At 44.2% G+C, this 72,089-nt stretch overlaps 1 protein-coding gene across 1 annotated transcript; it reads right to left on the reverse strand.

Moving 5' to 3' along the window:
- Window positions 1–769: 769 nt before the first annotated feature.
- Window positions 770–42,547, reverse strand: AGT (angiotensinogen). Its single transcript, XM_073560122.1, has 5 exons — window positions 42,409–42,547; window positions 11,546–12,325; window positions 4,751–5,027; window positions 4,516–4,660; window positions 770–1,097 (listed from the first exon to the last, which is right to left on the reverse strand). The coding sequence occupies exons 2-5, from the start codon at window positions 12,309–12,311 to the stop codon at window positions 906–908; spliced, it is 1,380 nt and encodes a 459-aa protein (XP_073416223.1). The 5' UTR covers window positions 12,312–12,325; window positions 42,409–42,547; the 3' UTR covers window positions 770–905.
- Window positions 42,548–72,089: the final 29,542 nt, after the last annotated feature.

Below are 72,089 nucleotides of genomic sequence, written 5' to 3' on the forward strand. Positions count from 1 at the left end.
GTCTTCTTTCTTTTCTTCATGCTCAATGTGGTACACACAAGGACACAGGACAGAGGTTGAGTCAACTTTAATCCATGTCAACTGGCTGCAAGTGTGATTTAGTTATTGCCAACACCTGTTAGGTGCCACAGGTAAGTTACAGGTGCTGTTAATTACACAAATTAGAGAAGCATCACATGATTTTTCGCACAGTGCCAATACTTTTGTCCACCCTCTTTTTTATGTTTGGTGTGGAATTATATCCAATTTGGCTTTAGGACAATTCTTTTTGTGTTTTTTCATTTAAGACAAATTAAATGAAGATAATAATACCAAAGAATTTGTGTTTGCAATCATTTTCAGGAAGAAACTGAGTATTATCTGACAGAATTGCAGGGGTGTCAATACTTTTGGCCATGACTGTATATATACACACACACACACATACATATATTTACCGTATCCCAGATATTCTTCCCACATATACTTAGAAAAGGTGTATCACACTTGGCCCGCTGCAGGGAGGTAAATAGACTGGTGGGAATAGTGATGCCGGAGAAGCCCATTGAGAATATTGAGAAACCAATATAGCGACAAAGACGGTAACTCTAATCACATCATCACTTTAAAAAAATGGCTGCCAAAACAAAGCAGAAAATAACACACCCAATATGTGGGTGTAAAGAACCTTTTTTTTTTTTTTTTTTTTTTTAAACTAAGAACACACCACTTTCGGAGGGTAATAAATTGTGTATATTGTTATTAATAATGTTATAATTCAAAGTGAACATCTTATTCAAACATTCTTTGCTTTATTTTCTGACATTTACTACTGAAAAGTTAGAATTGCATCATATTTGTACCAATAATATAAGCACCTATAAAACTAGACGTAAGTTAACAATACATTTGCCCAAATGTGGATGTTAAATGCCGTTTGTTGGGTGTACCACTCTTCCAAGCAGAAGTAACGACTTGCTGGTGCCTTCACACAGGGCTACAATGAAAGGTTTGTTAAGCTTTACTTCCTTTGGCTTGTCTTTGGCCTCTGTGACATTGCTTTCTCCACTTGATTCTGCATCACTTTCTTCCAGTTCAAAATCAACAATGTTAGTTACCTATGAAACAACGGAGCATCAGGATGAGGTAGTTTATGTTGCAGATTTTTTGCACCAATTATGTAAATTAGGTTATTTAATTTTTTCATTGCGATTTTTTTAGTCTCATTTTACATTCTTTTTTGCATGTTTTGATGCTACAATTTTAGCCTCTCTTTTTTATACTTTCTGATATTTGGCTTTTACAAAACATTATTGATTCAATCATGTGTTGATTACATGCGATTTTAATGAATTTCCCCAGCGCATCTGTTTTTTTTTCAACCTGCATCTACCACATCTAATGCAATTCTATGGGGGAAATCTGCCCATAAAAGTCACCATATCCACAAGAGAAATTGACATGTTGTGGATTGAAAACACACACCACAGGTTAGTTTGTGCAATGTAAAAAAAAAACAGTGGGCATGAGAGGTCTATAAATCCCATCCATTTTGCTGGAACTGTAAGGGAATGTTTCCACAAGTCGTATTACATCCGGATTTGCTGCGTATAGCTGCAGCGTTTAATCTGCAGCGTCCAGATATTATAGCATAGTGGAGGGCATTTTATGAAATCCTGAGCCACTATGCATCCTAATATGCGGATGACACCCACGAAACCGGACATGCGGCGCGTCTTTTTAGAAAGCAGCATGTCTGTTTACCTTGCAGAGATGCAAATAACCCAGTTTATGTATGCGATGCGGTGATACCGCATGTGCTCAATGAACACATCCGGAATCACCGCGCATACAGAAGGGGGTGGGGCTTTCCTCTCTGTCCAAAGTGCAAGGAATCCACTATGTGGAAACTCACCCTAAGATGTTGTGTTTTTGACACTGCAAAAATACGCAGCATCAAAAATTTATAGTGAGAATACAGCCTTGAAGGAAGCCAACATCAGAAAATGACCTAGTGTCTAAATCAAGTTTTTGTGTTGTTTTTTTTCATATCATGATAGATATGTTGTTTCAGGAAGAGTTTACAGGAGTTTTCTTATCAGAAAAGACATGATTATATCGACAGATGACATAGGCTCCACCAATCACAATAGACAATGTCACACCTGACCCAGTGGCTAATGGGACAATTGCAAGAATTGTATTTTTTATTTTTAATACAGATTGTGCTGTTAAAAAAATTGCCAAAAAATAAATAAATGTTTACTACAAAACCCCAAGTTATCGTATTTTTTGGACTATAAGACGCACTTTTTCACCAAAAAATTTGGGAGGAAAAAGGGGGGGGGAGTGTCTTCGGAGAAGCTTACCGGGGGTTGCGGCAGTGGTGTGGCGATGCTGTGGAGATGTTGAGGTTCGGTGTCGGAGTGGGTGTTGCGGCGTGCACCTGAGCAGGGTCCCTTCCTCAGGATGCCGGCGGCAGAAATCTGGCGATGCCGCGGACCGGTGTGCATGGCGAGCAGAGCCGAGTGGATCGCCGGTTTCCCTGCGATCATCTTCCTGAAGCCGTGGGCCGCCAGAGGTGGCGCGTGTGTAGATTGAGATCTTTGCGGCCCTTGGCTTCAGGAAAAGGGCCACAGGAGGCCATTTTCCTGAAGCTGAGAGACGCCAGGATCTCAATCTGCGCATGCATGGCTTCAGGAAGATGACTGCTGAGAAATCGGTGATGCACTTGGCTCTTATCACTATGGACACTGGGCTGTGGCATCGCCACATTTCTGCTGCTGGCCCCCTGAGGAAGGGACCCTGCTCCATGCTCTGCCTCATCGATGACACCGGACCCATAGCATCACACCCCGGAACTGCAGCATTGCCCCACTTCTGCCACCGGCATCCTGAGGAAGGGATCCTGCTTCATGCTCTGCCTCACCGCTGACACCGGACCCGCAGCATCGCACCCTGGGATTGCAGCATTGCCCCACTTCTGTCACCACCGGTTTCCTGAGGAAGGAACCATGCCTCCTGTGACCCCGCACTACCACCGCCGGCCCCAAGGTGAGATACCTTAAATTCAGTCAATAAGATGGACCCCATCATATAAAAATGTTTTTTCTGCTATTTTCCACCCCAAAATTTGGGGTGCGTCTTATGGTCCGATGCGTCTTATAGTCCGAAAAATATGGTAATTTTCAGAAGATAACTTTCTTTTAACACTATTTAAAATTAGTGATGATGTTGCTACTGCTAATGATTGTTAGTGCTTAAGCTACGACTGAAAAGAAATGCATTGTAAATGATTATGAAATCTTCTACAGCTTTCAATAAAATAAATTAATCAAGTAAAAATCAATTAGTAGCTCTAAAAAAACGTGTATATGTAGCCCTAGTCTAAGACCGGCTTCACGTTGGTTGCCTTATCTAGGCCCCAGCGTTATCAGAGTGCGCCCTCTGTCCTAGTTTTCAAAACAAACCAGTGACCAGAAGAAACTATTAAATGCCATTGTATTTTGTGTTTCAGTGATTTATGCAAAAAGTAAAAGAAAACACCACAAATGTGAAAAAGATTACATTAAAACCCAAACATGTCATCTTTTAAATATACAAATCCTTTACAATGCACACTGCTTTCACTTTTGGTCTGAGGGTGCGACCGGGTCCGTGCGATTTGGGTGGGGACAAGCACATATTTCAGCTGGATGTGCATCCAAAGTCAAACATTCAGCTGAAATGCATTGCATTGCAGGGACCCACTGGGTCTCTACGCCGCAATAGGTGTCATCAGCCAATCAGAGGCCGTGGCTGACTTCGGCATGCAACTTACTGGTGGAGCATGACAGTGATGTCATGTGCTGCCCTTTGCGTGCACGCTGATGTCAGATGCCGGCTACAGAAGAGGTTTCCGGGGTCATAGGAGTGGGAGAAGCGAGTGGAATCTGGGATTTTTTATGCATAAGAAAACAACAGCAGGATGGGGAACAGCCATGTTTTCCAGTACATGGGGGCCCCAGATATTGGACCAGTTAAGATGGTATGTAGAAGTAATGTTCGGCACCTCTAGTCTCACAACAGATGAGACATCACGAAACAATCACTGACCTCAGGGAGACCAGTCAAAGAAAATACTGCGGCAGCTGGCAAAGGCGCTCAATCAGTGAAATCCTAGGTGCATTGCTCCCTGGGAAATACGAATATGCAAATAAAGTCCGTGGAGCCTCATTTAAGAGTCTCAAACACGGAATCCTACTCCACACTGATGAGGGGCAACACCCTGAAACAGCTGTCTGTGGATGGATACCTGGCCTTGGTATTTCCCTTGTCATATCTGTAAACTCATAAAGAACTGGATATTGACTTAAAGGGCCACTTAAAATGGTGGTAATGGTGGTTTCCGAAAGGAGCCACCCCTTGGCTGGGTTCTTCCCTGGAGGAAGATCTGGCTAGTCCCGTGTTTGAGACTCTTAAATGAGGCTCCACGGACTTTATTTGCATAACAGATGAGATAGGGAGAAATAGATTGTTATTAACCAAGAATATTACCTTTCCCATGTTTATGTCTGTTTTGCTCATTTTACTGAAGTCGGCATTTTTCCCCAGCAGTCCTAACACATTGATACTGGAAAGAATATCTTGAATACTGTATGAAAGTTCTATTTTTACTTTTGGTAAAAATAAGTTGATGTATCTGTAAAAATAATACATATATGTATTCAGTAAATGAATGACTCCATATTCTCTATCATTATACGAATAGTCGTTTAAAGTTGTGTCTTACCTTTTTTGTGATTTATATAAAGTGTCTATCCAATTCAAATACGTTTCCCACCGCATGGAAGATTCGATGTTCTCAAGGTTGTTTCCATTTATTGGCTGGGCCAGTAGCAGGAAATCATTATCACATAGGGGAATCTTTATCAATAACTGATTCTTGGTAATATCTTCAATAAAGGGAAACATTCCTGAAACTGAAATCATAGGAACCGAAACTATGCTGTTTGGCCCAATCCAGAAGGGTTGATGGTTTGGAATTAAGGAAGAATTAGCCACTTTACCTGAATTAAAACACAAGTACGTGTTAGCCAGCCTACTGTAATGTTTCAATATCAGCACTAATCCATCAGCCTTCCATAATTACACTCCATGGACCATTATTACAACTTATAGAGAATCTGCCACTGTGACAAATGTGGCCAGTTTTTGCTCTCATTTTATTCCTCCTGCTGCCCTGTAATGCCTTTATTTTTAAATCCGCTATAAGTTCCAGAAAAATGGGCCCATTAATTTAGTGCTAATATTTATACCAACTTGCCACAGGGTTCTCTGGGGGCATGTCAATAGGTTGCAATGCAAAATTTCCACATGACACATGTCCCCTTGATAAAAACATAAAATATTGCATCCAAAAAATAGCCCAATATTTCTAGAAAAGTATGGCGGATTTTAAAAATAAAGTATGCACAGGGGAGCATTGGGAGTAAAATAATAGCAAAAACTGGCCACTTTTGAACTGGTGACATGACTACTTTAAAGTTACTCTCTCTCCACCATGGGCCTGAAAATAACTATACATTACTCATGTATGGTCAGTCTACCAGGTGCCCAATAGCATCTTGTTCCTCCTGCTTCTAAGATGGATAGCACAGTGGCATAAGGAGTGCAGTGGAAAGTAGAAATGACAAATTCCCTGCCTTTTCTTGCTGTGTGATAGGAGTGTAGTGATTTAGATATACCAGTGCACTCCCCACACCATTGCAGGGGCCAATTTTGAGGCAGGAAGGAAGGATGGATGTTGCAGGCAGCAGATCGCTCTCCACAGCATCTCCAGACTCTGTCACATGTGCTGAGTGTGAACCTGCTGCCTGCAACATCCTTCAGCATGACCGGTTTGGCAGTGGGTCAGTAGTGATGTGGGGTGGCATTTCTTTGGAGGGCCGCACAGCCCTCTATGTGCTCGCCAGAGGTAGCCTGACAGCCATTAGGTACCGTGATGATATCCTCAGACCCCCTTGTGAGACCATATGCTGGCGCGCAGGGGCGGACCTACCGCCTGTGCAGCCGGTTCATTGCATGGGGACCCCGGGGGAGAGGGGGCCCCTCCAGCACCGCATGGCTAATTATTCATGCAAATTAGCCATGTGGACTTGTGGAGCGCGAGCGCCGCAGAGCCAGCAAGGAGGAGAGGAGAGCAGCCCCCCTGCAGGAGGCAACAGGAGGGGTCTGACTCCTCCTGAGGCTGCGTGCCAGCGTGGCCCAGCGCAGAGGAGCCAGCCCTGAGGGCTGAGGTGAGAGATCATCAGAGATCAGCCAGCAGCGTCAGTGCCGTGGGGGAGGAGAGGAGGGTAGACAGACTGTCTGACTGTCACTCACACTGCCTGCCCTGTGGCGCCGGCCAGACGGTGGTTGCAGTTCAGCTGCAGGTCAGTGTGTGACATCACGTGTCTGTGTGGCCGTGCCCCTGCCCATAGCAGCAGCTCAGTCAGGAGGAATGTGCGGAGTGCAAACACTGTGACTGGAGAGTGGAGTGGACACAGTGTTGAATGGATCCTCTTGGTCTGGACTCTGGCCTGCCCTGCCTGCCTGCACAAGGTAAGAGTACCGGAGCTGAACAGGACTGAGGGACTGGGACTGAGGAGGCAGGCATGATTTGGGGGGGCTCCTTGGGTGGGGGAGAAAACTGAAGCATGGCAGGCATGATTTTGGGGGACTTCGTCCTGGGGGAGAACTGAAGCATGATGGCCTGGCTGATCATGAATGGGGGGCCCCTGGCCTTGGGAGAAGCACGGCCTGGCTGTTCATGAATGGGGAGGGCCCTGGCCTGGGGAGAAGCATGGCCTTGACTGCTCATGAATGGGGGGGCCCCTGGGGAGAAGCATGGCTGCTCATGAATGGGCGGGGCCTGGCCTGGGGAGAAGCATGGCCTTGGCTGCTCATGAATAGGAGTCCCCTGGGGAGAAGCATGGCTGCTCATGAATGGGGGGGTGCCTGGCCTGGGGAGAAGCATGGCCTGGCTGCTCATGAATGGGGGGCCCTGGGGGAGATGCTTGGCTGCTCATGAATGGGGGGGCCCCTGGCCTGGGGAGAAGCATGGCCTGACTGCTCATGAATGGGGGGCCCCTGGCTTGGGGAGAAGCATGGCCTTGGCTGCTCATGAATGGGGGGCCCTGGGGGAGATGCTTGGCTGCTCATGAATGTTGGGCCCCTGGGAGAGATGCTTGGCTGCTCATGAATGGGGCGGCTCATGGGGGGAGAAGAAACCTGAATCAGGCGGCCCACATCGGGGGAGAAGCAGCATAAACTGGGGGGGCCACATGGGGAGAAGCAGCATAAACTGGGGGTGCCACATAGGGCGAGAAGCGCTATGCCAAAAGTAGACTGCATTTGGGGGAGAGCATTATGAAACAAAGGGAAATGGGGATGCCTATATATATTACCTGGAGACTGTCTTGGGCTATGTATATGATATAGAGGCTATGCTGGGCTGTATATATTACCTGAAGGCTATGCTGGACTGTATCTATTACCTTAAAGCTATGTTGAACTGTATATATTACCTGGAGTGAAGGCTATGCTGGCCTGTATATATCACCTGGAGGCTGTGGTGGGCTGTATATATTACCTGAAGGCTATGCTGGACTGTATCTATTACCTTAAAGCTATGCTAAACTGTGTATTTTAACTGGAGGCTTTGCTGGGCTGTATTACAGTCATATGTAAAAGTTTGGGCACCCCTATTAATGTTAACGTTTTTTCTTTATAACAATTTTGGTTTTTGCAACAGCTATTTCAGTTTCATATATCTAATAACTGATGGACTCAGTTATATTTCTGGATTCAAATGAGGTTTATTGTACTAACAGAAAATGTGCAATCTGCATTTAAACAAAATTTGACCGGTGCAAAAGTATGGGCACCCTTATCATTTTCTTGATTTGAACACTCCTAACTACTTTTTACTGACTTCCTGAAGCACTAAATTGGTTTTGTAACCTCATTGAGCTTTGAACTTCATAGCCAGGTGTATCAAATCATGAGAAAAGGTATTTAAGGTGGCCACTTGCAAGTAGTTCTCCTATTTGATTCTCCTATGAAGAGTGGCATCATGGGCTCCTCAAAACAATTCTCAAATGATCTGAAAACAAATATTATTCAACATAGCTTCTCAGGGGAAGGATACAAAAAGTTGTCTCAGAGATTTAACCTGTCAGTTTCCACTGTGAGGAACATAGTAAGGAAATGGAAGAACACAGGTACAGTTCTTGTTAAGCCCAGAAGAGGCAGTCCAAGAAAAATATCAGAAAGGCAGAGAAGAAGAATGGTGAGAACAGTCAAGGACAATCCACAGACCACCTCCAAAGACCTGCAGCATCATCTTGCTGCAGATGGTGTCACTGTGCATCGGTCAACAATACAGCGCACTTTGCACAAGGAGAAGCTGTATGGGAGAGTGATGCGAAAGAAGCCGTTTCTGCAAGCACGCCACAAACAGAGTCGCCTGAGGTATGCAAAAGCACATTTGGACAAGCCAGTTACATTTTGGAAGAAGGTCCTGTGGACTGATAAAACAAAGATTGAATTGTTTGGTCATACAAAAAGGCGTTATGCATGGAGGCTAAAAAACACAGCATTCCAAGAAAAACACTTGCTACCCACAGTAAAATTTGGTGGAGGTTCCATCATGCTTTGGGGCTGTATGGCCAATGCCGGCATCGGGAATCTTGTTAAAGTTGAGGGTCGCATGGATTCAACTCTGTATCAGCAGATTCTTGACAATAATGTGCAAGAATCAGTGACGAAGTTGAAGTTACACAGGGGATGGATATTTCAGCAAGACAATGATCCAAAACACCGCTCCAAATCTACTCAGGCATTCATGCAGAGGAACAATTACAATGTTCTGGAATGGCCATCCCAGTCCCCAGACCTGAATATCATTGAACATCTGTGGGATGATTTGAAGCGGGCTGTCTATGCTCGGCGACCATCAAACTTAACTGAACTGGAATTTTTTTGTAAACAGGAATGGTCACAAATACCTTCATCCAGGATCCAGGAACTCATTAATAGCTACAGGAAGCGACTAGAGGCTGTTATTTTTGAAAAAGGAGGATCTACGAAATATTAATGTCACTTTTATGTTGAGGTGCCCATACTTTTGCACCGGTCAAATTTTGTTAAAATGCAGATTTCACGTTTTCTGTTAGTACAATAAACCTCATTTGAATCCAGAAATATAACTAAGTCCATCATTTATTAGATATATGAAACTGAAATAGCTGTCGCAAACACCAAAATTGTTATAAAGAAAAAAGGTTAACATTAATAGGGGTGCCCAAACTTTAACATATGACTGTATATATTTCCTGGAGTCTGTGCTGGGCGCTGTATATATTAACTGAAGGCTATGCTCGGCTGTATACCATATTTTATTTGGAGGCTGTGCTGGGCTGTATATATTAACAACTAGAGGCAATGCTGGGCTAGTGGGCTATATATGTTATTTGGAGGCTACAACTGGCAAATAATAAATACAGCCCAGCAGCACCCTACAGATATTATATCCTGCCCTGCATAGCCTCAATATTAGATATACAGTACATTTACGGTGGGAAAATCAGCAGCAAAAATTGACATTGTGTAGATTTTCCCGCTCTAAAAAAAGCAGCATATCCGCTGTATATTTTAGTGGCACCATGTAACGCGCATCTAGCACAACTGCACTTGCCGCGGCCGGCCACAAGCCCGATAGAGAATGAATGGGGCTTGCCGGATCGGTGCCACAAGTCGCCCGTTAGGCGGCAGAGGTGCGGAAGTCTGCAGGATCTGCTGCTAGTAGGGTGTGGAGCCCAAAAAATTTCTTGCACAGGGGCCCACTACAGTCTGTGTCCGCCCCTGCTGGTGCGGTTGGCCCTGGGTTCCTCCTAATGCAGGACAATGCCAGACCTCATGTGGCTAGAGTGTGTCAGCAGTTCCTGCAAGATGAAGGCATTGAAGCTATGGACTGGCCTGCCCATTCCCCAGACCTGAATCCGCTTGCAGGGGGCCAATTTTGAGGCAGAAGGAACAATACGTCCACATAAGCAGATTAGGTAAACTGTAGACATGAGGTAGGGTAATTCAGGGTGGAGGAAAGCTTTAATAAATTCTATTTGGTTTACTGATGTCATAAAATCAGGATGCTACATTTATAAGATCCACAAGCATAACAAAATAATTTACATTCACAAGCTACCAACACGTGTCACAGCCCTAGCTTCTTAATATTGTCATTGAATTGTACTATGGCTTTAATCTAGGAAGTTGTGCATGCAATTTGTAATCTACAACACTTTTATGGGGTTTATCCCAACTAACATTTTTAAAAGGAACCCATCAGCAGGTTTTTGGCCCCGAAAGTATCATCGTCACAGTAAAGTATCTATATGTCCAGCCGGGGTTGGCGCAAGTACAGTAACGTCCCGATGATGGTGTGAGAACCGGACTAGCCATCTGCGAAAGGCCTAAGACTTTTTATTCGATCATTAATTTTTTTTTTTATGATCAAACAAATTTTCCTGTATCACTGAAGTGTGGTCAATTTGAAAGAGGGAAGATAATCAAAGGGTGGAGTTGCCATCCAGACTAAAGCCCCCGTCTCACATAGCGAGATCGCTAGCGAGATCACTGATGCGTCACCGATTTTGTGACGCAACAGCAATCTCGCCAGCGATCTCGCTACATGTGACACGCAGTGGCGACCGGCCCCCTCGCTGGATATTGCTGATCGTGCTCGAATGTCCTGGGCCATTTTTTCATCGTTGGCGTCCTGCTGGCCAGCGCGCATCACTGTGTTTGACCCAACGAGCGACCTCGTTGGTGACGCAGAACTCAGGGACGCAGGTGGGAATCGTCAGAAAAGCTGCTGTGTGACAAGGTACCAACGACCACTGAGGATCGCTGGATGGTTGCTGCATCGCTGAAGAGATCTGCCTGTTTGGCAGCTTACTAGCGACCATTTAGCGACGCGCCAACGGTCCTTACCAGGTCGTATTGTTGTCATGATCGCTTGTGCGTCACTAAGTGAAATGGGACCGTAAGGAAGAGGAAAGGTGGAACAAGATATCTGGTCTCACCAAGCAGGAAAGTGGATCCTCTTTCTCTGCTGCGGAGTGAAATTACATCGTACCTTTTGTGATACATATGCTTAGAAGTAGTATCGACTGGCGCTCCTATTCTGTAGCTGGGATTGTAGTGTGTACAGGGACAGAGAAGATCATACACAATGCAGTCTGCCCAGACCCTATAAAATTATACAGGCTTTATTAAAGCCCAAACTAGAGGTATATGATCTGTGAAGGGGAGAAGATATCCCTCTGGCAATGACTTGCTGGTAACCTTCAGACATTTAGAGACTACCTCACACAGCTATTCACTTCAATCTGCAAATTCATGTTGGGGTATGACTTTAATGGCTGCTCATAGCACCTGCTATGTAAACACTATATTAACCTCTTGTAGATTTCAGTACAAAAGTGCATTGGAGTATTAAAGTGTACTGCCCAAACTACAAATAAAGTTCATAGCATTAACCTACCTTTAAAATAAACGTGACTACTGTACATGAAGTTGGTGGTTCCATCAATGGCATTTAATCCAGTTTTAGTATTGGCCGGCAGTTTAGATTCCAGAAATTCATTGATTGATTTCACAGCCTTAGCAGAATCTTTGAAGTCCACAGCCCTTACGTACAAGCTGTCAACATTTACTTTTAATCCATGAACAAAGTTCTCTGACAACGGGATATTTGGAGAAACAAATATGAACGCAGTTCTTCTATGTGTAGTGATTATCGAATCTTTAGAACAGAAAGACTGGTCAATACTTTTGAGCTTTGAGAATACGTTTATACCACTCGCTTTAGAAGTGCAGTTTGTAAACCCTAATGGGTGATTTAATCCCAAAAATGCTTGTAAGCTTCTAGAAGTGTTCCCAGAAGCTCCATGGTAAAATGACATAATTGTTCGGAAAAAATCAGTGTTGGGTATTAGGATAGTTTCTGTTTTATGTAGTTTCCACCATCCGTCTACAGCCCGAAAGCTAAGGGCACCAATCAGTGGTACCAGATAGCGCTCTGCAGGTCCAAAATCTTCTGCTTCCACTTGGATTTTTTTTTCCGCTGCATTATTTTTTGATTCGATAGCTATAGGGAAAAACATCTTCTCATCGCTGTGATCCTGCAACTCCATCTTATCACATTCACTCTTGTTGTAAGCCAGGAGATTGAATGGATGGACATATACGCGGTTGCATGTAGATAAGCCAATGAATGCCGTCAAGCACAACATATGTTGGAGGTACATGGTTAAAAGCAAAGCTGTAAAACAAAGCCAGAAGTATTATGAATACTGTATATAGTATATTTGCTTATACTTTTCAATACTTAAGGGCTGATTCAGCAAAGTTTTTATGCACAAAACTGTCAAACGCTTTGAAAAGTTGCAATTTTTTAGTACAACAATTATGGAAAACGATGCGACTTTTTCCGTTTTACACCAGTTTGACTCCGCTCTGCCGAAATAGATAGAGCTAGGGCAGAGTCTGTGCTGGACGAGGGCATGGCCACCCCGTCCTTCAAATTCATTACAAATGTCGGCACTTTGTACAACAGAAATATTACTCTAGTCCCTAATTGGATTAGCATCTCTGGCACAACACGCAGAGGCGCACAGCACTTAGAAGGGGCACCAAATTCATTAAGCAGTGTGTGCCTCTTAATGAATTTGGCACTTTCTATTCCTTCAGAATACATGGCCGTAAAAGAGCTGCATGCAATAAGTATCCTGGTTGTGTAATTTGTTTCATCCCAACACTGCTGCAGCTGCTCATATACAACCCCTTCGTAATGGACAGTTGTGCCATGTGACCACAATCTGACTACCATTTTGTGGGGCTTTTTGCTTAACACACCCAACACCCTATGTGTATGGAGCGAGTTTAGCTCCTGGACCTGCTCTATATACTCCCACATGACATGACTATACATCAATGTTGGTAATGGGTGAAAATATCCAAAGCTGAACTATATAGGCAACACAAAATTCCATTTATCAGTAATAGGCTGGGATCACACATGCGAGGAATACGGCCGGGTTTCGCATGTTAATATCCGGCACTCGGATTGGAGCGTGCGGCCGCATAGCAATACATGGAGCCGTGCGCTCCACTCCTGAGTGCCGGCGGCAGTGCCGGGTATTAACATGCGAGACTCAGCCGTATTCCTCGCATGTGTGATCCCGGCCTTATTTTGCACATATCAAGCAATTAGAGCTCAGATTTCATTACTTAAAGAATAATCACACTTTTTTTTATTTTTATATATATAAATCAATAGCACACATGACAATAAGAAACATTTGTAATATATTTTATCAGGAAAATCGGCTTCTCTCTCCTTCGGGAATATATCATTCATTCTCAAAATTCTCAATTTATGGGTAAAATCTGTCTTCATTGAAGACAGATTTTCCCATTACTGGTACAGGAGATGGCAGTTGGTGCTCATAAACTTCTATAGAGAACTGTAACTGTCACTTTATGACAACTTGCTGCAGAATGTCTGTCTGCCTTTATCTTCTCCCTCCGCTTCCCCTCCCCTCTCCATGGAAATTTAAAAGTACCAACTGCCATCTCCTATCTCAGTAATGGGAGGACTTGTCTCCAATGATATCAGATTTTATCCCAGTATTGAAAGTGAAAGATCAGACCCATAGGAGAAAGAAGCAAAAAATATATAAAGATGTGCAATCAGGGGCATACATAGAAATCATGGGGCCCCGTTGAAGAAGTTATAATTGATAACTTCTAATACGTTCTTATGAATATCCTGAATATCTCACAACTTTGCAGTTTTTACAAAATAATTTTCCTCCTATGTGCTAAATTCCCTTTTCATTTCTCCGATAAAGTATTATGCCAATAAAAGTGCCCCACCAACGCTATATGATGTACACACAGTGAATTACTCCATACACACAGTATGATAACCCTATTGTACCCCACCCCTCAACTCCCCAAATGAAGTATGGTGACCCCAACACAGTATGATCCCCTAACTGTGACCCTCACACATCCCTCCATGCAGTATTAAGGGCCTACATACAGTATAATGACCCCCACTAGTCCTCCAAACAGCATAATGAACCTTCACACTGTAGAATTGCTTGCATACAGTATAATGGCGCCAACATAGCCTTCCATAAAGTATAAAGGCTCCCACATAACACTCCAAATATTATAATGTACCCTACATAGTACTCCAAATATTATAGTACCCTCCAGATAGACCTCCATATATTATAATAGCCACCACATAGCCCAATGAGCCTCATAGTTCTCCATATAGTATAAGGCACTACATAATTCAACATATAGTATAATGCACTCTCCATAGTCCTCTATTTAGTATAATACATCACCCATAGTCCTCCATATAATACAATGCACTCCCCATAGTCCATACAGTATAATGCACACCCCATAGTCCATACAGTATAATGCACACCTCTTAGTCCTTACATGCAGTATTATGGTCACCACAATGCATTTACTGCTTACCCCTTTATGACCTTGGATTTATTGGAACATCAAAGGTCGCCTCCCCCTGTTTGTTGCAGGCTCTGGCAATAAGCCCCCAACTTTCCAGCACAAATTACCTTAACAGCGGCAGGAGGAATCGCGATCCACGCGCAGCTGCTAACATGTTAAATTTCGCTGTCAATCACAAACCCAGCCCATGTCACATGACCGTGGGCCGCCAATAGGTTGTCATGATGACCCCGGGTCTGTAGGAGAACCCTTTGGTTTTAATTTTTTGGATATGGCTATGAGCAACACCCAGTGTCTGGCGCTTATAGCAAGTGAACATTTCTGCTACATAGAGCAGGGCTTAAAGCCCTGCTGTGTGTAACACAAGAGGTCAGAATATCACAGCGTCTTTTCTCCCATGGAGACTATTAAAGTTAGAAAAAAAAAGGTTTTAAAAATATTCAATAAGAATTGAAATCACCCTCCATTCGCCCCATTCAAAAAAAAAAAAAGAATAAAAATATTTGGCATTGTTGCATTCAGAAACATCCGATATATCAATATGTAAAAAGAATTAATCTTGCTAAATGGTGTAACAGGAAAAAATCAAAGCGGTAGAATTAAAAATTAAAATGCAATAACGGGCAATCAAAAGATTTTATCTACAACAAAATGGTATCAATAATAAAAGTCTTCTCGGCACACAAAAAATAAGCCCTCACACAGTCCCAGATCACGAAAAATGGAGACGCTATGGGTCTCGGAAAATAGCCCTTTTCTTTTTTTTACAAACTTTGGATTTTTTTTTCACCACTTAAATAAAAAAGAACCTAGACATATAACCAAAAAACAAGAACAATCATGGGTGTCTATAAGTATGTAAGTATAAATGTCATATAAGAAACCCAGAAAAAAGAAAAAAAATAGGATTTATGAAGAAAAATATCAAAATTTATTAACAATAATATAATAAACACAATAGAAAAATGAATGAGGAAGCAAATTGGTAAGAAAGACCGCTAAATGAACGGAATAAGGGGGTAAAGGATGGAAACAATTGTAGCCCCCTTATAAAGACTCGTATCGCTCCATACACTTTGTGTCCTGGCAGCATAAACCGCACACTGTCAGTAGCAGTAAATTAGGTTGTGAGGTAAGTGTTGCATATGATTTACCTAATTATCAAAAAATTTACGGATTTATTAAATGACCTGTATATGTTTGGCATCTACAAACTCATAATGACCTGGAGAATCATAATGGCAGGTCAGTTTTAGCATTTAGTGAACATGATAAAAAAAAAGGACAATTGTGGAATTACCCTTTTTTTCAATTTCACTGCGCTTTATTTTTTTTCCAGTACACTGCAGTTGTGGCCAAAAGTATTGACACCCCTGCAATTCTGTCAGATAATACTCAGTTTCTTCCTGAAAATGATTGCAAACACAAATTCTTTGGTATTATTATCTTCATTTAATTTGCCTTAAATGAAAAAACAAAAAAGAATTGTCCTAAAGCCAAATTGTATATAATTCCACACCAAACATAAAAAAAAGGGTGGACAAAAGTATTGGCACTGTTCGAAAAATCATCTGATGCTTCTCTAATTTGTGTAATTAACAGCACCTGTAACTTACCTGTGGCACCTAACAGGTGTTGGCAATAACTAAATCACACTTGCAGCAAGTTGACATGGATTAAAGTTGACTCAACCTCTGTCCTGTGTCCTTGTGTGTACCACATTGAGCATGGAGAAAAGAAAGAAGACCAAAGAACTGTCTGAGGACTTGAGATACCAAATTGTGAGGAAGCATGAGCAATCTCAAGGCTACAAGTCCATCTCCAAAGACCTGAATGTTCCTGTGTCTACCGTGCGCAGTGTCATCAAGAAGTTTAAAGCCCATGGCACTGTGGCTAACCTCCCTAGATGTGGACGGAAAAGAAAAATTGACAAGAGATTTCAATGCAAAATTGTGCGGATGTTGGATAAAGAACCTCGACTAACATCCAAACAAGTTCAAGCTCCCCTGCAGTCCGAGGGTACAACAGTTTCAACCCGTACTATCTGTCGGCGTCTGAATGAAAAGGGACTGTATGGTAGGAGACCCAGGAAGACCCCACGTCTTACCCCGAGACATAAAAAAGCCAGGCTGGAGTTTGCCAAAACTTACCTGAAAAAGCCTAAAACGTTTATGAAGAATGTTCGCTGGTCAGATGAGACAAAAGTAGAGCTTTTTGGGCAAAGACATCAACATAGAGTTTACAGGAGAAAAAAAGAGGCATTCAAAGAAAAGAACACGGTCCCTACAGTCAAACATGGCAGAGGTTCCCTGATGTTTTGGGGTTGCTTTGCTGCCTCTGGCACTGGACTGCTTGACCGTGTGCATGGCTTATGAAGTCTGAAGACTACCAACAAATTTTGCAGCATAATGTAGGGCCCAGTGTGAGAAAGCTGGGTCTCCCTCAGAGGTCATGGGTCTTCCAGCAGGACAATGACCCAAAACACATTTCAAAAAGCACTAGAAAATGGTTTAAGAGAAAGCACTGGAGACTTCTAAGGTGGCCAGCAATGAGTCCAGACTTGAATCCCATAGAACACCTGTGGAGAGATCTAAAAATGGCAGTTTGGAGAAGGCACCCTTCAAATATCAGGGACCTGGAGCAGTTTTGGCCACAACTGTACATGGTAAAATCAATAGAGTTGTTCAAAAGTACAACTCATCCCACAAAAAATAAGCCCTCACACGGCCATATTGACCATAAAATAAGAAAGTTATGACTCTGGAAAGAAGGGGAGAAAAAACCGGAAGCCCAAAAACGGAAAAATCCAAGGTAATGAACGGGTTAAAAAAAAAAATAAAATACAATAATCACCTCTCCTCCTCATTCCTTCAGTGCTCCGGTCTCTGCAGTTGAGCGCACATCTCAGGGCAGCAGGCACCATGTAGTGATATCATCGCGCCCATGGCTCTGAGACATCAGACACACAATAAGCATTATGGGGGTGGGAGCATCAGCTGGCGCTTCCTCTTTCATTATTGCTTTCAACTGTATCAGCATCCAGGATGTCGATAGAGTGGAACTTGCAATGATAGGCGGAGGGGGTGCTGGTGTAAGGGTTGGCCAGGACTATAGTCGTGGCCAGAGACACTAAAGCATCCGTGTCCAGGCCTTCCCTCACAGAGAAATACAACTCACTGTTCGACGTACCTGCGTCTCCAGGTTCGGGTCCCCCTGGACACTTCCCAAGCGGCAATGGCCCCTCTCCAAGGCAACTCCCAGTAATTGAGACTCAGTCCATGGTAACTTGAACAGTTTCTTTACTGACAACTTCACACAATATATCCACAATTGGCACATCATAGATAACACAACTGTCTTTCCTTGCTTCCTCAGCTTACCCTACTTTGCTAACTCTTCTATATGGCACGTACCCGGACTGGACCATCTTAGACTGCTTCCCAGCTTCTTCCTGGCCTAACCTTGCCATGAGGACAATTCCTTCTGCCTGTTTCTCCCCAGACTTGAAATCATCTGCCACCTGGTTTAGTTGCCTCTGGAAAAGCATCCGACCCATCTGCGCTGTTCCCTGTGAAGCTACAGCATCCTTCTGTTCCTCACTCTATCTGACTCCCACCCTAAGAGCGTCCACCCAGACTATGAGTCACCACATCTTCTCTCTACTGTTTTGGCCCACTGTATTGATGTCCAATGGCCGTGGATAACTTGGACTGTTGCTGCTTAACATTGCGTGGCTGCTGAGCTGTCCTGGGCCTATAGCCCATGTAGACACTTCGGGCAACCTGGCCCCGTCTGAACTAACTTCCTTCTAAGCTAGCCTTAACTCCCGGCAGCCCCTCCTACACTTAACTCTATCCTACTAAGAACTCTATATACTAGAGCGCCCCCCTCTAGTGTCCTAAAGGGTGCACTACACAATGAACACAACATATTTACAGCAAATGGTAACACATAACAATTTGGCAATAACATTAATTCTGGGTGATAACACATGGTGACATGTAGCAGTACCACCAGATCATTATAAAAGCATTAAGAACATTAAGGGTATGTGCACAAGTTGCGGATTCTACTGCGGATCTGCCACGGACTTGGCCCTGCGGTTCCGCAGCAGAATATGCTGCATTGTACAGTACCATGCTATCCTATGTAAATTGAAAACACTGTGCACATGCTGTGGAAAAATCTGCGCAGATACGCTGTGGGCTCATTTCTGCAGCATGTCAATTCTTTGTGCAGATCTGCAGCGTTTCTACACCCATTGACTTGTATTGAGTCGGGCACTTCCGCAGCAAAACCGCAGGTCTAAAAAAGATCTGCGGTTTTCCTGCGGGTGAAATGCTGCATATCGGGAGGGGGAAGCGTGTGGGCGGAGTGTGAGCGGCGACTGTGTGCGTGTATGGTGTGTGGACGGTGACTATGTGCATGTATGGTGTGTGGGCGGTGACTGTGTGTGTATGGGCCTGTGTGTGTGTGCGCAGGGGGTCATCAGGCTTGTGTGGGGGGTGATCGGGCCTGTGCGGGGGGTGATCGGGCCTGTGCGGGGGATGATCGGGCCTGTGCGGGGGTCATCGGGCTGTGCGGTGGGCTCTGCGGTGGTGTATGTGGGGCTCCCGCAATGAAATGACAGGCAGAGGTATCCCTCCACCAGGAAAGAGGTCCCCTAATCCTAGCCCTAACCCTAATGCTCACGCAGCATTGCTGTAAAGTGAGAGCCTGAGCTCAGGTAACCTCAGTGATGCACTGCAGGAGGACTATCTCCTGTCAGTTCATCACTGGGAGGCCTATAGAGCAGTGACATCACCTAATGTCACTGTTCTATAGGGGAGATCATCTTGGGACACTCTTTATTAATTGGACTGCATCAGACAGGGAGTATACAGCTTGTTTATTTTTTTACTTTTTATTACAGGAGACCGTGGGCGTCGCTTGGATCTGGGCGTACAATAAAAATATGAAAACCGTGTTGTGTGCCATTTCATTAAAATACTTTATTCTTATGTGTGTGTTTTTTTAACCATTTTTTACTATAAGATTAATAATGGATAAGTGTCTTATTGACGCTTCTCCATTATTAACCGGGCTTAATGTCACCTTACAATAGCAAGGTGACATTAACCCCTTATTACCCCATATCCCAACACTACACAGGAGTGGGAAGAGAGGGGCCAGGTGCCAGAATTGGCGCATCTTAGAGATGCGCCATTTCTGGGGCGGCTGCGGGCTGGTATTTGTAGCCGGGGGGGCCATGGCCCCTTCCTAGGCTATGAATATTAGCCCGCGGCTGTCTGCGTAGCCTTTCTGGCTATAAAATACAGGGGGACCCCACGTCATACAAATATTGGCCCCCGGCCGTTGGCTTTCCCCCTCTAGCCCAGAAAATTGCACGGGAGCCCACGCAATTTTTTTTAAATTTATATGGCTATATTTCTATAGCTATATCTATGGCTAAATCTATAGATTTATCTATGGATATATCTATAGATAGATCTATGGATAGATCTATCTATCTTTCTATCTATCTATCCATCTAGCTATCCTATCTATCCATCTATCCTATTTATCCATCTATCCATCCATCCATCTATCCTTCTATATCTATCTATCCATCTATCTATCCTTCTATCTATCCATCTATCTATCCTTCTACCTATCTAACTTTCTATCCATCTACCTATCTATCTATCATCTATCTATCTATCTATCTATCCTTCTATCTATCTAACTTTCTATCTATCTGTCTGTCTGTCTGTGTAATGGAGTGTGGGTTGGACCAATGTAAATGAGGAGGTAGGACATAAATTACATCACAAATCTTTTCTTTTTGTTAAATAACATATTTTTATTTCGCTTACAAAAACGGATACAAATCCGCAGGCAAAACCACATCAATTCCAAGGCAAAAACGCATTAAAATGCACATGCGCTTTCTGCCATTAACTGCGGATTTTGTGCGGAAAAATCCGTAGCAGAATCCACACTGTGTGCACATACCCTAAGGCTATGTGCACACCTTGCGGAATTGCCGCAGAAATTTCCGCGGGAATTCCGTAATTCCATTCCGCAGGAAATATGCGAGAAAACCGCATTTTAATTCCCGCCTATTTCCTGCGGAAAATCTAGCGATTTGCAAGCGTAATTAGCTTGCAGAATGCTAGCGTTTTCCAAGCGATCTGTAGCATCGCTTGGAAAACTGATTGACAGGTTGGTCACACTCATCAAACATAGTGTTTGACAAGTGTGACCAACTTTTTACTATTGAGGCTGCCTATGCAGCTTCAGTAGTAAAAAGATCTAATGTTAAAAATAATTTAAAAAAATTAAAAATCGTGATATTCTCACCTTCCAATGTCCCGAGCAGCGTTCCCGATCATCGCGATGCTCCCGGCAGGTTCCGTTCCCAGTGATGCTTTGCGACAATGACCTTTGATGACATCGCGGTCTCACAAGACTGCTACGGTGTCGCAAGACCGCGACGTCATCAAAGGTCATTGTCGCAATGCATCACTGGAAACGGGACCTGCTGGGAGCATCGCTGAGGCCTGCTGACGCTGCAAGGGACATCGGAAGGTGAGAATATGACGATTTTTTTATTTTAATTCTATTTTTTTACAGGGATGTGGTACCCAGAGCCTGGAGGAGAATCTCCTCTCCTCCACACCGTGGGTACCATCCGCAAATGTTCTGCTTACTTTTCGTATGGTGGGCACAGCCACATGCGGATTTTCCCGCGATTCCGCACAAAGAATGAGCATGCTGCGTATTTTTCTGCGATGTAATTCCGCCACGGAAAAATCCGCAGCATTAGCACAGCATGTGCGGAATCACAGAGGAATGCATGGGATGCTTTTTTTGTGTGTCTTCGCATCAAAATCGCGCATTTAAAATCGCCGCAAAAAAAGCTACATGTGAACACAGCCTAAGAGTTTTCCCCTCAAGCTTTAAACATGCCTCCATCACACCTATCCTCAAAAAGCCCACTCTTGACCCATCCTCTGTATCTAGCTATCGCCCTATATCACTTCTCCCCTATGCCTCCAAGCTACTGGAACAACACGTCTACCTTGAACTGTCCTCCCATCTCTCTTCTTGCTCCCTCTTCGACCGCTTACAATCTGGCTTCTGGTCACACCACTCCACTGAAACTGCCCTTACTAAGGTCACCAATGACCTCTTAACCGCCAAGAGCAAGCGACACTACTCTGTCCTCCTCCTCCTGGACCTGTCGGCTGCCTTTGACACAGTCAACCATTCCCTATTATTACAGACCCTCTCATCCCTTGGCATCACAGACTTGGCCCTATCCTGGATCTCATCATACCTAACAGACCGGACATTCAGCGTCTCCCACTCACACACCACCTCCTCACCTCGCCCCCTATCTGTCGGAGTCCCACAAGGTTCAGTCCTAGGACCCCTGCTCTTCTCCATTTACACCTTTGGCCTGGGACAGCTCATAGAATCTCATGGCTTTCAGTATCATCTCTATGCTGATGACACACAGATCTACATCTCTGGACCAGATATCACCTCCCTACTAACCAGAATCCCTCAATGTCTGTCCACTATTTCATCCTTCTTCTCCGCTAGATTTGTGAAACTTAACATGGACAAAACAGAATTCATCATCTTTCCCCCATCTCACGTGACCCCCCCAACGAACCTATCCATTACAGTAAATGGCTGCCCACTCTCCCCAGTCCCACAAGCTCGCTGCCTCGGGGTAATCCTTGACGCTGATCTCTCCTTCAAACCACATATCCAAGCCCTTTCCACTTCCTGCTGACTTCAACTCAAAAATATTTCATGGATCCATTCATTCCTCAACCAAAAATCTGCAAAAACCCTAGTCCATGCCCTCATCATCTCTCGCCTTGACTACTGCAACCTCCTGCTCTGTGGCCTCCCCTCGAACACTCTCGCACCCCTTCAATCTATTCTAAACTCTGCTGCCCGACTAATCCACCTGTCCCCCCGCTATTCCCCAGCTTCTCCCCTCTGTCAATCCCTTCTCTGGCTCCCCATTGCCCAGAGACTCCAGGACAAAACCCTAACCATGACATACAAAGCCATCCACAACCTGTCTCCTCCATACATCTGTGACCTCGTCTCCCGGTACTTTCCTGCACGCAATCTCTGATCCTCACAAGATCTCCTTCTCTACTCCCCTCTTATCTCCTCTTCCCACAATCGCATACAAGATTTCTCTCGCGCATCACCCCTACTCTGGAACTCTCTACCACAACATATCAGACTCTCACCTACCATCGAAACCTTCAAAAAGAGCCTGAAGACCCACCTCTTCCGACAAGCCTATAACCTGCAGTAACCACCGATCGGCCAAACCGCTGCATGACCAGCTCTACCCTCGCCTACTGTATTCTCACCCATCCCTTGTAGATTGTGAGCCTTGGTGCGGCAGGGTCCTCTCTCCTCCTGTACCAGTTATGACTTGTATTGTTTAACATTATTGTACTTGTTTTTACTATGTATACCCCTCCTTACATGTAAAGCACCATGGAATAAATGGCGCTATAACAATAAATAATAATAATAATAGAAGAGAGAGAAAAAGGAATAATATCATTCCACCCCCTTACACTCCTGCTTTCCTTAAATTTAGTTGTCCCCGACCAATCATTTCCTAACTTTATTATTTACAACGCATACTCCGCACAGGGAAGTCAAATGAGGTAGTCACATTCGGTACACACCAAAGTTTGTGCCCTACGTGTGGTACAACAGTCCTAGGGGGGTAAGCTCTCCCTTTCCTTGAAGGAAGTATGGTCTTTCTTCTGCTAGTCTCCAGCCAAGAAGGCAGTCTCTGTTTTTCCAGCAGAATGGGTGCAAAAGGCACAACAAAAATAATAAGAGTCCACAGGCTCCAGATATAATACCTAGCTTGCAGTCCTCCAGGCCGAACAAATACTGTAGATGTATAAAGACCAAAAGAACTGTCCTCATGACCAGTTTTGGCCACATAACTCCCCCATCCTTTGATGGGAAAAGATCAGGGCTTTTCCTTTACCCTGAAGGATGCAGAACAGTCCTTCCACAAATTCTATAGATGGAGCAACGTGCACAACACTTTTTTAACAAATGGACAACTTTTTCAATGGCGCGCTTTCTGTGCCTTTTACGTCGGTTTCCATGCCCTGGTATGGGATGAAGAGAACCCTGCAGCCACAGAGTCCAGGGACTGGCCAGGAGTAATAGTCTCAGTGCAAAATTGTGATGTGGACGGGAGCGGGTTCGCTGCCGCTTGGGCATAACAAGAAACATCCAGCTCAGCAATATTACTGGCCACCAGTCTGGTCCCCCGTACCCGGTGGCTATATGACAGGTCCAGAGGACCACTTTCTGATTCTTTTAACGGGAGAACGGGCCGACCCCTCCGGGAAAGGAGCCGAGGTGCACATACCACCTCTCAATACAGCAACCAGCACGCACCAGTCCCGCGACAATTTTCTTCTTCCGTGCCTGCAGCTGCATGGTCTGGCTCCCAAAGATGTAACACCATTTCCAGCCTAGCTTCCGGCACGGGTCCCTCCGGGGCGGTCACCACTTCTGTTCCTCCAAATTCCAACTCCCAGCAACTTGGCTCCGGCTCCTGGCGAGAAGTCTCCATGCACCTCTGCGACGGTGCTGAACACAGAAAATGTCTAGACTCCGCCGGGGAAGGCTCTGCTTGCCACTGACACTCCATTTCCCGACGAAGGCATTCCAGTTCATGCTTCTCCAGTTCACCGGCCTTCTGAGGTAAGTGATGTTGTTCGCAACTGTACTCCGATCTCTCTTCTGGACTCCACCCGTTTCTCGGTGGGTCCATCTCTGACAACTCCACCTATTTGTTGTTAGTCAGCGGAATAGGGTGGGGTTTTCTCCTCTTCACCGGCACCCACCAGGGGCAGACTGGGACATACTCATAGGCAGGTTTTGGAACCAGGGGAAGGTTGCAACGCCCACGAAGGACGCGGCTCTTGTTATTGTCTCCTTCTTCATCGCCATCCCCGCCAATTCCACAGCCGCCATCTTGGTCACAGTAATGGTGTCAGACTTTCTCATCAAATAAGCCAAGTCCAACTTGGTAGTCAAGTCCGGTGTTTTGTCCATGTTCACTAAATCTTCTACTTTCTCTTCTCTAGATACAGCAAACACTTGCTCCTTTTTCTCATCATTTTCCAGGAGCACAGCAGTCACACACTATATCATCAGCTCTTTTCTTCACGGGTTTTCCGCATCGCGAGGGAGTCGAATCCTGCCGACTACGCCAAATGTAATGGTCGGCCAGGACTATAGTCGTGGCCAGAGACACTAAAGCATCCGTGTCCAGGAATTCCCTCACAGAGAAATACAACTCACTGTTCGGCGTACCTGCGTCTCCAGGTTCGGGTCTCCCTGGGCACTTCTCAAGCGGCGATGGCCTCCAGTAATTGAGACTCAGTCCATGGTAACTTGAACTGTTTCTTTACTGACAACTTCACACAATATATCCACAATTGGCACATCATAGATAACACATTTGTCTTTACTTGCTTACTCAGCTTTCCCTACTTTGCTGAAGCTTCTATACGACATGTACCTGGACCATCTTAGACTGCTTCCCAACTTCTTCCTGGCCTAACCTTGCTATGATGACAATTCCTTCTGCCTATTTTGCCCCAGACTTGAAATCATCTTCCACCTGGTTTAGTTGCTACTGGAAAAGCATCTGACCCGTTTGTGCTGTTCCATGTGAAGCTACAGCATCCTTCTGTTCCTCACTCCGTCCGACTCCCGCTCTAAGAGTGTCCGCCCAGGCTATGAGTCGCCACATCTCCTCTTTCCTGTTTTGGCATACTGTATTGATGTCCAATGGCTGTGGATAATTTAGACTGTCACTGCTTAACGTTGCGTGGCTGCCAAGGTGTCCTGGGCCTATAGCCCATGTGAACACTTCAGGCACCCTGGCCCCATCTGAACTAACTTCCTTCTAACCTAGCCATAGCTCCTGGCAGCCCCTCCTACACTTAACTCTATTCTACTAAGAGCTCTATATACTAGAGTGCCCCCCTCTAGTGTCCCAAAGAGTGCACTACACTTTACCTATCTAAAACATAGCATTACACAATGAACACAACATATTTACAGCAAATGGTAACACATATAACAGAGTGGCAATACCATTAATTCTGGGTGATAATCGATGGCGACATGTAGCAGTACCACCAAATCATTATGAAAGCATTAAGAACATTAAGAGAGAGAAAAAGGGAATATCATTCCACCCCCTTCACTGGCACTGGGCCCCCCAGGCTCATGGGCGCAATAGCAGTAGTGTGACCTGCCGCCATTGGTGATGTTTTATGGACAGCAATGCCAGCTTTTTATTTTTTGGTAAATGAGTCTATGTTTACCTGTATGCTTTGCCTACAATGCATGCTTAGAAAAGTGTGTTGTATTTTCTGCAGCTTTGTGCAATTAATTGCTTTCTATGGGTAAAAAGACACTGAAAGAATTGATATGCTACAGATGCTAAAAATGCTGCAGTTGTTAAATTCAGTAAGAAAAAAAAAATTGTCCTGTGCCAGAGATTTCTGAACTTTCATAGCTAGTGATGAGCAGACCCCTGGAAGTTTTTGAACCCAAACCCCATGGAAATCAATGAGGACCTGAACTTTGAAGCTGGAAAATCTCTCTCTTGTCCATGTCTGGAGTTCAGCATGAGTCACTCAGTGTCCGGTATGAACCCTAAACTTTAAACTTCGGGTTCGCTCATCTCTACTAATAGCTGTTGCTGGTACTGTAATAATAATAATAATCTTATTTTTATATAGCGCTAACATATTCCGCAGCGCTTTACAGTTTGTACACATTATCATCACTGTCACCGATGGAGCTCACAATCTAAATTCCCTATCAGTATGTCTTTGGAAAATATCTACTGTAAAATGCAGCTTCTTATATGCATAAAAATCGTTGCAAAAATGACGCATGTGAACATAGCATTAACATATCTTGTGGTGCACCTATGGCGCATTTAGACACATTGATCTACGGCCATTAACGTGTGCCAGCTGGTTCTCATTTACTGACCTGTAATATACTGCTCAAAAAAATAAAGGGAACACTATTCCATTTGCAACAGGTTGTTTTGTTTGTGTTCCCTTTATTTTTTTGAGCAGTATATAATTGTTCATCCCCCATAAAGCATCATGCTACTGACCTCACATCCCCTCTGCCAGCATAAAAGAGCCAAGGCTTATCTGGCCGGTGATCGACGGCATATTTACATGGGCCAATAGTAAGGAGCGTTCTCAAGTTACTGTCCCGGCTAAATGCATGTTTATTACTTCATTTCAAGCACAAATATTTTCAGGTGGTCTCACCCTCCATATTCTAGAGGGGGCAGATGCCACCAAAATGGTTGTTTTTCCAAAGATTTTGTATCTATTTCAGTATTTACCTATATCCATGGGACACAATGGAATTATTCAGGACTGAACAAATCTTCCAACTGTACCCCACATCAAACCTTGGGAACCCCCATTACTAATTCTTAGCTCTTTGTCTATTACATGGATGCTACACAGATAGATGAAGAAAACACACACTTCTTTGTCTGCCTTTGCACTTTGGGAAGGATTATAAATCCTTGAGCGAATTATGACATAAGTTGCTTGAGCTGGATCAGTAGTAAAGTAAATAATTGTCTTGCTGAATCCAGTTTAGGGAAGTTTTGTGTGTTTTAGATAGAGAATGACCTCTGGCGTGCAGACCATTAAAGATGCAATGCCTCATCAGTGAAGGAGATATAAGCGCTCTACACAGGCACCTTATTTCAGGGGAAAGTACCGTCATATTCATAGTAGAAATGGTAAAATGGAATTAGTGTTTATATACAACTGCAGTCAACATTACTCAAGACCCATTACAAATTAGGTTTATTAGCAAAATTATTGATCTTTGCAATAAACCAAACAAGAAAAATGGAAATACCTAAGCATAACTAATACTACAAGTTGTTTCTACAAAATTCAACACAAAATTCGTCTATTATTGATTACTGCATTCTCAGAATTATTTATCCCGTTCACGCAAGCATCTTTAGCACTCAGGCTGTTGTGACCTGCTGCAAAACGATGCATATCCAGACATCATCTTATGGCAATGTTCTTGAGAAATCTTAGTTCATTCCTCATGTACAGTGGACTTCAGGACACATATATTCTTTGGATTATGTGCTGCAACTACTTCTTCAAGTTCACCATAGGTTTTCGTGGAGGTTCAATTCTGGGGACTGTGATGACTGCTCCAGAATCTTCCAGGACTTCTGAAACCAAGCTTGGTGATGAGGTATGCTTGGGACCATTTTCCTTTTGAAATTCCAATGATGTCCGTACATGAGCTATCTCATAGATGGCATCATCTCTGCAAAGGAATACGTGGATTTCGTCCGCGCTGCCCAAATGATGAAATTCCAGAAGGTTGATAAAGTTTGACAGTGGTTTATTCTACGCATTTCAAGGCTTTTTGCAACCTCTTCTTCAGGAAATACCCTGAACGGACGAAATCCACGTATTCCTTTGCAGAGCTCTGTTTCAGATAGTCGGTGACTGACTTGTGGATCTGCAGCAGCCCTTATCTATATATGCTTTTAATACCTACTACCAGGTGAGCAGTTTTTTGTCAAACTGCTTACTTTATTTGTGGGATAAGACCCTATATTGCGCTTGAGTCTCCCTCTTTCCTCACAATAATAGATGGCATCATGGTACTCCTAGGATTTCCTCACACTGGATTATATCCAGATTGACCCCCAAATGCTGCAGGTGTTCAAATGCCAGATGAAGTAAAGCAACCCCAGAGCATCACCGAGCCACCATCATGCTTTATTGCAGGCAAGGTGTTTCAGTGTATTCATAATTTTTACTCCAGATATACCGCTAATCCATATTCACAAAAAGTTCCAGTTTTGTTTTACTGCTCCATATAACAGAATCCCAAAACCTCTGTGGTTATTTTATATGGTTTGGTCCATGTTTGAGATTTTTAGTGCTTTCGGATCAGTAGATGTGTAGGTCTTGGATTTTAGGAATGTAGATCGTCAGCGTGCAAACTAAATCCTCAGTGCTTCTGTCAGCAAATCGTTCTGCAAGTCGTTTGCAGTCACTTTAGGGTTTTTGATTATCTATTTCCTCAATAATCTGGTGGCAGCCGGTGATGGCGTCCTCTGTCTGCCACATCCAGGTAGTGTATCCAGTGTTCCTTTAATTATGACCTTGCGATCTTTGTTAAGAACATTCAATGTCTCTGCTAACTTTTTATACCCTTTTCCTTGTTTGGGCAAGGCAATAATCTATTATATTAAATTGGACCACTTTCTTGACAACCCAAGAATATTCATGAACTGAAGGCCATTGCCCATGTGGAATGGGTGAAGATTCCTCAGTAACATTAACAGAAACTGGTATATGGTTATGCATCATGCTTGCAGCAGGTCTTAATAACCAAAGGGAGCACTGCTAGAAACTAAACCCATATGTCATGAAAGGGTTAAATAATTTTGTGACTGCAGTAGTTACTGAGTGGCATTTTGAGTTGAATTTGGAGAAATCACTTGTTTTATTTGTCACGGTCAGTTATTTGCCTCATTGGTTTAATGGGGGTGTTGTTACAGTCACCACTCTCTATACACTGAGCGGCGGCCGTAACTGTGCCCCCCAGCACTGAATGAGACCCGACACTAATGATGAGCCAGCTGTCAGTCAGTGCCTGGGTGCTGTTACAGCAGTCACTCTCTATACACTCTGCGGCGGCTGTAACTGTACCCCCCACACTGACAGCCGACCCTAATGATGAGCCAACTGTCAGTCAGTGCCTGGGTGATGTTACAGCAGTCATTCTCTATACACTCTGCGGTGGCTGTAACCGTGGCCCCCAGCACTGACTGACAGCCGACCCTAATGATGAGCCAGCTGTAAGTCAGTGTTGGGGGTGTTGATACAGCCGCCACTTTCCATACATAGAGCTGTGACTGAACCTGCGCTGGTACCTCCCCCGTGGCCGAAATGGTGAGCCTTCATTTTGTCCTGGTAGCCGGGCTCTCAGTGCGGACGCTTGGCAGCTTCAGAATGCTATTAACTGGCAGACTAAACCCCATATCTGCAGGTTAATAGTGTTTTTCACGTGACAGATTCCCTTTTAAGTAAACGTGCCACCAAAAATCAATTTTCTTATAAAAAATGTGTTCTATGCACTATGCATAAGCCAGAAGTTCTGATGCTTCAATGTAAAAATCACTTCAGGGTCAGGCAGAGCTCAGCGTGATCCCAGCCAGTCTGCAGAGCGGTGACGTCACAGAGAAAAACGGCTCTGGACACTGGAGAAAGCAGCGGTAGGTGAGTATATTAATACATCACACTATATTACATACACACATTTAATGAATTTAAAAAAATTGTGTGTTTCTTTAAAGGGTTAACATTTACTTATAAAAGGCCTACCTGTAATAATAAGTATAGAAATACTAGCGATATGGGATTTCTTGGCTGTGTTGCTGGTGTGAAGGACAAGAGCATAGTTTTAGGTTGATATTGGATGTAATAAAACTAATTTCTGTGTCAGACTGAGCCCTTCGTCAGGTTGAATACATTTCTATTCAGTTGTATACCGACAAGATGGATCCGTCCTCTTCTGCATTTCGAGGCCATTTTACCTCAACACACTAACATTTTATCCCTTTTCAATCTACCCACTACATTATTACTCTATTAGTTTTCCCTTTCTATTGGAGTCTACAAACCTGCAATATGTGGCACTAGGTAGCCAGCATTCTTCGTCCGGATATTTTGCTTCCCTATAAGTCTATGTCATCTTGGCAGTCTCCACAAAAAAAATAGTACCCCATAAACTTTATTTTGTGACTATCACATTATAAATACACATGAAATACTGCAGTGTAGCTTTCAAGTTGGCCATTAGTGCAATCTTGATAGGCTGACAATGAAGCCCCCCTGCACATATTACATCTGAGCCGAATGATTGACCGACAGAAGGCCATCTGCCCAACCTTTCCGACTCTGGCTGATCTCCCTGAAAACAAAAGGATGGCGCCGATGTTTTTGCAGCTCCCATCAGTAGAGTTGAGGCAATATGTTCGGAATCGGTCGTCAAATCTGAATTTGCCATATTCGTGCCATATTGATACCCTATTCTTGCCGAATTTATGTTTTGACTATCGATTCCAAATATATTTCTACTCCCATTGACTCCAGTGACGTTTGGCAAATATTGCAAATACAATATTCGCCGCCAATTCTAACCCGAACTGAATTTTGAAAAATTTGCTCACCTCTACCCATCAGCTATGATTTGTTGACTGGGAAAAGTTTAGCAGAAGTCAAGATTTTAGTGAATGCTATTGTGCCCGTGTTAGTCCCATGAGGAAGGATGGCTGCTGTACACATGCAGAGGCAAGGCTCTGTATTCATCTGCCATTCCTTGGGCTCTAGAGGGAGAGCTGTACTCTAAGTGTTTGTGCACATGTTGCACATTTGGTGCGTTTTTGCCATGCAGATTTGCAAGCAAAACCTGAAGTGTCGTGCACAAGTTGTGTATTATTGACCTGCAGTTTTGGTGCAGAATCAATTTTCAGCATGTCAATTCTGTGTGTGTTTCTGCCCTGCGTTTTACACCATTGACCTCACTCAAATCAGTAAAAAAACGCAGGGAAAAGCCGCATCATTTTTGCAGTTGCATTTTACCTGCCAAGAGATGCAGAAATGGTGCAGAAATTTCTGCATCCATTTACCCAATGAGTCCACATAGCCTTACACCCGGGTATTACTAGTAGATGTCATTTCTTTTAAAGTTAACATTCAGGGAACATATTGCACACATATCTGGCTCTACTGTCTACGAATACAATGCAGGAAGGAAATATTTACGACCAGTGTGACCATCTATAAAAGCAACAATGAAATAGGTGCAAAATTTAAAAACAAGGTCATTATTTTTGTTCTGCAATGTATAGGCAATATCTCATGTATTCACTTAGGTTTAAAGGGATTGTCCAGCCTTATGGTACAAGTCTGCAGTCACTCCACTGTGAGGATTCTCCTTTGTCGGCAGCATGCGGTCACAAGACCACAAGTATGTGATTTGCATACTTCCAGCCTCATTCTGACTAGACGTGTCTGGCCTTGCTCAGCACACTTGCATTGAGCGAGGCTGCCCACATCTAGTCGGTACGTGACCGCAATGCAAATCACATACTTGCTGTCATGCACCCACAGATAGAGAATCCTCACAGTGCACATGTTGTGGGGATTCACAAGTCTGCAGTCACAAAGTGACTTCTACCCCAAGGCCAAACAACTCTTTTAACCCCTTTATGACCTATGACGTATAAGTACATCATATGTCGACTCCCCCTCTTTGATGTAGGCTCTGGTGCTGAGCCCGCATCTTTTCAGGCACATGTGTTGCGAACACTTTTGACCTGGCCTCTGAGTTTGGGCTCCCTCTGGTGGTTGCTGGTGGTAATGGAGCTGGTCTGGCTGATAGAAGTCAATCACATGAGGAGGATGATTGGAGGTCAGGTGTTACAGACTGGAGAAATTTAAGTGAGCAACCTTCCCTCAGTTGATGCCGGTGATTTGGTTTGCTTCCTGAGCATATTTTGAAGTCTGCTTGTCCCCTGTTCTGTCCTGCATCTTTCTGATAAGTTATTTGTCTTCTTGAATGTTTTTTGTATTGAATCCATTTTTTGCTTGTCTCTGATGTTTGCTTAGCTGGTGTGAGTTCAGCCTGGTTCCCTGCTGGGACCTGTGCTGGACTCTGTTCCATATGCCACAGTGTATGTTAGTCTTTTTAGTAACCAGTTCACACCAGAGTTCTGATTTAGTGGGGGAGAGGTCATGTGGCCTCAGTATTTTTGCATATCAGACGTGTTGGATATGCCCAATTTAAAGGAGCAGGTCTCCTAGACTTGTAATGACGTGGAGGAAGGCCTCATTAAAAAATATGCCCAATTTAAAGGAGCGGGTCTCCTAGACTTGTAACATATTTTTTTAAATTTGGTGACAGGCATCATAACACCCTTGACAAAAACTAGAGTGGCTTAAGCATGACGGAATATGTTCACCCTGGTGTTCTAGTGGTGGTGGATAGTGAGGATGAGGAGAAGGAGGAGGAGGACACCAAATAGCCAAAATCAGGAAGCGTATACCCATGTGTGGGTGCGAAGAGGTGCATGGGAATACGCATCCCAAAAAGAAACTAGATCGGAGGTTAAGTTTCGCTGTCATCATTTGGTGGTGTCGAGAGGTCTGGCCCAATCCAGCCCTTGATCATTTTTATAAGAGTCAGCCAGTCTGCATTTTCCGTTGACAGGCGAATGTGCTTATCTGTGATAATTCCTAAAAACCCGCTCTGACAAAACGCTAGCGGCAGGGCAGGCCAGGACCTCCAAGGCGTAGAGAGCCTGTTCATGCCATGTGTCCAGCTTGGATACCCAATAATTAAAAGGCACAGAGGAATCATGGAGGACGTTGGTACGGTCAGCAAGGTACTCCCTCAGCATTTTAGAAAACATTCCATTCCTTGCGACATTACCCCACACCTCAGGGCCAAGCCGATGGGAGGGTCTGAGAAAACTGTCCCAGAACTTTGCCAGTGTTGCCCTTCCATTGCTGGTTTGGAGATGTGCCTCTCTCGCCTGTACTCCTTGGTTGTCCAATGAACTGTTATGTCTGCCGCCAGTGTTTTGAGATGGAAATTTTTTTAATAATTCTGCAACAATGGCCCTCTGGTACTGCACCATTTTAGTACACCTGTCTGCCTCTGGAACAAGAGATTGAAAGTTCTCCTTGTAGCATGGGTCTAAAAGTGTCACTACCCAGTAATGACTGTCACCCAAAATTTTTACAATACGAGGGTCACAGGAAAGGCAGCGCAACATAAAATCAGCCATGCATGCCAGACTGGTAACAAGCAAGCCTTCCGTGTTATCACCAACAGAACGACTGACCAAGGTGTCCTCCTCCTCCTCTTCCTCCCTGTCCTCAGGCCATCCACGCTGAACAGATGGTATGACAGTTGTGCTTGTAGTACCGTCTATAGCGCATGAAAGTAGCTCCTGTTCTTCCTCCTCCTCCTCTTCCTTATTGTCAACCAATCCACGTTGGCATGACATGAGGCTGGGCTGTGTGTAATCACCCTGTATGATTTCTTGCTCCATGTCCTTGTGCTCTGCCTGCAATGCATCCTCTTTCATTGTGAGCAGAGAGCTTTTCAGAATGCAGAGAAGTGGGATGGTTACTCTAATTATGGCGTCATCGCTGCTCACCATCTTGGTGGACTCCTCAAAGTTTTGGAGGATGTTACAGATGTCTGACATCCATGTCCACTCCTGAGGTCTTATGTGTGGAGTCAAACCTGAATAACGACGGCCTTGTTGATGCTGGTATTTGTAATGTATAATAATTAGATCTGTCTCTTTAAGCAAGCCAGACTTATGGGACTTGGGGGGTGGAGACAAGAGGGATGAGAAGGGAAGTTTCAGTTTCACTTCTGTGTAGCATGGGCATGCAGCTGTTATGCTGTGTGCTGGAGGACGAAGAGTAAAACATATCTAAAGTTTAATACCTTGAATTCTTCATAACGTGTGGATATTACAACTGGCGACGAGGATGGGATATAATCACCTACTGCTGTGAGTACAGACTATATTTTACCGCTTCACACGCCAGCACCACTGAGAGACTCTATCATGGCTGACTACTTGCACACATTCCCACAATTTGATATGACTGATGTCATTAATCTCTCCCATAACTGGAGAAAATGGCTAAACAGATTTGAGAATTTCCTAGAAGCCATGGACATAAAGGAGGAGAAAAGAAAGAGAGCTTTGCTCCTGCATTGTGCAGGCACAGGAGTCTATGACATATACAGTACGTTACCTGCAGCAGAAACAGACACATACAGCAACTGCACTAAAGCTCTCACTGGCTACTTCAACCCCAAACAGAACATCAGATATGAAAGATATAAATTCAGGATTGCCAAGCAGCTTCCAGAAGAGTCCATAGACACTTATGTCACACGGCTAAAAGAGTTAGCACATGGATGTGCCTTTACAGATGTAGATGATGAAATCCTAACTCAAATAATTGTCACCTGCTCGTCTAATAACCTAAGGCGTAAGGCTCTGCAGCAGGATATCTCTCTACATGATTTGCTCAAAATGGCCCGTGCTATAGAAATAGCAGATCATCAGGCTACCGTAATGGAGAATGGGGATAAATTACATGTGCATAATCTCAAACAGAAAAATTTACCAGACAAACAAGCCCAGAAACAGAAGAAATGTTATAGATGTGGACAGGATTTCCCTCACCACCAGAACAAATGTCCAGCTATGGGACAAATCTGCAGTAAATGTGGAAAAGGGAATCATTTTGCAGCTGTTTGCAAATCAGCGCACTGCAAGCCTCCGCTGCCTATGACAAAATCTGCAGATGTAAAAGTGATAAATCAGGACACAGAAGAAATGTCTGCGACTGAGAACTATGTGTTCACTACCTCTGTCACTGGTTCAGTACAGTCTCCCTGTGTTACACTCTCAATCTGCAACACTGACATTACCTTTACAATAGATACAGGAGCTTCAGTGGATATCATAGATGGCACTACATATGAACAATTGAAAACAAGGCCAGTCTTACAACAAGTGCAGACTAAAATCTTTCCTTATGGATCTAAAACACCTCTAGCTATAATGGGACAATTTGATGCTGAAATTAGATATAAAGAAAACAGGCAGAAAACCACTTTCCACACATTACAAGGATCGGGAGGCTGTCTTCTCAGCTATCATACTGCCTTGGAGCTAGGGCTCATCCAGATTATTCATACCATAACTGACCCTGCGGATATGGATGTACAAACTATGGTGAACAGCTTTCCCTCCCTATTTAGTGGTTTGGGAAAACTAAAGGACTCTCAAGTACACCTTCATGTGGATGACAATGTTCGTCCAGTAGCCCAGTCTCACAGGCGTATTCCATTTCACCTGAGACAGAAGGTAGAAAAGGAACTCCAATTGCTCATGGATGAGGACGTTATTGAAACTGTTACTGGTCCCACTCCGTGGGTCTCTCCTCTTGTGGTAGTTCCAAAACCAAAGACTCCGGATCAAGTGAGACTGTGTGTTGACATGCGCCTGCCCAACACCGCTATCCAGAGGGAAAGACATATCTCACCTACGATTGATGACATCATTCATTTATTAAATGGAGCCACCGTCTTCTCAAAGCTCGACCTCAATAAGGGATATCATCAATTAGAACTGAGTCCAGAGTCCCGATACTTGACCACATTTTCCACCCATGTGGGCCTCAGAAGATACAAAAGATTGACTTTTGGAGTCTGCTCAGCAGCAGAAATTTTTCAGGATGCAATAAGGAGTGTCATTCAACACATCCCAAATGCCTTTAATTACAGTGATGACATATTGGTTTTTGGTAAAACTCAAGCTGAGCATAATCGTGCTCTATATGCTATCTTCGAATGTCTGCTTTCTGCTGGACTCACTTTAAACAAAGAGAAGTGCGAGTTTGACAAGGGTTCATTAGAATTCTATGGTCACATCTTCTCGGCAAAAGGAGTACAACCAGACCCCAAGAAAGTGGAAGCTATCAGAACAGCCTCAATTCCACAGGATGCCAGTGAAGTGCGTTCTTTCCTTGGAATGGCAAGTTACTGTGCTAGATATATTCCGAATTTTTCAACAATCAGCAATCCACTACGGGAACTTACAAAACAAAGTTGTATTTTTCAATGGTCCCAAGACTGTCAGGCTTCTTTTGAAACAATTAAAAATGAACTCTGCTCGACAACTACTATGGCTTATTTTGATCCAGCTCTTCGAACTGAACTGATTGTGGACGCCAGTCCCGTGGGACTGGGTGCTATTCTAGCGCAGTACAAGGATAACAATCAAAATCCTCACATCATTTCTTATGCAAGCAAGAGCTTAACAAACACTGAAAGAAAATATTCTCAACCTGAAAAAGAAAGCTTGGCAGTTGTCTGGGGATGTGAACACTTTCACTTATTTCTCTATGGAGCTCCCTTCACCATTGTCACAGATCATCAAGCACTTCTTACAATTTTTGGAAATCCCAGAGCTAAAATGCCTACACAAATTGAACAATGGGGCCTACGTCTACAGGACTACAACTATAACATTGTTCACAAACCTGGAAAATACAGCAATCCGGCTGATTATCTTTCAAGACATCCTACTAATGATGATATACCTGTGCATTCCTCCATTGAAGAATACCTACGTTTTGTTACAGATCATGCCGTGCCAAAAGCACTTTCTCTTGATCAATTTATAAATGAAACAACAAAAGACAAGACACTCTGTGCCCTAATACAAATCATCCAAAATCGAAGGTGGCATGAAATTCAAAAGGAAAAATTTCCTGATTCTGAGATTGATCTGAAAGAGTTAAAACTATTCTCAAACGTACGTGAGGAATTATCAGTCACTGAAGAACACCTCATTCTTCGAGGTACCAAACTAGTTGTACCTAAGACTTTGCGTAACTTAGTCATACAGATAGCACATGAAGGTCATTTAGGAATTGTTGGCACAAAGAAGTTACTCAGAGAAAAAGTGTGGTTCCCAAATATGGATCACTTGGTGGAAGAAAAGATTAGACGCTGTTCTACTTGTCAATTAATCACTCCATCATCAACCTTAGAGCCATTACAAATGTCTCCGTTACCCACTGCTGTCTGGGAGGAAGTGGCAGTCGATATATATGGACCATTGCCAAATGGCCAATACATTCTCGTAACAATTGATGAATATTCTCGATACCCTGTCATTTCATTTATCTCTTCAACATCTGCTAATAATGTTATACCAGAGCTGGACGACATTTTCTCGGCATATGGTATTCCAAGAGTGGTCAAAACAGACAATGGACCTCCATTCAATGGACATGTGTTTACACAATTTTCTGAATACTTGGGATTCCATTTACAGGAAAATTACAGCTTGCTGGCCGCAAGCCAATGGAATTGTGGAACGTTTTATGCGCACTCTGGGGAAACGTATCAAGGCAGCGAGTCTGGAGCACATCCCACTGAAACAGTCATTATACAAATTCATGCGTAATTACCGCAATACGCCACACTCCACTACTAATGCTGCTCCAGCTCATTTAATGTTCAGCAGAACCCTGCGTATACGTCTCCCTGATGTGACCAGCCATCCCCGACGGAGTGACTCCTCAGTGAGATCCACAGATTTCTCCAACAAACAAGCCATGAAACGTTATGCAGACAGAAGGCGAAGGACACAGTCAAGTGCCATCGAAAGAGGGGATGTCGTGGTGGTACGTCAAAGACCAACCAACAAGACCTCACCTGTATATGGTCCTGCAAAATATTATGTTACTAAAAGGAAAGGCAGCATGATCACAGCTGAACGAGATGGACACTCCATAACGCAAAATTCTTCATATTTTAAAGTCATACCGCAGAATGATGACAATGAACTCACTTTGGTGGAAGATTTGGTATCCGATGGTGGAGAGGACCAACAAGAGGTAGCTGGTCCATCAATAATGAACCCTCTCAATGAGCCCAGACGTTATCCTACACGAGAGAGAAAAGCTCCATCGAGGCTTATTGAAGAAGTGTAATTACAGTTTTGTTTTTTTTGTTTTTTTTTTTGTTTGTTTTCTCTGGTTTTGGAATTGAACAAATAAGACAAAACGGACATATGATTTCTTTGGACGTTTTCATGTTGTTGCATTTATCAGTAATATGGGTTATTTATATAGAAAAAAAAAAAAAAGGGGATGATGTAATGTATAATAATTAGATCTGTCTCTTTAAGCAAGCCAGACTTATGGGACTTGGGGGGTGGAGACAAGAGGGATGAGAAGGGAAGTTTCAGTTTCACTTCTGTGTAGCATGGGAATGCAACTGTTATGCTGTGTGCTGGAGGACGAAGAATAAAACATATCTAGAGTTTAATACCTTGAATTCTTCATAACGTGTGGATATTACAGTATTCAACAACTGCCCTCTTCTCCTCACAAATCCTTTCCAACATATGCAGTGTAGAGTTCCAATGCATGGGGACATCGCACACCAGTCAGTAAGCCAGAAGCTGCAATCGCTGCTGAAGCACGACAAGGGTGGCTGAAGCTGTAGCTGACTTTCTAAAATGGGCACACAGGCGGCGTACTTTCACAAGCAGATCCGGCAACTCTGGGTAACTTTTTAGAAAACGTTGAACAACGAGGTTAAGCACATGGGCCAGGCATGGCACGTGTGTCAGTTTGCCTCACCTCAGAGCTGCCACCAGGTTCCTGCCATTGTCACACACACCATGTCTGGCTGGAGGTTCAGCGGTGTCAGCCACAGATCTGCCTGCTCTTTCAGAGCTGTCAATAACTCTTCAGCATTGTGCGGTTTGTCATATTAGCTTCAGCACAGCCTGCTGCCGCTTGGCTTTGGCAGTGCTGCAGTGCTTCCAGCTTGTGACTGATGTGCTCATTTCGGAGATGGAGGCTGAAGAGGAGGAGGAGGTGCAGGTGCTGTACACTGTGAGGCAACCCTGATTGACGTAGGGCCTGCAATCCTTGGCGTTGGGAGGACATGTTACATCCCAAGGTCTGACTGGGTCCCGGCTTCCACTATGTTATCTCAGTGTGCCGTCAGCGAGATGTACCGTCCTTGGCCACAAGCAATTGTCCACATGTCCGTGGTTAGGTGTACTTTCCCAGTAACTGCATTGTTGAGGGCATGGGTAATGTTGTGGGACTTGTGCTTGTGTAATGCTGGGATGGCACAGCAGGAGAAATAGTGGCGGCTGGGGACCGAGTACCTTGAGATGGCCGCCGCCATCAGGTTGCGGAAAGCTTCCATCTCCACAAACATAAAAGGCAACATTTCAAATGCAAGCAGACGAGAAATGCGTGAATTTGTGGCCTGTGGTGTGTTGGCTGCGTATTTCCGCTTACGTTCCAATGCCTGGGATATGGATAATTGAAGGCTGCACTGGGACAAGGACATGGACGTGCTTGATGATGGTGCTATTTGAGTTTGGGCAACGTCAGGTGCAGGGCAGGAGGCATCTTCGCATGAACCGTGGACAAGGGATTGGCTTGCACGTACAACAGTGGAAGAAGCAGTGGTGTCACCCGTAGACACTGTTCCTGGAGCCTGGGGTTGGACCCACAAAGTCAGGTGCTTTGCTGCCATGTGCCTGATCATGCTGGTGGTAAGGCTGGTAGTTTTGCTACCCCTGCTGATGCTGGCATGACAGGTGTTGCAAATGGCCTGTTTGGGGTTATCAGCAGAGTCTTTAAAAAGTAGCTAGACTCAGGAAGACCTAACAGTTGGACTGGCAACTTCCGTCATGTTGATGTTACGGGGAACGGTTGCCCGCTTTCTGTCTGGAACCACCACACTGCTTTTTCCTGCCTGAAGGGGTGCTACGCCTCTCTCCCCCTGTGTGTTGCTGTCCTCGCTCTGCATGTCCTCTTGCCAGGTTGGGTCAGTTACTAGATCATCCACCTCCTCATCTTCCACTTCCGCACCCTGGTCCTCCTCCTGACTTTCTGGCAATTGTGCCTCATCATCGTCCACCTCTTGTGACCGTGGCTGCTCAAATATTTGGGCATCGCTACATGGAATCTCATCTTGCCCTGCTTCAAGCAGACCAGATGAGAGGCACAAATCTATAAATGGACAAGTGAACAGCTCTTCGCAGTGTCCGAGTGTGGGATCAGTTGTCTCAGGGCACTCCGCATGGTGGGAGGAAGGAGGATCAAGGTGAGGAATAAGCGGTCCAGATTCACGGTTACTCAGACTTAAGGTAGCAGCAGCAGACAGTAATGGAATGGACGCTCTTGATGTATGCAATGATATCTATACACACACACATACAGTGCCTGCAGGCCTTGCACTGTTATGTATAGATCGATGTACACTCCCCTGCCTACCTAACATTGCAAGCTATATACTCTGGAATTAGTCATTAGACTGTTGGTTTAGCTGGATTTGAGTAGTTTAAGATGGTAGACCCCACACTGATTAATAAATCCCCAAATCTGACCCTATCTCGGCAGCAGCTCTCCCTACACTATCTAAATCTGGAACTGAATGCGCCGAGCAGGGCAGCGTCCAGTCTCTTATACCCCTGATGATGCTGTGCGACCAGCCAATCATTGCAAGAGCACAGCAAAGATGACTGCGGCATTACAGTGCCTGGCAGATAATCCCTGCATGTTGATTTGGTCTCTAAAGACCACCAAAAATGCAGGGAGGAGACCCGAGGTCCCGCCAAGTAATCCCGGAAATGCTCGGTGCTCGCCGAGTGCACCAAGTACAGTTATACTTGGGCGAGTAACAAGTAGTGGTGAGCACATTCACTCATCAAAATATAAAAGGAAATAATGCAATCAGTAAATGGCAAAAAAAATCCAAGAGCCAGAATTACGTTTTTTTGGTCGCTGCAACATTGCAATAAAAGACAATGTTTTGATCGCCTGTTATTGTATCTATCCCTAAATGGTATAAGTAAAAATTTCAGCTCGACACACAAAAGATAATCCCTCACCCAGCCCCAAATAACGAAACATTGAGACTCTACGGGTCTCAGAAAATGGCGCTTTTATTTTCTTTTTTACAGACTTTGTTTTTTTTCACTACTTAAATAAAAAAGAACCTAAACATATTTGGTATCTATGAACTCGTATTGACCTGGAGATTCATAATGGCAGTTCAGTTTTAGCATTTGGTGAACATGGTAAGAGAAAAGAAAAAAAAAAGTGGAATTGCACTTTTTTTTTTTGCAATTTCACCGCACTTGGAATTTTTCTCATGTTTTTCAGTACACGATATGGAAAAATCAATGGTATCATTCAAAAGTACAACTTGTCCAGCAAGAAGCAAGCCCTCCCACGGTCATATTGACGGAAAAATAAAAGTTTATGGCTCTGGGAAAAAGGGGAACGAAAAATGAAAGCACAAGTAATTAAAGTCTTTGGGTTATGAAAGGTCTCATGCAGTGTTTACAACGATGGCCTAAGCTACATAAAATTAATAATAAAATCCCTAGTTATTGTGCAAAATAGATGTGCCAAAATGAGTGCTTTTTTTTTCCTGCCAGAAAACGGGAGCAAGTAGCCTAACAAATTTCCCCCAAAGTGTCTGAAGTTGCCTAGCAAAGTACAGCAGCCCCTATGTGCCTGGACCAGGGACGCCATCAGTCCCGCAAAGTGCCACTAACCACCTGGCAGAAATTAGAAATGTGACTTTTTTCCCATAAAGCATCATCTCTGCAGGGTTGGGCAAAGAATTCACATCTTTCTTTTCCACAGTTGGGCTGATAAATTTAACTGAGTACAAGTTAAAAATGTCAGAGGAACCAATTACAACCAAAGGCATAAAATACAGCGGTGGCCAAAAGCTTGGGTGGCTTCTCCGTTCATGTACAGTATGTTCTATGTAGTCATTTATATTGGCAGGAGTCATTGAACCGTGTGCAGCCAAACCTTTGTGATGTATATAGTATTATTAGCCTCGCTAGCAGCAGCTTAACCCTTCTAATGCTGAATGCAGATCTCAGCATCAGGACCCTAGAACTTGCTGCGGTCATTTGCATGAGACTTCTACAAATTGCTGGACTATCTACATCTATCCCCAAACCCCTCAGTGCTGATTTTAATCAAATTAGAACTACTCTCACTGTGGTTGTACATGTATAAATGATCTAAAGACTCCGAATACCATGTTGCAGTATACCTTATTTAAAATTAAATCGGTGCTTACCTTTTGGTAACGTGCTCCGGTTTTGACTTGTTCTTGAAATCTGGATCAAGCAGAGATGTTGCTTCAGATATTATATCAGCCGTTGCATAACCTCGGTTGCTCATTAACCCATCGGCATGGGCCCCTCTCTGTTCAGAATGTTCTGTGACCACTCGCTGTTCATTATTTACATTTTGTAGGGCCACCAACATGGCCCACCTGCACTCGGACTCCAGGCAGGAGAAAGGATTTCATCATAGGTTGCACTCTTTGCCTCATATTAAAGCAGAAAGACAAACCTAAACAAACAAGTGAGACTTCTTGTGTTTATTGGAAAAGCAGGAGGCTTCACATCTGTTTCCTAGGAAGTAGTAATGCAAGTTCAGTCTGTATTATCGCGCAGAAACCATTATTTGCAAACACAGACGTAAACTGTTTTTGTGCTTTAATTACAAAACTTTAAAAAGTCACATGAAGTTACTTCATGTCAGGAGTGGACAAAAATTACACATATTTATCCAGGCACTGGTAACCAAAACCTTAAAATTCAGGTTTAAAGGCAGTTCTCGCATCGAATCAACGTCCTCCACATGGGTTTCCAGCAAACGTAGATCAATAGGTTTCAAACATGCTTGAAGGTTTTTTCTGTGCATGTTGTGAGGTAGCGCTGTCATTTAAGTAGGGGATCACTCGCTCAGCAGCCACAAAATCAGATCTGGCACAGATTTTCCATAAACCAGTATAGTCCTTGCGGTTTATTAGGCATCATAAACCATGACCAGCAACATAAAGATCATATAAACGGCATAGAGTCCATGACAGAGCTTGACTCTGTTAGCAATGTCCAATCCGCAAGCATTTCAGCCTCACAGTTATATCTCACCCACGTCTGGGTTTCCTCATGGCTGCTTCTCCATACTGCAGACATTCAGTCCCTCCAGGGAACTCTCAGGCACTTGCAGCCATTACTCATAGCGTCCACACGTGCTGTCAGGCAGGAAGCCCCATCTCAGCGGGACCTTCCACACTGGACCAACCAGGTCCCAACATTCAGCACATGTGACCTAACCTGGCCACATTATATGGTTCATAGCCACGCCCACCGGGTCACATGACTCTGACCTCAACACAGGTCCTTCAAGCATTTACACATTCTTTCCAACAGTGCTTTAAACACACCCCCTGGGTGGGTTTGTAGGTAACCAGGCCCGCCCATCTCTCTAGTTACCTGGAGACTTCTCCCTTACACATTGAAACAACACCTCAGCAATATCATTGCTGAACAACACATAAGTCTCCATCCCAAAGCCACCCACTTTGGGATACATTACGGCCATTCCGTATTCTGCCATTCATCCTTTCTCCTGGGACATCCACACAGCGCCCCCTAGCGGACTCAGTGGTTACTACACCACAGTGTATTTTACGTGGAATCTGCCTATTAAGCTCCCCATATAAAAAACCCAATGCACTGCCATGTCAAAACGACATGTTCTGTCACATCTTTTAAAAGCTTCAGAATTCATAGAATCATAGACTGTTAGAGATGGGAGGGACCTCCAGGGTGATCTGTCCAACTCCCTGTTCAGTGCAGGAGTCACTAAACCAACTCACATGTCTGTCCAGCCTCTGTTTGAAGACTTCTATTAGATGAGAACTCACCACCTCTCATGGCAGCTTGTTCCACGCATTGATCACCCTAACTGTCAAAAAGTTTTTCTAATATCTAACCTGTATCATTTCCCTTTCAGTTTCATTCCATTACTTCTCTTGTTTCCATGTGCAAATGAGAATAATGATTCCTCTACACTCTGACATCCCTTCAGATATTTGTAGACAGCTATTAAGTCTCCTCTTTTATGCAAGCTAAACATTCCCAGATTCTGAAATCGTTCCTCATACGACATGCTTTGCCGTCCGTTAACTAGTGTTAGGGCTCATACTCACTGGCGCGAAATACGGACGAGTGCAATGCGATAAAAAATCGGATTGCACTCGGACCAATGTTATTCAATAGGTGACATCTCATTTGCGAGTTTTTTCTCAGCCAAAATCGGACTGAGAAAAAAATCACAGCATGCTGCGTATTGCTGTGATTCTTGGACGAGACCCGCCAATGCAAATCAATGGGTGCGTGAAAGAAATCGCACAGAACTCGCACCATGTGAGTGCTGTCTGATTTATACACAGCCATGTCCTTTGAAAAGCCGGCAATTCATATGCAGCTACTGTAAAATCGCACTGACAGCTCACAAAACATTACATATATACACATTTATATATGTAAAATATACACTCACTGGCCACTTTATTAGGTACACCATGCTAGTAACGGGTTGGACCCCCTTTTGCCTTCAGAACTGCCTCAATTCTTCGTGGCAGAGATTCAACAAGGTGCTGGAAGCATTCCTCAGAGATTTTGGACCATATTGACATGATGGCATCACACAGTTGGCGCAGATTTGTCGGCTGCACATCCCTGATGCGAATCTCCCGTTCCACCACATCCCAAAGATGCTCTATTGGATTGAGATCTGGTGACTGAGGAGGCCATTTGAGTACAGTGAACTCATTGTCATGTTCAAGAAACCAATCTGAGATGATTCGAGCTTTATGACATGGCGCATTATCCTGCTGAAAGTAGCCATCAGATGCCTGTTCTTAGCTGAGAGGAGTGGTACCCAGTGTGGTCTTCTGCTGCTGTAGCCCATCTGCCTCAAAGTTCGACGCACTGTGCGTTCAGAGATGCTCTTCTGCCTACCTTGGTTGTAACGGGTGGCAATTTGAGTCACTGTTGCCTTTCTATCAGCTCGAACCAGTATGCCCATTCTCCTCTGACCTCTGGCATCAACAAGGCATTTCCGGCCACAGAACTGCCGCTCACTGGATTTTTTTTCTTTTTCGGACCATTCTCTGTAAACCCTAGAGATGGTTGTGCGTGAAAATCCCAGTAGATCAGCAGTTTCTGAAATACTCAGACCAGCCCTTCTGGCACCAACAATCATGCCACGTTCAAAGGCACTCAAATCACCTTTCTTCCCCATACTGATGCTCGGTTTGAACTGCAGGAGATTGTCTTGACCATGTCTACATGCCTAAATGCACTGAGTTGCCGCCATGTGATTGGCTGATTAGAAATTAAGTCTTAACACACAGTTGGACAGGTGTACCTAATAAAGTGGCCAGTGAGTGTATATATATGTAATATATATTATATGTATAAATACATATAATATATAATATATATATATAAATATACATTATTATTATTATTTATTTATATAGCACCAATGATTCCATGGTGCTGTACATAAGAAGGGATTACATACAAATTACAGATATCACTTGTAGTAAACAAACTTACCATGACAGACTGATACAGAGGGGAGAGGACCCTGCCCTTTCGACTAACATGCTACAGGATGGTGGGGAAGGAGATAGTAGGTTGGGGAGTTGCAGCAGTTCTGGTGCTGGTTGAGGTGATATCTCCAGTAGTGGTGAGGAGGTAGTGGGGTCATTGCAGGCTGTAGGCTTTCTTGAAGAGGTGGGTTTTCAGGCTCTGGCTGAAGGATCCAAATGTGGTTGCTAGTCGGACATGTTGGGGCAAAGAATTACAGAGGATGGGGGCTATTCGGGAGAAGTCTTGGAGGCGGTTGGGTGAGAAGCGAATAAGTGTGGAGGAGAGTAGGAGGTCTTGGGAGGATCAGAGATTACGCAAGGGAAGGTATCGGGAGATTAGTTCAGAGACATGTGGGGGAGACAGGTCATAGATGGCCCTGTAGATCAGTATTAGTAATTTGAACTGGATACTCTGAGGAAATGGAAGCCAGTGAAGAGATTTGCAGAGGGGAGAAGTGGAGGAGCAGCGAGCAGAGAGATGAACCAGTCGGGCAGCAGAGCCAAGGACGGACCGGAGAGGTGCGAGGGTGCTAGGAGGGAGACCACAGAAAAGGACGTTGCAGCAGTCGAGGCGGGAGATGATGAGGGCATGCACAAGCATCCTAGTAGATTGAGGGTTGAGGAAAGGACGGATTCTGGAAATATTTTTGAGCGGGAGGCAACAGGAGGTAGAAAGAGCCTGGATGCGCGGTCTGAAGGACAGGGCAGAGTCAAGGGTCACTCCGAGGCAACGGACTTCCGGTACTGGGGAAAGCGTGAGGTCATTAATTGTGATAGATAAGTCAGGTAAGGAAGATCTGTGAGATGGAGGACAGATGATGAGTTCGGATTTGTCCACATTGAGCTTGAGGAAGCGAGAGGAGAAGAAGGAGGATATGGCTGATAGACACTCCGGGATTCTGCACAGCAGAGAGGTGACATCTGGGCCATAGAGGTAGATCTGAGTGTCGTCAGCATAAAGGTGGTACTGGAATCCATGGGACTTTAGAGTTGACCCAGGCAAAGGGTATAAATTGAGAAGAGTAGGGGTCCTAGAACAGTGCCTTGGGGGACTCCAACAGAGAGAGGGTGGTATGAGGAGGTAGTGTGGGAGTGGGAGAGGCTGAATGTGCGGTTTGAGAGGTATGAGGAGATCCAGGATAGGGCGAGGTCTTTGATGCCTAAGGAGGAGAGGATCTGTAGTAGGAGGCAGTGGTCAACTGTGTCGAATGCAGAGGACAGGTCTAGAAGCAGGAGTATAGAGTATTGTCCGTTTGCTTTGGCTGTAAGTAGGTTGTTAGTAATTTTGGTCATGGCTGTCTCAATGGACTGATGGGGTGGAAACCAGATTGTAGATTGCAAGTTAGGCTATGTGCACACGTTGCAGATTCTGCTGTGGATCCGCAGCGTTTCAGGCTCTGCGGGTACGCAGCAGATTTAGCTGCGTTGTACAGTACCATTGTTTTCAATGGTAAACTGAAAAACGCTGTGCACATGCTGTGGATTTTTCCGCGCAGATTTGCTGCGGGTTCAAATCTGCAGCATGTCAATTCTTTGTGCGGAATCCGCAGCGGTTTCACACCTTCTCCATTGTAGAGGTGTGAAACTGCAGGGCTAAACCGCAGGCTAATCCGCAGGTAAACCGCAGGTTTCCGAATCCGCAGCACCTAAAACTACGTGTGCACATAGCCTTAGATGAGAGGAGGGAGGAAAGTTCTGCGTGGACGTGCAGCTCCAGGAGTTTGGAAGCGAATAGGAGCAGTGATATTGGGCGATAGCTGGACATAGCGGTTGGGTCGAGGGATGGCCTTTTAAGGATAGGCGTGATTGTGGCATGTTTAACAGCAGAAGGGAAGGTACCGGATTTTAGCGGTAGGTTGAAGAGGTGGGTTAGGGATGGGATAAGTGTGGTGGTGAGGTTGGGGAGGAGGTGGGTTGGGATGGGGTCAAGTGCACAGGTTGTGAGGTGCAATTTGGAGAAGAGGCGACCTATCCATTAAAGTAAATGGCTGCTCACTCTCCCCAGTACCACAAGCCGGCTGCCTCAGGGCAATCCCCGACTCCGATCTCTCCCCCAAACCACACATCCATGTCCCCTCCACCTCCTGCCGACTTCAGCCCAAAAATACCTCCCGGTTCCGTACATTCTTCATGCAAGAATCCGCAAAAACCCCAGTCCATGCCCTCCTCTCCCGCCTCGACCACTGCAACCATATGCCCCGTAGCCTCCCCCAGAACACCCTCGCTGCCCCCCCTCCAATCCATCCTAAACTCTGCTGCCCTACCAATCTACCCATCCCCCCGCCACTCCCCGGCCTCTCCCCCCTGTCAATCCCCTCACAATTACCCCAAAAGACTCCAGATCAAAACCTTAACATACAAAGCCATCCACAACCTGTGCCTGCTATATATGCGACCTTGTCTCCCTGTACTTACCTGCTCGCAACCTCCGATCTTCAAGAGATCTCCTTCTCAACTCCCCTCTTATCTCCTCTTCCCACAATTGCATACAAAATTTCTCTTGTGCATCCCCCCTACTCTGGAGCCCTCTACCACAATATATCAGACTCTCGCCCACCATGGAAACCTTCAAAAAGAACCTGAAGACATACCTCTTCAGACAAGCCGATCCACCAAACCACTGGACGACCAGCTCTACCCCTACCTATTTCTTTGTAGATTGTGAGCCCTCACAGGCAGTGACCTCTCTTTCTGTACCAGTCGTGACTTGTATTGTTTAGATTACTGTTCTTGTTTTTTTTATTATGTATACCCCTCCTCACATGTAAAGCACCATGGAATAAATAATGCTATAGTAAATAATCATAGTTTCTTTGAATGGCAATAGCACTCAAGTCTAACTTTTTTTTACACATTATTGTGCCATCAACATGCGCTGCTGATGCCACTATTCAAGATAACCTTTCAATAGCATCCAGAGTACAGTGGCAATGAAGCTGTCTAGGATTATCCACAAAGTGCACCCCAGCTATTCCAAATCAGCTTCAGTGCAGTGCTTAGAAGCTCTACTCAATGTAGAAACATGTTTAAAAGACAAAACGTTCTCTGTACTCTAGCACGTACATAAAAAACGTTTTAGGTAGAATGGTACTAGAAAAAAAAAAAGATACAAGAAGTTACATCTAGTACAAACCTTGCATAATACCAAAGTATTATTTGGTGTGTGTTTGATGACCAACAAATCACACCTTTCCTCATATTTTAAGACCCAGGGTGGGGGTCCGTCCAGCCAGCTTTTTGATCAAGGTAACTGAACTACCCATGTTTGCCAAAATGACTCCTCTCAAAAAGAAAAAAAAAAAATAGGAGGTATATGAAAGGCAAAATCTGGGTGAGATTAGGTGTGTCCAAACCTGACTGTTCCAGAGAAACGCTTGTCTTTCTGAGGGTCGTCGTTTTTAAGGCTGATCTGAAGCTCCACAGTCTGCAGAAACTTTCTTTTCTTCCATATAATATAAATATAATCTATATATATAAATGAATGTATGTGTGTATGTGTGTATCACCAACCAATCACGAAGCATCTTTCATTTCACCAGAGCTGTTTAAAAGAAGCTAAGCTGTGGTTGCTTGCCATGAGCAACAGTTTTCCTTCCATCCAATCACTAAGGATCTTTCATTTCACCAGATCTGTTTAAAAGAAGCCGAGCTGTGATTGGTTTTCCCACTCCACGACAACACCTCTGCAGACACTGACCGGGTGGGAGAAATCTAGCATCCCTAGGAACATAAGCTCCCAGCCATTGTCTGCCCCCCAGAAAAGAGCAGAGAGCACATGACAGAAATGAATCCCGCCCCTCCCGTGCCCATATACCCATCACACATTCTCCATCCCATAGGCACATCTTCCCTCTTAAAGGGATCTCCGTTATGGAAGTCAGGGCAAATCCCTCAGTGCTCTGATTCTGACCCCAGGCTTCTATTAAAGGGATCCCCAGTATGGAAGTTAGGGCAAGTCCCTCAGTGCTCTGATTCTGACCCCAGGCCTCTGTTAAAAGGATCCCCGGTATGGAATTTAGGACCGTTCCACTCAGCGCTCTGGTTCTTACCCCAGGGTCTCTTAAAGGGATCATTGGTATGGAAGTTAGGGCAATTCCACCCCAGGCCCCTCTTAAAGGGATCCCCAGTACTGAAGAGAGGGCAAACCCACTCTGCGCTTTGGTACTGACCCCAGGCCTCTCTTAAAGGGATCTCCGGTATGGAAGTTAGGGCAAATGCCTCAGCACTCTGATTCTGACCCCAGGCTTCTATTAAAAGGATCTCCGGTATGGAAGTTAGGGCAATTTCACTCAGCACTCTGGTTCTGATCCCAGGCTCTCTTAAAGGGATCCCTGCAATGGAAGTTAGAGCAATTCCACTCAGCGCTCTGGTTCTTACCCCAGGGTCTCTTAAAGGGATCATTGGTATGGAAGTTAGGGCAATTCCACCCCAGGCCCCTCTTAAAGGGATCCCCAGTACTGAAGAGAGGGCAAACCCACTCTGCGCTTTGGTACTGACCCCAGGCCTCTCTTAAAGGGATCTCCGGTATGGAAGTTAGGGCAAATGCCTCAGCACTCTGATTCTGACCCCAGGCTTCTATTAAAAGGATCTCCGGTATGGAAGTTAGGGCAATTTCACTCAGCACTCTGGTTCTGATCCCAGGCTCTCTTAAAGGGATCCCTGCAATGGAAGTTAGAGCAATTCCACTCAGCGCTCTGGTTCTGACCCCAGTCTCACTTAAAGGGATCATTGGTATGGAAGTTAGGACAATTCCACTCAGTGCTCTGGTTTTGACCCCAGGCCCCTCTTAAAGGGGTCCCCCGGTATGGAAGCGTGGTCAAATCCACTCTGTGCTCTGATTCTGACCCCAGGCCCCTCTTAAAGGGATCCCCGGCATGGAAGTGAGGGCAAATCCACTCTGCGCTTTGGTATTAACCCCAGGCCTCTCTTAAAGGGATCTCCGGTATGGAAGTTAGGGTAAATCACTCAGCGCTCTGATTCTCACCCCAGGCTTCTATAAAAGGGATCATTGGTGTGTTAGATAGAAAATAGATAGAAAATACCCAAAAGTGACACCATTCTAAAAACTGCACCCCTTAAGGTGCTCAAAACAACATTCAAGAAGTTTATTAACCCTTCAGGTGCGTAACAGAAATTTTTCTGAATATTTAAAAAAAATGAACATTTAACTTTTTTTCACAAAAAAAATACTTCAGGTTCAATTTTTTTTATTTTACCAAGGGTAAAAGGAGAAATTGGACTGGAAAAGTTATTGTTCAATTTGTCCTGAGTACGCTGATACCTGATATGTGGGGGGGAACCACTGTTTCGGCGCATGGCAGAGCTCAGAATGGAAGGAGCGCCGTTTGACTTTTTCCATGCAAAATTGGCTGGAATTCAGATCGGACGCCATGTCACGTTTGGAGAGCCCCTGATGTACCTAAACAGTGGAAACCCCCCACAAGTGACCCCATTTTGCAAACTAGACCCCCCAAGGAACTTATCTAGATATGTGGTGAGAACTTTTAACCCACAAGGGCTTCACAGAAGTTTATAACGTACAGCGGTACAATTAAAAAATCATATTTTTTCCACAAAAATGATCTCTTCACCCTCAATTTTGATTTTCCAAGGGTAACAGGACCCTAAAATTTATTGTGCAATTTGTCCTGAGTACGCTGATACCCTATATGTGGGTGTAAACGACTATTTGGGCGCATGGCAGAGCTCAGAAGGGAAGCATCGCTATTTGACTTTTTTGGCTGGAATTGAGATCGGACACCATGTTGCGATTGGAAAACCCCTGATGTACCAAAACAGTGGAAACCCCCAACAAATGACACCATTTTGGAAACTAGACCCCCCAAGGAACTTATCTAGATGTGTGGTGAGAACTTTGAACCCCCAAGGGCTTCACATAAGTTTATAACGTACAGCCGTACAATTAAAGAATCATATTTTTTCCACAAAAATGATTTTTTCACCCTCAATTTTTATTTTCCCAAGGGTAACAGGACCCTAAAAGTTATTGTGCAATTTGTCCTGAGTACGCTGATACCCCACATGTGGGGGTAAACCACTATTTGGGCGCATGGCAGAGCTCGGAAGGGAAGCAGCACCATTTGACGTTTTTGGCTGGAATTGAGATCGGACACCATGTCGCATTTGGAAAGCCCCTGATGTACCAAAACAGTGAAAACCCCCCACAAATCACACCATTTTGGAAACTAGACCCCCCAAGGAACTTATCTAGATGTGTGGTGAGCACTTTGAACCCCCCAGTGCTTCACAGAAGTTTATAACGCCCGGGCGTGAAAATAAAGAATCGTATTTTTTCCACAAACATGATCTTTTAGTCACCAATTTTTTTATTTTCTCAAGGGTACCAGGAGAAATTGGACCCCAAAAGTTGTTGTCCAATTTGTCCTGAGTACGCTGATACCCCATATGTGGGAGAAAACTACTGTATGGGAACATGGCAGGGCTCGGAAGGGAAGTAGTGACGTTTTGGAATGCAGACTTTGATGGAATGGTCTGCCGGTGTCATGTTGCCTTTGGAGAGCCCCTGATGTACCTAAACAGTGGAAACCCCCCACAAGTGACCCCATTTTGGAAACTAGACCCCCTAAGGAACTTATCTAGGTGTGTGGTGAGCACTTTGAACCCCCAAGGGCTTCACAGAAGTTTATAATGCCCGGGCATGAAAATAAAAAAATCATATTTTTTCCACAAACATGATCTTTTAGTCCCCATTTTTTTATTTTCCCAAGGGTGACAGGAGAAATTGGACCCCAATAGTTGTTTTGCAATTTGTCCTGAGTAGGCTGATACCCTATATGTGGGGGTAAAACACTGTTTAGGCGCATGGCAGAGCTTGGAAGGGAAGGAGCACCATTTGACTTTTTCAATGCAGAATTGGCTGGAATTGAGATCAGATGCCATGTTGCATTTGGAGAGCACCTGATGTCCCCAAACAGTGGAAACCCCCCAATTATAAGAGAAGACTGAGAGGAGACTTAATAGCTGTCTACAAATATCTAAAGGGCTGTCACATTGTAGAAGGATCAACTTTATTCTCATTTGCACAAGGAAAGACTAGAAGCAATGGGATGAAGCTGAATGGGAGGAGACACAGATTAGATATTAGAAAAAACTTTTTGACAGTTAGAGTGATCAATGAGTGGAACAGGCTGCCACGAGAAGTGGTGAGTTCTCCTTCAATGGAAGTCTTCAAACAGAGGCTGGACAGACATCTAACTGGGATGATTTAGCGAATCCTGCTTTGAGCAGGGGGTTGGACCAGATGGCCCAGGAGGTCCCTTCCAACTCTACGATTCTATGATTCTATGATTCTAACTCCAACCCTAACCCCAACACATCCCTAACCCTAATCTCAGCCCTAACTCTAGCCCAAACCCTAACCCTAGCCCTAAACCTAACCCTAAACCTAGCCCTAACCCTAATGGGAAAATGGAAATAAATACATTTTCTTTCAATTTTGTTATTTTTCCCTAACTAAGGGGGTGATAACGGGGGGGGGTTTGATTTACTATTTATGGCGGTTTTTATTTTTGGCAGCTGTCACACGCTAAATGAAGCTTTTTATTGTAAAAATAGTTTTTACATCACCACATATTGAGAGCTATAATTTTTCCATATTTTGACCCACCAAGTCATGTGAGGTCTTATTTTTTGTGGGACGAGTTGATGTTTTTATTGGTATCATTTTCGAGCACGTGACATCTTTTAATCGCTTTTTATTCTGATTTTTGGGACGCAGAATGAACAAAAAACAGCGTTTCATGAATTTATTTTGGGGGGTGCGTTTACACCGTTCTGCGTGCGGTAAAATTGATAAAGCGGTTTTATTCTTCGGGTCAGTACGGTTACAGCGATACCTCATTTAGGTAGTTTTTTTATGTTTTGGCGCTTTTATGCAATGAAAACAATTTTGTATAAAAAATAATTATTTTTGCATCGCTTTATTCTGCGAGCTATAACTTTTTTATTTTTTTGCTGATGATGCTGTATTGTGGTTCATTTTTTGCGGGACAAGATGACGTTTTCAGCGGTACCATGGATATTTATATGCGTCTTTTTGATCGCGCGTTATTTCACTTTTTGTTCGGCGGTATGATAATAAATCATTATTTTTTGCTTCGTTTTTTATTTTTATTTTTTAAGGGGTTCGCTAAAGGGGTTAACTAATAAGACAGTTTTATAGGGCGGGTCGTTATAGACGCGGCGATACCAAATATGTGTACTTTTATTGTTTTGTTTTTTTATTTCCAAAAAATTAATTTATTAGGGAATATTTTTTTTTTTTAATCTATTTAGCGATTTTTTTAAAATTATTTTTACACTTTTTTTTTTTTAACTTTATTACATTGTCCCAGGGGGGACATAACTGTCCTGTGACAGATCGCTGATCTGTCACATCACAGGTCACTGTGTCAGATCAGCGATCTGTCACAGGCATAGACGCAGACTTCCTCATGCCTGCGCTTTGCAGGCACTGAGGAAGTCAGCTCTCTACAGGCCCCCGAAGGTCCCCGTCGCCATCTTGGATCCGGGGACCTGTAGGGAAAGAGACCCCCGCAGCAACGCTGCACATTGCGCTGCGGTGGCGGGCTCAGGGTAGCACGGAGAGAGCCCCCTCCCTGCCGATGCTTCCCTTTAACCCCCGGTACACCGTGATCGTGTTTGATCGCGGTGTGTAAGGGGTTAACGTGTCGGGGGCGATCCGTGACCGCCCCTGACACATTTTGCCGGGTGTCAGCTGTGATAATCAGCTGACACCCGGCCGCGATCGGCGGCGCTCACCACGTGGGCGCCGCTGATCGCTATGATGTAATATTCCGTCCATGGTACTTAGGGCCCTGGTCACATGGACGGGATATTACGTCCAATGTAGGAAAGGGGTTAAATAGAACCTACCATTTAATCCTCTTTTTTGTACTGATAGGTGTTATGTCTCATCTAGCTCAGAAATCTGCTGTAATGAAGCACGGACAGATGACGGTGGCGCAGCAGGAAGGCTGAGCAGAAACAATGGAGAATGTAGTAGCACGATGGAAGCAGGAGGACCACAACTGGAGCCACAGGATATCATGAGCAGAATTGATTTAACGGCAATGGCGGTAAGAGATGCAGACTCCGATCAGGCACAGATCAGAGTTGCATCAGTTTTTCTCGGGCGTGGAGAGGGGGAAAAAAGGTTTCTCCACCTTCTGTATTATGTCAGTCTGTGAGAATCAGACACACTTAGATGTCATTCAAGTTGGGTCCATTTTTTTAATGGGCCCATAGACTTGCATTGCCGTTTTTGATCTGACACTGGGATCAAAATCAGACTTGTCACCGATTTTTTCCATGGAGCACTGGGTCCGAGCAAAGAATCTGACATTTGCACAGCCCCATAAAATATCATAGGTACGAGTGTTATCCGTCAACACCACAGATAGCAAACTCATTAATGGCGCTATGCAAACTAGTAAAATAAATAAACAATTATTTTACTCGTTTACATAGCGCCATTAATTCCACAATGCTATGTATACATACTATATATAGAAATAAATTAAATATTTATAAATAAATCTAAATATATTTATAGATATATAATTACACATACTGTATATATGCTCTTCGATTTTCACTCACTGACAAAATGGAGAAACTTTTCCCCCCTCTCCACCTCCAAGAGAAACTGATGCCACACTGATCGCATTCTGATCAAAGCCTGATCAGAGTCTGTAACTCTATTATGTATGTGTGTATGCGTGTGTGTGTATTGCATAGTATATTGTATGTCTATGCCTGTTGCAGAGTGTGGTCTATGCCTGTTGCAGAGTGTGGTCTATGCCTGTTGCAGAGTGTGGTCTATGCCTGTTGCAGAGTGTGGTCTATGCCTGTTGCAGAGTGTGGTCTATGCCTGTTGCAGAGTGTGGTCTATGCCTGTTGCAGAGTGTGGTCTATGCCTGTTGCAGAGTGTACGTCTAGGCCCGTTGCAGAGTGTACGTCTAAGCCTGTTGCAGAGTGTATGTCTAGGCCTGTTGCAGAGTGTACGTCTATGCCTGGTGCTGAGTGTAGGTCTTAGCCTGCTGCGGAGTGTATGTCTACACCTGTTGCGGAGTATACATCTCTGCCTTCCTCTGGATCTTGTGGTCCAGTGGCTCTCAGCCGGTCCTCAATGCCCACAGCTAGTTCTGTGGTCTGTATAGAGACTGACCTGAGAGTCATTGTGATCATGGTTTAATTTCTTAAATGGCCGGTAATATTTTTATTACAGTGTTGCTTATTGCTATTCCAATAAAAAAAAAAAAACAATAAGAAAGAAAATAAAAGTGTCATGGGAGCTTTTTTCTGTTCACTTTATTTTTACACAGTTACAATGATGGGAGTGATCATTACTACCCTCAGTACTCTACAAATTGAACCAGGAATTATAGGTGGTGCCATTTACAGAAGGCAGACCACAAAAATCTATACCCATTGTGGTATCGTAATGTCAACTCCTGTCCCAAGTTACATTAAAATTGTTATGGAGTGCCTTAAAATAGTATATGTCCTACACAAAAAACTACCCAATAAAAGACTGAAGACAGTGACACAGAGCTGCAGACACTAGCAGACACTAGCAGTGTCGGACTGGGGTGCCAAGGGCCCACTAGTAATCATCTCCAGGGTCCCACTTTTACAGGTACATGCAAATGTGACATTATCCTCAACCACAAATTTATATTAGCTGAAGCTCGGCGTTGCCTGGGCATAGTAACCAACTGTGGTTAGTTATAACAAATTATAATGATTAGATTGCACATAAAAACCGTGCATCTAATCATATCCTGTGTGATACTGACTGCTGAGCTGTGTATCTAATCCTATTCTGAGTGATACTGTCTGCTGAGCCGTGTATCTAATACTATTCTGTGTAATACTGTGTGCTGAGCTGCGTATCTAATCCTATCCTGTGTGATACTGTCTGCTGAGCCATGTATCTATTCCTATCCTGTGTGATACTGTCTGCTGAGCCATGTGTCTAATCCTCTCCTGTGTGATACTGACTGCTGAGCTGTGTATCCAATCCTATCCTGTGTGATACTGGGCTCCGCCTGCAGTCTGTGTCAGAGGGTGGTCTGTGTTGGCACGGTAATAAATTGTGTTATTTCCAGCTTTACAGAAGGATGATAACACCATAGAAATGATAAGACTAATAGGCCTCAGTTACCACAACTGTCTACAAAGAAAATTGTTGCTGATAGCAACCAATCACAGCTCATTTTTCATCTTTTAAACAGCTCTGGGACAGCGTGGTGAGTTTTTAGTGGCGACTTTTGTGTTTTGACTTTTATGTGGTGAGGTTGGTGTATGTGTAGTGAAATGTGTGCTGAGGGTGGTATATGTGCTGAAGTACGTGGTAGCATGTGGCGCATTTTGTGTGTGTGTTCATATCCCTGTATGTGGTGAGTATCCCATGTCAGGGCCCCACCTTAGCAACTGTACGGTATATACTCTTTGGCGCCATCGCTCTCATTCTTTAAGTCCCCCTTGTTCACATCAGGCAGCTGTCAATTTGCCTCCAACACTTTTCCTTTCACTTTTTCCCCATTCTGTAGATAGGGGCAAAATTGTTTGGTGAATTGGAACGCGCGGGATTAAAATTTCGCCTCAGAACATAGCCTATGACACTCTCGGGGTACAGACGTGTGACTGTGCCAAATTTTGTGGCTGTAGCTGCGACAGTGTGGATGCCAATCCCGGACATACATACATGCATACACACCCACATTGAGCTTTAAATATTAGATGAACTGGGAAGATTTTTACATGTATAATATCCTGGCTCTGTAAGTACATAGTGAATAAAGGATATTTTTCCAAGTATTGCTATATAAGAGGGTGACTCACCAGAGGATTCTCCTGTTCTCCCGTGGGCCATTCCAAGCCAATATGTATAACGCACTGCTCAAAAAAATAAATGGACCTCTAAGATACCACATCGTAGATATCACTGAATTAAATATCACAGTTGAATCTTTATTCATTACATAGTTGCATGCATTGAGAACAAGAAAACATAAAAATGATCAATGTAAATCAAAATGAATATCCCATGGAGGTCTGGATTTGGAAGGACGCTCAAAATCAAAGTGGAAAATCAAATTACAGGCTAATCCAACTTCAGTGGAAATGCCTCAAGACAAGGAAATGATGCTCAGTAGTGTGTGTGGCCTCCACATACCTTTTTGACCTCCTTACGACACCTGGCGTGCTCCTGATGAGTCAGCAGATGTTGTCATGAGGGATCTCCTCCCAGACCTGGACTAAAGCAGCCACCAACTCCTGGACAGTGTCAGGAACACCGCACTGCACTTGCTCACTGAGCCAGTGCACGTGTCCTGAGTACAAAAACAGTGCTCAAAGATACCTGTGGAGCGGGCAGCAGCGGTGACGATGCATGCTCCAGGACCTGAAGCATTTGACTGCTGGGGGCATGGCCTAAGCTACACAGAGCTAGGAGCTGCAGGGAAACTCCTAGAAAGGTAACTACAGGACAATGTTACCAAGGGGCATAGACAGAGACAGAAACCAAATCAAGCCAGGTCAAAGCACGAGATAGCAGGACAGTACCAAAGGGTTAGACAGAGCGAATAGTCAGGACGTAGCAATAGATTAGAAAACCAGAACGGGCAATGGACGGTACAATAGGGACAAACTGCAACAGAGTAAAAATAGCCAAGCCAGGAGGTCAGAACTGGAGAAGACAATAGTAACAAAACGAGAGATGTAGTACAGAGTGAGGGAACAGATTCCAATCCTTACTTTTGCCTTTGGCCGAGTGTGGTGACCTCTGTGTGCCTTCTGATTGTCTTCTAGCTTGCTTATATGGTTCTGACCCAGTTCTGTCCCCTGTTGTGAGTTTGTCTCTTGATTCTGTACTGTTTATCTGCTTCTCTGGTTTCTGACTCATTGCCTATGTCCTGACTAGTCTCTGATTTCCCCTCTTGTACTGTGCTGCTATCTCCGTGTATGAATCATTGCTTACGATCTGACTACTCTCTGCTTGTCCCTCTGGTACCGCGCTGCCCTCTCTGTGTATGACCCCCGTTTATCTGATTTGAGGATCCCTGTTGTAGAATCCTGCACTTATCTCCAGCAGCAGGGCGCTAAGCCCCGCCCCCTGCTGTCACATGATCGTAGGTCCTTCACTGCTTTCTACCTTCAGTGACATAGGTCCTGTGAGCCTGGAGCACGCATCGTCACCACTGCTGCCCCGCTCCACAGGTATCTTTGGGCACAGGTTTGTACTCAGGACATGCGCACTGGCTCAGTGAGCAAGAGCAGTGCGGTGTTCCTGACATTATAACTGACCGTGAACTTTTTTTTCTCTCATTTCTGCAGCATGGACCCAATGCATGCTTTATCTGAGCAGGTGAAATGCTTGACTCAGTCGCTGCGGAAGCTAAGTTTAGAACACCAAACTCTGACCCAGCGGCAGGTTGCGGACTGGGTTCAGGGGATGCTTTCCGCTGGGTTTCAGCAGTTGGGAACTAGAGATGTCATTTTAGTCTCACCCGAATCTCCAGGTTAAGTTACCAGATATGTTTGCTTGTAACAAAAATGAATTTAGAGTGTTTAAGGAGGGCTGTAAGCTCTTTTTCTCCTTGAGACCCCGCTCCTCTGGGGATGAGAAACAGAGGGTGGGGGTGATTATTTCCCTGCTTAGAGGGGCCCCGCAGGCCTGGCCATTTTCTCTTTCCTCTTCTGCCCCAGAGAGAATGACTGTGAATGCATTTTTTGAAGCCTTAGGGCTTATTTACGATGAGCCCGATAGAGTGCGTTTGGCTGAGGACAAGGTGATTAGTGTCTGTCAGGGGAAGCACTCGGCCGAGTGGTTCTGTTCTGAATTTAGATGTTGGGCAGCTGAGATTTCTTGGAGTGATGCCGCCCTTCGGGGGTTGTTCCGTAGAGACCTGTGTTAACGTCTGAAGGATGCCCTGGCACTTCATCCTCCACCTGACTCCCTGGAGGATGCCATGACCCAAGCGGTTCGTATGGATCGCAGACTGCAACTCGAAACCTCTTTATTCCCCAGTGGAGGTGAGACCCGAACTCCTCCTGAGGCTATGGAGGTGAGCGCTGTCACCTGTGAGGAGAAGGAAAGAAGACGCCGCCAGGAGAAGCAGTTGTGCTTTTATTGTGGGGAATCTGGACATTGGAAGAAGGACTGCCCCTCCTGTCCGTCATCCTCCAAGGTGGCGGGAAAATGAATAGGTCTGGGTAGTAATCGAGGAGGCTACCCAGACCTTCAGGTACCTTTTTCCTCACTTGCAAAAATTGTGCTTCTGGTGGAACTGGATCTTGCTGATGGTCCTGTTCAGACTACCGCCTTTGTTGACTGTGGCTCTGCTGTTAACCTGATTGATGCCCAGATTATAGCTCTTAATAAGATAGGGACAGTCAGGCTTCAGGACCCTGTTAAACTTGTGGCAATTAACTCGTCCTCTCTTACCCGGGACGGTATCTGTTTCAGGTCTGAACTTTTTTTCTCTGAAAGTGGATCCCACTCATGAGGAAAAATTAACTTGTCTTGTGTTAGATAACTTGCCTGCAGGACTGGTACTGGGGATGCCTTGGCTACAGCGCCATAATCCTACCATTGATTGGGTTACAGGGGAGATCACTCAATGGGGATGCAAAGATAAATGTTGTAACCTGGGGCCTCTTGTTAACTCTGATAAAACCGTTTCGGTGTCGTCTGTCTGTCTGGAAGGTATTCCGGAGTACCTGAAGGATTTTGAAGATGTATTTTCCGAAAACGAGGCTGAGGCGCTGCCACCACATAGACCCTACGATTGTGCCATTGATTTAGTACCCGGAGCCAAGTTACCTAAGGCTCGATTGTTCAATTTGTCTGGGCCTGAGCGCCAAGCCATGAAGGAGTACATAGCTGAGAGTCTCCGCAAAGGGCATATCAGGCCTTCTGTGTCACCCGTGGCAGCAGGATTCTTCTTTGTGAAGAAGAAAGATGGTGGTTTGCGGCCGTGCCTCGACTTTTGGGAACTTAACAAGATAACGGTTAGGAACACTTATCCACTTCCCCTCATCCCAGACTTAAGTAACCAGCTATCTGGGCCCCAATGGTTCTATAAATTAGATCTTCGGGGGGGTCTACAACCTGATAAGTGTTCGGGAAGGGGACGAGTGGAAAACTGCGTTCCTTACATCAGAGGGACTCTTTGAAGACCTGGTTATGCCGTTTGGGTTAACTAATGACCCCGCTATTTTCCAAAACTTTATCAATGCTGTGTTTTCTGACCTGATAGGCCGATTTGTTGTCATTTATTTGGATGACATTTTGGTGCATTCCCCGGACAGTCAGTCTCACTTGCAACATCTACAGACAGTTCTCCAGAGACTCAGGGAGAACCACTTGTTTGCTAAATTGGAAAAATGTTCATTTTTCGTACAGGAACTGTCTTTTTTGGGGCTGATTGTATCTTGTGAGGGGTTTTGTAAGGACCCTAAGAAGGTGCTGGCGATCGCAGACTGGGTTCAGACTCAGGATGTCAAGGGGCTCCAGCGCTTCTTGGGATTTGCAAACTATTACTGGAGATTCATTAAAGGTTTCTCTCAAGTGGTTAAACCACTCACGGATCTTACCCAGAAGGGGGCTGATGTAAAAAATTGGTCAGAACTCGCTAAGGAGTCCTTCTCAGCTCTTAAGAAATGTTTAATGTCCGCCCCGGTGTTGGTTCAGCCAGACACGTCCAAACCATTTATTGTGGAGGTGGATGCTTCTGAAGTAGGGGTGGGGGCAGTGTTGTCTCAAGGTCCGGCCACCCTTACTAATCTCAAACCCTGTGCCTTCTCCAAGAAGTTCTCATCCGCCGAGAGAAACTATGATGTAGGCAATAGAGAACTTCTTGCGGTCAAGCTGGCATTCGAAGAATGGAGGCACTTTTTGGAAGGGGCGGCTCACCCGATCACGATTATCACTGATCACAAAAATTTGGCATACCTTGAATCTGCTAAGAGGCTTACTCCTAGACAAGCCCGTTGGTCACCTTTTTTCACACTTTCAATGCTCAATTACTTTTCGACCAGGGTCCAAAAATGTTAAAGCGGATGCGCTGTCCAGAAGTTTTGACCCGGTGTCTCCCCCCGAGCCGCCGTCCTCCATTCTTCGCCCGGGGGTGGTAGTGGCGGGGGTCTCGTCAGAATTGGAACAAGAAATTATGAGGGCCCAGTCTCTAGCTCCGGTGGTCAGGCCAGGAGATAAATTGTTTGTTCCAGATATATTGCGGCCTAGACTTCTGCAGGAGTTTCATGAGTCTAGGCAGAGTGCTCATCCCGGTATCACGGCCACTAGAGAGGCAATAGCCAGGGTTTTTTGGTGGCCTTCACTTGGGTCCGATGTCAAGAAATTCATTTCTGCTTGTGAAGTTTGTGCCCATTCCAAAAGCTTGCATAACCGGCCGGCAGGGGAACTCATACCATTACCGGTTCCTGATAGGCCATGGACTCATCTCTCCATGGACTTTATTACCGGTTTTCCACCATCCAGAGGCAATACCGTGATCTGGGTGGTGGTGGACAGGTTTTCAAAACAAGCCCATTTCATTCCCTTGGCAGCATTACTCTCAGCAGCAACATTGTCAAGGTTGTTTGTGCTGCATGTGGTCCGATTGCATGGGAAACCCCTGAATGTTGTGTCTGACAGAGGTGTGCAGTTTGTTGCCAAATTTTGGAGGACATTTTGTAAGAAATTGGGCATCTCACTCTCCTTCTCCTCGGCATATCACCCGGAGAGTAATGGTCAGACGGAACGCACCAATCAATCCCTGGAACAGATTCTCAGGTGTCTGACCTCCACCAGACAGGAGGATTGGTGTGATGCATTACCGTTGGCGGAGTTTGCTTTTAACAACCGGGTGAATCAATCCACCAACATGTCCCCATTCCTGGTCAATTATGGGCTTAATCCTCATTTTGGGGAGTTTTCACGGGTGGATTCCGATTGTCCAGGGGCGGAGGAATCTTTTCAATGGTTAAAAAACCTCTGGGCTGAAGTTCGGTGTAATATCTCTCAGGCCCAGGGGAGGTATAAATATTTTGCTGACAAAAAGAGAGCCCCGGGACACATATTTCAGATAGGGGAGAAGGTTTGGCTTTCCACACGTAACATCAACTTGAAGGTACCATCAGCTAAATTGGGACCAAAGTTCATTGGTCCGTATGAGATTGTGGAAATAGTTAACCCAGTGGCATATAGGCTGCGTCTACCCGCCTCCTTAAAAATATCCAATGTGTTCCATAAATCGCTGTTGAAACCCGTGGGGTCTGTCAAGGAGGACTCCGAGTCTGTTGTTCCTCCAGTGATGGTGGAGGGTCACTTGGAGTATGAGGTCGGACATATTGTGGACTCTCGGCGGGTGCGCCGCTCCTTGCAGTACCTGGTCCGCTGGAAGGGATATGGATCGGAGGATCGCTCGTGTGTTCCTGCTCACTCTGTACATGCAGATCGCCTGGTTCAGGCTTTCCATGCCAAATACCCGGGGAAGCCTGGGGGTCCAGAGGCCCCCCGTTGAAAGAGGGGTACTGTCATGATCCCAGTGCAGGTTTTGACCTGCACGTCAGGGGCTAATGTCTTGAGCTCCGTGCAGGCTTGACCTGCACGCCGGGGGTTAATTATTGGCTCAAGGAGAGCTTCTTATAGCCCTGGGAGACTCCAATCCCTGTCAGTTATACTTTTGCCTTTGGCCGAGTGTGGTGACCCCTGTGTGCCTGTGCCTTCTGATTGTCTTCTAGTTTGCTTATATGGTTCTGACCCGGTTCTGTCCCCTGTTGTGAGTTTGTCTCTTGATTCTGTACTGTTTATCTGTGTCAGTGGAGTTTTAGTCTTCCAATTAGAAATTGTCCAGACCTGAATAAGTAAGATGCTTTATTTGGTCATGCCGGCATGGAGAGAGAATGACGGCCACACCAGGTGTGGGCCGTCCTCTGTCTAACTCAATACATATTCTTAAGAGTTTAAATAGCAGAGCCGAAAGGGTGTTGTAACATATTGCGTTTGCAGAAATAGCACATACAATTTGCTTAGCTGTTAGCTATCCTTATCTGCACTACCAGAGAAGTCACGCAAGACAAGGAAAACCAGCTAATGTTCACAAAAAGTAACACCCAAAGGTAACACCCATATATTCATAATACGTAAGCTAAAAAGAGTTTCAAAGTCTAGGCAAAATAAATGGCATATGCAATCCTGTGTGTATACCGTATATATATACTCACACACATACACATATGTATATATATATATATATATATATATATATATATATGTATATATGCACATAAATGGACTTTATTACAATTATTATAACATTCCCTCATCTTGTAATAAAATCATCTATCTGTACACATTGGGGACAGATTTCTTTTTGCCAGAATTCACAGATCTTCATATAATCTAGAGGGAGAGTAATATGTTCAGTATATTTATCATTAAGTCCCAAAATTTTCATTCTTCCGTTGGATTCCAAGGTCTCCTTTCCTTGATGCATAGTTTTTGTTATGGCAGAGTCAATCAGTCTTTGAACAAGTCCTCTAATGCATGGAATAGCACAGCATCCACAAACAATCAGCACTCCGGCCATGATGGTAAGAGATGTCAGCGCAGAAGTGAATAATCTGGACCATTTCCCAAACCATCCTTCAGTCCAGGAAGTGAATATGTTGTCATATCCAGAGTTCTCAGCTAATTCATTAGACGGGGCAGTCAGTCCATCAAGAGCTTTGGAGATACTTCCATCAGGATCTGAATTAGGGATAAAGGGTGCAACAAAATCCTCCAAACATTTTATATACACCTCCCTTTTCTGCTAAGATCTTGTCTAATGCCATCCTATTCTACCAAGCCATGAGAGGAGTTGGTCCTAATTACTCAGCTGTCCCTTTAACTGCATCTCGGGTATAATTAACAAATCTTTGCTGGCTATAGTATAAGTAGTTCATTCAATCTACATTCATTTATATAATCACCCACCAAATTATGGATTCCCACCCGGCTGCTACCTGGATCCTAGCCTTGTACTCGTCAGTCACTCCCCTGGGAACTCCAATGTCATCTCTGTAGATACTAGAATGGAAGGATCCTTGCGGAGTTTCACGCTTCTGTCTCTTCCACTACGTACCTTTGGCCATATCCCTGTTGACAACAGGTGGAACGGCATGATTAGCTGGACCACCGCACCATCCCCTCGGGAACCATGTGGTAGTCTGGCTCTTATGCTTTTATCACCGCATAACTACCATACATCCGCTCTCAGGGTAGTGTGGTCTGACCATATGGCTGAGTACTTGGCCCTGTGGGAGACAATGATCCATTCTCTACAAGAGACGCCTTGGAGCTCTCCGAAGTCGTGCCCATGCCCTGGAAGACTAAAACAAGTATAGTTACCAGGATTAGCAATCACCTGTGGTGGGATATCCGGTTTCTCAAGTGGACGATATAAAAATGATAACATTTTACATTTTCCTTCCCTTTCTGAGCAGACATAAGTTTTACTATATAACTTAATTTTTTAAGCTTTCTTCAATGTATTTAAGCCATTCTAACCTTTCATTCTTCTCACAGCCTCTCTCTAAAGCTAGTTTATCTTCATAAGTTAGGTTAGACAATCTAACTATGAACCCTATCGACTCTGTTATGGTTCTCTCTGGCATACCTTCCTTGGGTCTATGTATGCTATTATTCTGAACGTCTATGTAGAACTGTCCTATTTGGGTCTGTTCCTGACATATCAGCTCCTATAACCTTTGATGCCTCATCTTAGGGTTTTTTAAAAGTTCTCAGTAGCTGATTACAATTATTCTTATTTGTGTAAGGGGATCTCCTTTTTCCCAATGGAGAATCAGGCTTTAAATCTATGTAGCCATAAGGCTTATACCTATAGTCTCGGGCTACAATTGTCCATGCTGCTTTACTCCAGTCACACATCCATCCCCTCTGCTATCAGAGCTCACAACACAAACATACTTATCAGACTCTGCTAGTTTCACAGCTTGTTCCCTATCTCTGTATCATTTATACAACAGACAGAAATTCACTAACATGGCGGCCTCCTGCCCAATTTCAAAAGTAGGATTTAAAGTCTTAAATCTGAACCATTCTACCACCCTGGACTTTCCTCTCCTGCTGGGTCTATTACCCTCCAATCTCCCATCACTATGGTCACGAAGAATATACATGTGACTAACCCTGATCTGCACATCCTAGATCTGACCGTCTTGTCCGGGTAGGGGGATGAATGGGAGACTTCACCAGTTTGAGACAAGCTTTCCCTTGTGGAAAACCTCCCTTTGTATCTGGACTTTGACAAGCAAGTCAGATCCTACTCTGTCCCTACCTGTCTGACAAGTTTACAGTATGAGAGATGGATCCAGGAGCTGCGCTCAGCAATCTTGACCACAGTAGGAGAAGTCTACAGGACTTGGTAAGGACCTTCCCACTTAGGATGGTGCTGGTGTTTCTTCTTTTTCACCTTCACAAGGACCCAGTCTGCAGGTTTCACGATATCAGGTTTTGTTAGTGGGTTTCCTGGAACAAAACTACGAGAAGAAACTTCTTTGTGAGTTAATATCTTAGCCATATATTCTGCTAATGTACAATCAACTTCCTCATCTATCCTTCTAAAGGATTTTAGCTGAGGAAACAGAAAAGGTCTCCCGTATATGACTTCAAAGGCTGTCAGCACTGCCGATGTCCGTGTGACATACATATTTAGTACAACCAATAGGAAACAGTACAACCAATTTTTCCTGTTTCCTGCATGGTCTTTGTCAACCTATTTTTCAAGATCCCACTGTGTCCTTCAACCAGTCCAGCTGAATGAGGATGACAGGCACAGCGGTAACCTAACTCAATTGACAATGTTTTAGGTAATAATGACATTACTTAGTTTACTATATATTTTCTGGAACCCCAAATCTGGGTATGATTCCTTTAGAAGGGCCTTCGGTACCATTAATGCATCAGGGTGGACAGCTTCAATCCACCTGCTGAAAGCATCCATAATAATAAGGCCGTACTTTTTCCCTCACACTTGTTCAATAAAATCCATATAAATGTGTTGGAATAAGTATTCAGGATGAGGAAATTGTCCTCTCTATGGTCTCAGATTCCCTTAGGAATTGTTTTTTACAAGTAATGCAGATTAAACAAAAATTTTTAATAGTTAGTAAAGCCATACATCATAAATACGTAAGATATGTTCTCCACCATCCCTCCTGTTGAGACATAGCTTATGCCATGGCTCAATACTGTGACATATCTTAGGAGGTTACTGGGCAGTTTATACATATAGGTCATCTTTAAAGATAACCCCTTTGGTTACCAATTTTTTTTTTTTTTAATGCCAATAGCATGTCATCCACATATAAGAGTATCTGGCTACCTTCTGGTGACTCACATTGAGCTAGGTTAGCCGATTTTACCTGGAAAACAATAGTAGGTGATTCACCGTACCCTTGTGGGATCCTGGTGACTGTATACCTGCTCCCCTTATATGTGAATACAAACCAAACCTGGCTCTCTGGATGTACCAGGATGCTGAAGAAGACATTACTGACATCACTGTAAAGACTTTATGTTCCAACCTCCAGTCATTCAGCAGAGTATGGGGGTTTGGCCCTGTGGGGGCTCTTGGAATCACAGCCTTGCTTACAGATGGGGCGCCCTCCCTACTCGAAACAAGGCTGTGTTACAAGGTGAGCTGGACTGGCTATAATCACCTCTTTTATCAATCTCACATCTGCAGGTCATGAGGACCACAAAGATTCTGGGTATGTGGTCAATTCTTCCTCTAATTCTAGGAAATGATCAGCATTTCTCACTCGTTCCCCTGCCTCCCTGCAGGTGGGCACTGGGTTTAGAAATGGTGTTCCACTTTAGTACTTGTGAATATGTATGCAGTCTGGCATTGTAAAATAAGCCATCACCCAAATCCTCCCATCGTTACTTTCCTTACACTCTTCAACAAAATCACCAAATAATTCCCATGATCTACCTTTACATCTGGAGAGGGAGACATGTGGCACGGTGCCTCTAAAAAGCAAAAACAACAATTTAATTTGTTCTGACAGTTTACAACTGGCGGCACAGTTCCCTTTATAATTCCAGTATATGGTGTGCAAAGAACAATCTAGAGCATGGAAATTCCCATATTTTACATCAGGACCCCTAAAATACCTGTAGTATATGGTGCTGTGTAGTCCTTCAGGTGTGTGAACATCTACATTTGTGTACCATTATCTATTGCTTCCTTGATGAAGAGCTCAGTAACTGAGGATGGTCCTGCAGTTATTAGATCTAGACTGTAATAGTATCTAGATTCCCCATACCCCTGGAGCACCATTGTCTCAGCCATGGATGTTACCTATAGTCCTGCAGCAGTAGGAATTATTCCCAGGCTCAGGGGTGGCATCATATCCCTCCCACACAGCTGATAATATAATTTGTATAATAACACTTTTACCTGTGCTGAGGGCCCGGTGTCTCTACAGGCGTAGACAATGGTTCTGTGTGTCTTACCACTTGCTCCTTTTACCATTATGCAGGCAGCAGACAGTCCAATAGTAGGTATCTCTTCTGAATGTACTAAGGTTCTAGTGGCTCCTGAATCAACAAGAAAAGTGACCTCATAGCTTCCCACAAGGAGAGTTACTTCTGGAAATACAGTGTTTTTATAAATGTATTTCTACTTTAGCCAAATTAAATATTTCCTCTCATTACACCTTTCTTGTACCAAATTTTCACATTTTATGAAACTAAGTTTATCATCAAATACAACCCATCTGTCAAAATACACATTCAGGGTCTCCTAGTGGCCCCTTCTTATCTCAAAACCACAACCACATTCCACAACAATCCTCATGCTCACAGCTTATCTCCCCACCTCAGGACTGTTTGCTCTGGGTGGTGCCTACTCCTAGCTTGTCAAGACTAAAAAGACAATGTCAGCGATATAGAATTTTTACTCTCTATTTGTTATAATCTATAAGAGTTAGGCCTACAAGTTACCAATAAGGACACATTGCACATCTGATCTGAAGACTGTTCTCTCTGGGTACCCGATGAAAAAGGACCATATCCAGTCTCATTGCAGGGATACCTTCTTGATACAATCTTAATAACTTTCCAGCCATCAGATGACATGGTCAATAACAATCCTGCCTTACAATGAGGACAAGATCTTAAAATATATATCTATATGGGACAAAGTCCCATAAGGATGTTACATAAAGTTCTTAAACACAAAAGGACAAACAAGATGAGAACTATACAATATAAACCCTGGAGCACAATGGATTTCTACCCACTTATAAGAAGTTTGACAAATATCAGTGGAATTCATATGTCAACAAGAAGACACCAATAGCAACAATACAATTACTGTTACTAATATCCAGGATCTAATTACTCCTCACTGATTACACTATGTCCTAGGTATTTACCAGCTTGTATCTCTATATCCTGCCTCCTCCATCCAATGAAGGCCTGTAAGTGGCGAGTGTGACAATACAGTGTAATAAACATGAAAGTCCACAAGGGCTATGGTCACTGATATGACAGATACATATACTCACAAGGACTTTTGACAACGTACAACAGCTTCCACAGTTAGGAACTGGACATACACACATACACAGAGACATATAAGACAAGAGATTATTAAAGTTCCCTCGTACTCCTAGACCTGAAGTGCTGAGATAAAGACTAATGACACCGCCTCTTTATATACAGAGACGTTCCCGTTCTTAATATCAGGTATTCAGAGAACCACAGTTGCAGACTCTCCTCAGTGATCATTATAAGATCTTAATCTGACTTTGTGTCCACTTTTTAAACGAGTAGGGTTCAGTCACTCTGTGTTATTAAAAGAAAAACATATAACAAAACTACATAGAATATTCTCTATGGGGATCAGGTGACATGTACCTAGGTGATTTATACCACTATAATAACCTATGATTTGTCTCCAGTCCACACATAACTGTTGACCACGCCTACTGGACTCCCTTATACAGTCAGGATTTTATTTCAACCCTCATACATTCACTCAAGATAACATTCAAGGAGTCTCATGTGTAACATAAAACATATATTTATGGTGTTTTAGTTCTATGTAATTTTAAAAGACAGACAAAACAGCACACTTAGCAGAAAACAACTTTTAACAAAGTACAGAAGACAAGACAGAGTACCGGCAAAAATTAATCTTATACTGGGTTCTATTTTAGGTTAATCCAGCGGATTCCTTAATCCAACGAGAATCTCCCTCGATTCTCCCATCTAGATCAATTTAACGTGCACACAGAGTTTTTTATTCCACAGTAGCCTTCTCACACTGGCTTTGTACCCATTCTACGAAATATCTTACAAGAACTAACAAACCCCAAATCTATGGAGCTTAGCAACTCACAGGAGTTTTAAAACTCCAATCGCATGTAAACAACTTCCAACTTACAGGAGCCTCTCAGAAACCCCAATTGGAAAAGTCCACAATCACAGTTCCCATTCAATTCCTAGAATAACATTCATACTGGATTAACAAGGTTACCAAATATAATGAAAATTATTAAATGTTCTTACCTGTATTCAGATACAGACGATTCCCAGAGATCCTTAGACTATACGAAATCCGTCACTTTCTCTCAGACCGGGATAACTGGTAATGCCCCTGGTGACGCCTAATGTCAAGGCGGAGGACTTACTTAAGGAGTCCCAGACTCCCCCGTGCACAGTTTACAGTACTCACCAGTGAGGGAAAGGTGTTGGATTCCCGGCCAACGCACCAAAATGTCAGTGGAGTTTTAGTCTTCCAATTAGAAATCGTCCAGACCTGAATAAGTAAGATGCTTTATTTGATCATGCCGGCATGGAGAGAGAATGACCGCCACACCAGGTGTGGGCCATCCTCTGTCTAACTCAATACATATTCTTAAGAGTTTAAATAGCAGAGCCGAAAGGGTGTTGTAACATATTGCGTTTGCAGAAATAGCACATACAATTTGCTTAGCTGTTAGCTATCCTTATCTGCGCTGCCAGAGAAGTCACGCAAGACAAGGAAAACCAGCTAACGTTCACAAAAAGTAAGACCAAAAGGTAACACCCATATATTCACAATATGTAAGCTAAAAAGAGTTTCAAAGTCTAGGCAAAATAAATGGCATATGCAATCCTGTGTGTATACCGTATATATACTCACACACATACACATATGTATATATATATATATATATATATATATATACATATATATACACTCACTGGCCACTTTATTAGGTACACCATGCTAGTAACGGGTTGGACCCCCTTTTGCCTTCAGAACTGCCTCAATTCTTCGTGGCAGAGATTCAACAAGGTGCTGGAAGCATTCCTCAGAGATTTTGGACCATATTGACATGATGGCATCACACAGTTGGCGCAGATTTGTCGGCTGCACATCCCTGATGCGAATCTCCCGTTCCACCACATCCCAAAGATGCTCTATTGGATTGAGATCTGGTGACTGAGGAGGCCATTTGAGTACAGTGAACTCATTGTCATGTTCAAGAAACCAATCTGAGATGATTCGAGCTTTATGACATGGCGCATTATCCTGCTGAAAGTAGCCATCAGATGTTGGGTACATTGTGGTCATAAAGGGATGGACATGGTCAGCAACAATACTCAGGTAGGCTGTGGCGTTGCAACGATGCTCAATTGGTACCAAGGGGCCCAAAGAGTGCCAAGAAAAAATTCCCCACACCATGACACCACCACCACCAGCCTGAACCGTTGATACAAGGCAGGATGGATCCATGCTTTCATGTTGTTTACGCCAAATTCTGACCCTACCATCCGAATGTCGCAGCAGAAATCGAGACTCATCAGACCAGGCAACGTTTTTCCAATCTTCTACTGTCCAATTTCGATGAGCTTGTGCAAATTGTAGCCTCAGTTTCCTGTTCTTAGCTGAGAGGAGTGGTACCCAGTGTGGTCTTCTGCTGCTGTAGCCCATCTGCCTCAAAGTTCGACGCACTGTGCGTTCAGAGATGCTCTTCTGCCTACCTTGGTTGTAACGGGTGGCAATTTGAGTCACTGTTGCCTTTCTATCAGCTCGAACCAGTCTGCCCATTCTCCTCTGACCTCTGGCATCAACAAGGCATTTCCGGCCACAGAACTGCCGCTCACTGGATTTTTTTTCTTTTTCGGACCATTCTCTGTAAACCCTAGAGATGGTTGTGCGTGAAAATCCCAGTAGATCAGCAGTTTC

The sequence above is a fragment of the Dendrobates tinctorius genome, unplaced genomic scaffold (genome assembly GCF_039654945.1).
Source record: "Dendrobates tinctorius isolate UK_male_01 unplaced genomic scaffold, ASM3965494v1 ptg000293l, whole genome shotgun sequence".
Classification (NCBI taxonomy): domain Eukaryota; kingdom Metazoa; phylum Chordata; class Amphibia; order Anura; family Dendrobatidae; genus Dendrobates; species Dendrobates tinctorius.

Excerpts from the sequence above, each read along its gene's own strand:
- AGT (XM_073560122.1), bottom strand. The coding sequence starts at position 12,311 with ATGTACCTCCAACATATGTTGTGCTTGACGGCATTCATTGGCTTATCT. Across the intron at positions 5,028-11,545 it reads TAGTCACGTTTATTTTAAAG|GTAAAGTGGCTAATTCTTCC; the intron begins GTAGGTTAATGC and ends GTTTTAATTCAG. Across the intron at positions 4,661-4,750 it reads TTATATAAATCACAAAAAAG|ATACATCAACTTATTTTTAC; the intron begins GTAAGACACAAC and ends TTATTTTTACAG.